At 54.1% G+C, this 70,685-nt stretch overlaps 1 protein-coding gene and 2 pseudogenes across 3 annotated transcripts; all 3 read right to left on the bottom strand.

Moving 5' to 3' along the window:
• Nucleotides 1-10,454: 10,454 nt before the first annotated feature.
• On the bottom strand, nucleotides 10,455-11,225 carry LOC309604018 (olfactory receptor 6B3-like; annotated as a pseudogene). The gene has a single exon. The product of its transcript is annotated as an olfactory receptor 6B3-like (transcript).
• A 16,035-nt stretch (nucleotides 11,226-27,260) lies between these two features.
• On the bottom strand, nucleotides 27,261-28,226 carry LOC309604017 (olfactory receptor 14A16-like; annotated as a pseudogene). Its single transcript has one exon. The product of its transcript is annotated as an olfactory receptor 14A16-like (transcript).
• Nucleotides 28,227-50,811: 22,585 nt separating this feature from the next.
• On the bottom strand, nucleotides 50,812-52,445 carry LOC309604019 (scavenger receptor cysteine-rich domain-containing protein SCART1-like; the record flags this gene model as incomplete). Its single annotated transcript, XM_082338900.1, has 3 exons — nucleotides 50,812-51,137; nucleotides 51,224-51,540; nucleotides 52,127-52,445. Coding segments are annotated over 3 exons (962 nt in total), but the record flags the coding sequence as incomplete, so codon positions are not given.
• Between the last annotated feature and the right edge of the window lie 18,240 nt (nucleotides 52,446-70,685).

The raw sequence follows: 70,685 nt of genomic DNA, 5'->3' as shown, positions 1-70,685 counted from the left end.
CTGGGGATCCCTGCATGGGCTCAGAGGAGGGCATGTGGAGACACCCAGCACCTAACAGAGAGGGAATGTGGCAGTGCCTGTGGGCTGACACTGAGGCAGAGCTGGGGGCAGCATGGGGGAGCAGAGAAGACCTCCAGCAGCTCCTCTGCATACCTGCCAAGGGAGTAATGCACTTGGTGGTGCTTCTGAGAGAGGATGGTGGCATGGGAGGGGAGGTACTAAGAGCTGTGGTGCAGGGCACCGGGGCTCAGAACTAGGTCTGGGCTTCCCAGCAGGCAGTGCCAGTGGCTACAGCCCCCAAAGAGCCCTGACCATGGAGAAAGCAGCAGTGCATCTCCTCCCAGCTGTGGAGAGCTGCTCTGGCTGCAGAGAGGCTACCGGGAGTGCTGCGGTCAATCCTGGCTGCCCTGCATCTCCCAACCCAGCGTGTCTCTTGCGTCCCCAGAGCAATTGCACTGACTGGGGTGACAGCCCTGCCTGGCTAGGGACTGAGGGGAACTCTGGGTTGAGTCATGCTTCCTTCAGTGCAAGCCTTGATGCAGGGTCCCAGCCTCCCTTTCGATGCCACCCTTGAGGAGGGGCGATGGCACAAAGGGATGCGCAGTCGTGAGCACCAGTCCTTCTTCATCCACTTCCCAGGCCTGGTGGAGCTCCCGGACAGCAAGGACTTCTGGCTCTGCACCATGACCACGCTTTAGGGGACCCACACCCTGGGCATTGTCTTGGATTAGGTGAATGCTGGTGGTTTTGTCTCTGAGGCAATTTCCAGCCCAGGTCATCTCTGTTCTGATCTCTCCCTAACCTTTCTCTCATCCACCTGGCCGCTCCTCCTGCCCCCCTGCAGGGCCCCGAGCTGGCGATGCTGCTCTGCAGGGTGATTTGGCTGTGGTGCCTGGGGTCACAGGGCGACTCCACACTGGCCTTGCTGCTCAGGGTGTGGGGCAGCTCCAGCTGGATGGGGATGGCTGCTGCTCATCTCCCCACTGCACGGGGGAGATCCCGTTTTATTACAGAGAGGCTATGGGGCAGTCAGCTCCGCCCCGGCGTTAGACACACTCTTACCCAGGCTCCAGGTGAGACAGAGCAGGTTCATGCCTCTGGAGAAGCGAGACAAATCCAAACATTTCTCTAGGAACACAATAACCACAAGTAACAACAATGGGAAAGGTAATGATAATGGTATTGGTAACAATAATGATAATACACCAAAGCAGCAGTTTTGGATGGGATATCCTGGGAGTCGTTTGTGGAGAGAGATGGAGAGTTGATCACTATTGCAGAAACTTTCATGTAATCCTAATTCCACCCTTGAGCTCCTGGTTCCTCATGCTGTAGATGAGGGGGTCACTGCTGGAGGCACCACTGAGTACAGAGCTGCCATCACCAGACCCAGGGATGGGGACGAGATGGAGGGGGGCTTCAGGTGCTGATAAAGAGGGAGACCACGGCCAGGGGAGGAGGCACGCGGAAAAGGCTTTGTGCTGTCCCTGCACCCAGGGGATCCTCAGCACAGTCGTGCACATTTTCCCACGAGACCCAGGAGGGTCCCGCAGCGTTTTTTTGGAGAAGGGTTGTGCAGCCTGGAAGCACAGGGAGGCGGGAAAGTTCTCACATCAGGCGCAGACACTGAAGCTCTGACACCACAGTGACCCGTTCTCTGACAGCGGTTCAAAGGAGCATTTTTACCTCACCACAAGCCTTCCTTTTGCTCGTTTGGGTCACGGCCCTGGAACACGCCAGGAGCACAGGCACCACCGCCACCGGAGGGTAGGGGCAAGGCCCCATCTGGCTGGAGCAGGTGGAGTGCCGGGGGACAGAGCTGTCCCTGCAGGACTGCTGGGCCCGTCCCGGGGATGGCGGTGCTTGCCGGCATAAGGAAGACGCTGCTGTGCTCTGCTCAAGTGAGTGGCAGGGCTGGGACCTCTTGTTCAGGTGTTGGCAGGGAGCTAGAGAAGGCCGTTCTCCCACTTGGTCCTGGCATGGCCCCTGACCTCCCAGGAGTGAGACCATTCCTGCAGAGTGCAGGAGCCTGGCGCCAGGTGGGCAGCAGCCTCAGTGGAGCTGGGTGTCCTCAGGCCACTGCCTGTGGGGCCCTACAGCCCCAGGGCTGTCCCCTGGGCTGCCTGTGCCACCCTGCCTGCTGCCCAGAGCAGAGGCCATGGGCCCTGTCCTGGCCTCCCTTTCTAGCACTACTGGAGGGGCAGTTTGGGTGGGATGTGTCAGGGACATCTCCAGACACACCCAGGGCGTGCTGGGAAGGAGGCTCCCCAGTACCCGCACACCCATCCTCTCAGCCCAGCTCTCCTTTTCCTCCTCTGCAGCTCCAGCCAGGACAGCAGCATCCCCACCCCGAGCAGGTAACTTGTCCTCCTGCCCAAGGCTGGGTATCCCCAGCACCAGGCTGTGACCCACAGGTGGATGGAAGGGGCTCCTTGCTGGGGTGTGAAGCTCCCAGGAGGAGGCACTGGGGTGGTGGTGGGAGAGTTGGGGAGGGCTGTAATTTCCTCAGCAGGGTGGAAGCTTCCCCATTACTATCCCTGGGGTCTTCCACCCTCTGCTGCCTTTAGTGATGGGAGTCAGGACTGGTGCTGCCCCCACCTCTCCCAGGCCTGGTGTTGCCCCTTCCATGTTCTTGCCCATGCAGATCCTACCCAGGGTCATTTGACCAGCAGCAGGAGAGTCTCAGTGCCCATCATCATCTGCATCATCCTGGGGGCCCTTCTCTGCCTGCTCCTGGCCCTCCTGGCTGGGCAAGTGCTAAGCGCCAGGGCTGGGCGCAGAGGTGGGTCCTTCCATAGCAGTCCCAGGGACCATGCCTCCTGGAAGGGCTGTGGGGTGCTGCGGGGTGTCACTGAGAGGTACAGGCAGAGCTGGGGGGATGAGACTGTGTGCTGCCACCTGTCCCATGCACCACCCCATTGACTGCCTGGCCATGGGGCACCAGCAGCAAGGGGTGGAGAGAGCCCAGAGGCAGGGGGAGCTAGTGTCCATCTCCATGGTGTCAGGCCCCCAAGCTGTCCCTCTGCCCAGCCCTGCCCATCCTTGTCCATCCCCCGGCAGGGCAGGGGCCCTGCTATAGGCCCATGGGGCAGATAAGGGGCAGCTCCAGGTGGCGAGGAAACATGGGAGCTGCTCCAAGGTCGGACAAGGGGGGAATGACCCAGGGGCCAGAGGGGCATGAGAGCTGTCTCCGAAAGGATGATGCGAGGGTGACGCTGCCCCAGATAATCTCCACAGCAATGTTGCCCTCACTGGGGATGTGGCGGCCGTGCCTGAACAGCACAATGGGGCTGTGCTGTCAGACCAGTCCTGGGCTGGCCAAAGGAACAGGTTTGGGGGAGCACAGTGGGGTCCCATTGCCCCTCTGCCTGTCCCTGTGCCAGCCCTGCCTCTGTCCCCAGGCTCCAGGAGGGCTCAGGAGCTCTTCCCCGAGGCCGTGTATGAGGAGGTTGGTTACAGCCCGGTGTGGGAGAAGCAGGCAAGGTTTGGTCGCTCAGGTGGGTGTGGGTCCTCCCTGCAGGCCCATCTGCAGGACCCTTTCCCCTGGCCCCAACACAGGGCTGATCCCCTGAAGCCTCCCAGACCATGGTCCCTGCAGCGCTGGGGCCGTGTGGTCTGTGGGGAGAGCATCCAGGTCCTGGGCCCGGGAGAGGACCTACCTCCCAACCAGCTTTGCCCATCCCAGCTGGACAGCCCCTCTCTTCCTGCCCCTGCACCTCATGTGACACCCGAGGAGTGAGGGAAGGGGCCACGCTAGGGCAGCTCTGGGAGCACCTTTGAGACAGTGTTTGTCCCGGGGGAGCAGGGTGATTCCCAGCCCTCCTCCCCATGCAGCCCCAGCTCTGTGGGTCCCCCTTCCCCAGCAGCGCTGACCATGAGACAGGTCCGTGGGGCTCGCTCCATAACACCCGCTGTGCATCTCGACAGGCTCCTATTCAGAGGAGTCCCTGACCCAGCTGCAGCCCTCCCCTGGGGACAGCGAGGAGGAGGAGGATGGTGTGGGATCGGCACCAGGTAATGGAGGCAGGAAGGGGCTGATCTCCCTGAAGCTATGTGGTTGATACAGGTGTCACTGAGTGTCACCATCACAGATGGGGAGGACATGGGGGTCTCCTGTGGTGCTGCCACCACCAGTGTCTCATCCCTATGTCCCTGTGCATCCTCCTGTCCTCTGCTCTGCAGGATGTGTCTTCTCACTGTCACCAGCTGCCCTCTCCTTTCAGATGTTCTTGTCCTGCCCGGACGTGACCCAGGGGATGGCTATGATGATGCCAGGGAGGTTTCTGACCCTGGGGATGATGCTGCCCCTGGGCAGGGAGCTTGGGAAATGCCCAGGGCACCAGAGGAGGGAGCAGGGCCCAGGGATTCATGCAGAGGTGAGAGGGAAAGATAGCGCTGCTGGTTCCTGGGGTGCCATCCCTGGTGCCACCCAAGTTGCTACCATACTGACACCCAAAACTCCTGGGAAGGGGGAACCTGACCCAGGAGTTGTCCTTGGAGGGACTGGGGGTGGGAGAAGGAGCTGAATGTGGGGAGGAGTGGGGAGGAAGGTGATGCACAGACCCCATGGGGCAAACTGCAATGTCCTGCCTTGCTGCTTGCAGGGAGCAGCCTGCGCTCCCAGAGAAGTGCTGGGGTCCCTGGAGCTGAAGGAGACACCTCGTCCGTGTCCCTGGGGAGCATGGGCTATGATGATGCTGAAGAGGCGTCTCTGGCACATCCCCGTGAGGACACAAAGGCTGTGACACCGGAGCTTGGTGCCCAACAGTCCCTGAGCCCCAGGCCAGGAGAGCCCATCCCTGCTGTGCAGCTGGGTGCAGGCAGGAGGGAGGAGAGGCCTGCGCAGCTGGGAGAGCTGTGAGCACCAGGGAACCGTCTCCCTTTACCACGGGCAGCAGAAATGGCTGGGAGTTTCCTCTATTTTTATTCCCATTTTCACACTGTGCATCCATATTGGTTCTTATTAAAAGTCTCTGGGGGCTTTGACCCAGAGCTGCTGCTTGCCTGCCCAGGTGTTGGGTCATCTTCCTGAGGCTGATCAGGGGAGCAGAGAACAAAGACACAGTAGTAGGGAAGGGGCACGTCTCAGGGACAGCAGGCTTGGGGTCAGGCTGTGGGGCTGCGAGAGGCCCTGGTGCCTGGGGAATAATCCTGCTGACAGAGACAGTTCCATCCTGCTGGCCACAGGCAAGTTCTAGTCAAAATGGCTCTCTGATAGGTGCTGTGATGCACCCCAGCGGGAGCACCCATTTCCTCACCCTGGGGTTTCCAGCTGCTCTTTCCCCAGACCCTGCCTGGGCCACACTGGTCCCACAGTGCAGAGGCCATGACAGAGCTTCCATGTCAGGGTAAGCCCTGGGTTGTTGCCCCACAGAAGTGAGCCCTAAGGTGGCCGCAGTGCCCTGAACACCCCAGCTAGCCCCAGCGCGGATCATGGCCCATGGATTACCTCCCACAATGGTTAGGAGGCAGCTGTGCTCCACACTGCCCCAGCACAAGTTGCAGAGCCACTTTCTGGGACACACAGGGCTGGAATTCCCTCTCCTCATGCTCTGCCAGGACCCCAGTCTCCATGGGCTCTTTCTGCTCTCTTGGGCCCTCACAGACCCCGAGCACTCTTGTCACAGGCACAGAGCTGCCTTCTTCCTGAGCAGGGGCTGTAAGGCCCCATGGCAGCCCTGGGACCCCCTCCTCCTGCTCCCCTCCAGCCCCCACCCCTGCCCTCCTGCTGCCTCACCAGGGGTGTCAGTTTGGATTTGTGTCGGGGCAGTACTTGTGTGCAGGTACAGGAGGGATGGGAGCAGGGGGGATGGGGGCACCTTTCCCTCAGCGCTGTTGGAGGGCCGGGGGATGGAGAAAGGATCCCCACGAGATGTGTGCTGCAGCCAAAAGCCGTGGTCTGGCCCCTGGCCTGGAGAAGGACCCATCCAGGAGGATGCTCATGTGGGCATGTTTCCATGGCAGAGGAGATTTTGTGTCCCTCCCCTAAAACAGGTGCTGCTGGGAGCTGAGCCAGGGTCCCTCTCCCTTGGCTGGGGCTTTCACCAGCCCCAGCACCCATGGACAGAAAAAGCACAGAAGCCATGCAGGGAGAAGAGTTTGACACTTGGGCAGGACCTGGAGCCCAAACTGCCTTCCCTGCTCCCACTGGTGGGTGTCCACACCCCTCCAGCTCTTCCCTAAAAGGCTCCTCTGCTGCAGGCTGGAAGGTGTGTTGGCTCCCTATGGGGAGTTGCTGCAGCTCGGTACTGCTGCCAACAGCAGGATCTGGCCCTAGAGGAGAAGAGGACAGGAGGCGGCTGTCACCAACGTCCTCTCCCACTTCAGCATTGCCCCATTCCCTGCTGGGAGCTCCTCCACCCCTGGGGGGACCCTGGGGGGATCTGGAGGAAGCCCAGGCTCACACATCCCTCTGCTCCATACCCTGGAGCATTCCTGCTGGCAGCCCCCACGGGAGAGCAGCGTTCCCAGGGCGAGACTCCAATGGTGATGGGTGACATGCATGGACATTGCACGCACAGCCTCCATCCCCTAGAAAACTCCCACTGGGATAAGCTCCAGCCCTGCATCTCAGAGAAATAAGGTATACAAGTGAAGTAAAGAGGGGAGTGTTACCTTCTGAACACAGGATGGTGGGTCCTATGGGCAGTATGGAGACTGACCTGCAGACTCAAGGTGCCCCAAGTGGGGATCAGGGAGATGAGCCCAGTGCCTGTCCCATGGCACCTCCCCACCACCTCTGCCCTCCCACAGGTATCATATTTCTCCCTTACTCTGGCACCTGGTAGAGGTTTGCCTCCTCTTCCTCAGGGAGGTAAGCTACAGGCCTGGTGTGCTTGAGGGAGCAGCAGACCTGAGCAGAAAGAGCCCATTTCATGGCATTTTTGGGACCTGAACAGTCTGGCCCTGTGGGCGGGGTCCGTTCTCTACTGCAAAGCAGGATTGTCACTGTGCCCCGGATCTGTGCTTGCTCTTGTAGCTCCCGAGGACCTACCTGAGGGGGGTCACAGTGAGACCCCCAACTCTCAGCACTGCTGCCCCACGCTGGGCAGAGCATGGCTGTGGAAAGCCCACAGGAGGGCAGCCTTATTTCTCTTAGTTTGGGCTCACTGTTCCCAGGGGCTGAGCACCCTGCAGGGAAAGGCCATGTCTCACACTCCGTTTTGGTTGCGGGTGTTTTAGCTGGGGGAGCAGCCAAGGCACCATCTGGCCCTTCCCGCCTGTGCAAGGCTGTGGACAGCCCTGTGCCTCCCTGATCCCACCATCGCAGCATCGACAGAGACACCAAACACCCCAGGAACAAGAGGTGGGCACCAGCCCTACCAGCCCCAGCTCTGCAGGGCTGTGCCTGACCTCAGCAGTTGCAGGTGCCCTGAGCTGTGGCTCTGCTTAAGCCAGTGGTGATGGTGGAAGGAGAAGGACCTGGAGACAGGGTCAGGATAAGAAATGTCATTCCTCCAGCTGGGAGTCCCACAGCCCTGCCCAGGCTCGTCCAACTCAGACAGCCCTACCTGCTGGCACAGAGGAGTGCTTCCCTATGCGGTATGGGATCTCCAGCTGGAGACAGGACAATGTCAGACCCTTATCCCTGGAAAGCCACCAGGGCAGTGTGGCCCTGATCCCAAAGGACGTCTGGGCTGGACCAGCACCCTCACACCACATCTCTCAGTGCAGCCAGAAATGATTCCTAGTGTGCTGCTGACACCTCTCCCCTCCCTGAGGTCTCCCCACACTCTGCTGCCAAGCATTGTCCCTGGGCGGTGGGGTGGGTCTGTGGTGCAGGGCAGTGACCTGAGCTCAGGTCCAGCACAGCTGCCTGCTTCTCCTCCAAGAGGGGGCTCAGCAGAGGCAGCACACACAGCCCTCCTCACCTCACAGGCAAGCCCTGAGTGGGCAGGGCAGGTCCACAGGGCCTGGAGAGGACCAGTGCCTGAGCTCCAGCCTGCACCTGCCTGAGGGTGGGGAGTCAGGGCAAAAGTACCCCTGGAGATGCTGGGGATTGAACCCAGGACCTCCCACATGCGAAGCAGGTGCTCTGCCACTGAGCTACATCCCCTTGACACCTGCCAGCAGGAGAAGCACTCTCCTCCCGTGATGTGCCTATGACAAGTCCTGTATTCCCCTGGGTGCCCAGGGACCCTCTGCAGAAAACAGCACTGGAATCCTTGTGATGTGGGGCAAGTTGGGACTGCCTCTCTGCTGGGGCCTGATCCTGGCACAGGGCTGCACTGCAGAGCACTGCCCCTTCAAGGTCTCTGCAGGGCAATGGGGCAGAAGGAGGCTCTTGCTGCAGGTGCTGCTCCCACACTCTGGCCCACTCCGGGATGGGTCAATGGAGAGGAGAAAATCCTTTCCCCTGAGCCTCCTCTGCCACCCAGGGCAACAACCATCTGTGCCACATCTGTCCCCAACTCTGCAGCAGCAGCAGTGCAACAGGGTGAGGGAAATGCCCTCCCTGGACTGATGTGCCCCCAGGCTCCGATGGCACCCTAGGGCATGCCGTGGAGGGCACATGGAGGCAGAAATCTTATACCCCCTCCTCCAGGCACCGGGCCTCCCCCTGCACCCCTCTGTTCCCCAGCAGCCCTGCAGGTGAGGTGAACAGCAGGCTTCCATCTCCATGGGGCTGGGGATGGGCACTGGGCTCAGGGACCTTCCCATTCCTTCAGCACTGATGTCTGTCCTGACAGCAAAGCAGTGACCAGGGACAGCCCTGGCTGGGGTCCCTGTGGCAGGGTGGGTGAGCGTGCTCAGCTGTTAACCCAAAGGCTGATGGTTTGACCACACGCAGGGATGGTGTCCTCACGCTGGTACAGCTGGGGCAATTGTGTTGCCCAGTGCCATAGATTTTTCCCTGCTGAGCCCCTGCCTAGCAGAGAGGGTTTAGGGGAATCAAAACCAGAGCACAGTCACTGTGACCTTCTGGAGTGGTTGAGTGGAGTTAAGGGGATGGGCTGCTCATCGATTCTGCTTTGCACACATGGCCCCAAAGCCCATCCTCAGCCATGACTCTCCTGTTCTTGCTCAAGAAAGACCTGGAAGGACTGCTCTTTTGGAGCACTGATAATCCCGCAGGCACTACCCCTGCAGCCAAGCATTTTCAAGCTCGCGCTCAAAGCTGAGAAGACAGTAACTGTGCTTGGACAGACAGTCTCTGCCAGGTGGCATGGACACTGCTGATTCCCCACTCCAGAGTGGCAGAGGCTGGATCCCCTTCTCAGGACAGACTTCTTGCCAGGAAGGCACAGCCAGGGGGGTGCCTCACCTGGTTCTTACTGGCACTTCACTCAGCATCCGTTTTGGTGGATATTTCTTTCTTTTCTGTGTCCACTCTTTCCACACACAGGAATGACAGAAAACCAAACATTTCATAAAAGCTTGTCAGAAAGCCCTTGTTATAGACAGGAAGTCCATCAAATCTGGAGGGAGCCAGGAACATTGCCATAAGCACCAAGAAGATCCAGGAATCTCAAGGCCTCCTCTGAAGTGCATCAAATTCTTGCAACCATGATTTGAGCCTGGAAGTGGGAAGGGATTTGTGTCTGTGGGTGGAAGAGGAATAAGTGTGTTGTGGGAGTATGTCAGGGCTGAAGGCTCTTGCACAAATCAGGGGTGATGGAGACATTTCCATCTTGTGCGCATGCCTCAGCCTAGGAAATGGGGAAAGCCCGCTGCTGGGGGTGGATGTGCTCAGGCATGCCCCATGAGCATGACCTCACTCTCTTTTGCAAGAAAGAAGAAAATAGGAGGACTCAGGTTGAAATATTGAAGTCAGCCAGTGGGAAACAAATACGTAATTACATTGGGGGAGGGGGGCTGGAGGGGGGTCAGATTAGGAGAAGGAAAGAAGTGGGAAGTAATGATTACTGTATTAAAAAATTTGGGAAGGTGAGACCCAGCTCAGGCACCCTTCTTCTGGAGAACAATCTACTTTTTCTTTTTTTTCCAGAGGGGCTGGCCCTATCAGACTAGCTTTCACAGTTCTCCTCTGCTAGACAGCCCAGAGAACAGGAAGGATGGGATTCATCTACTGAGATTTAGACATGTCCTGTGGAAGAGCTTGATTCAACTCCCCCCCTTCTCACTGTCAATATGAAGATGTCCTGAGGAATCCCAGACACGCAGGAACCCCACCCTCAGCTTGTCTGGGTAACGGAAGAGAAAACAGCATGTTTAGAGTAAGTTTTCTGCCACTCCTGGGCAGGTGTGGCATTTCAACAGCTCCCACTTGCAGGATCACAATTGTGGTTACTTTAAAGACAGAGGAAAGCCAGGGAAGTTTTTTACACTCTTCAACACCAGACCTGTATGTCTTTAAGACACAAATTTTCCCACTTCTCATTCCCCAAACAGTCCCCAGATTCTGCACTTCTAAAGATATACCTGGTACACAAAATATGCACTTGTCAGTTGTCCACACTTGACACAACCACAACCTGTTTATTCCTGGTGGGTCACAACTGGTAGGAGCTCTCGATGCAGGCCACAGTCTTTCTGAGGGCATTTCCTAGAGCCCCCTTGACTTGCCTGTTCCGCAGGCTGTAGAGGAGTGGATTGGCCATGGGCGTGAGGATGGAGTAGAAAAAGGATGGCACTGTATTGAGCTGCCTCAGTGAGGCTGTTCTGGGCATCATATAGGCAACGATGAGGGTACCATAGAAAACAGTGACCACGCTGAGGTGAGAGGAGCAGGTGGAGAAGGCCTTCTGCCTCCCTGTGGTGGCTGGGATCCTTAGGATCGCAGCTATGATGCAGATATAGGATACCAAGGTGAAGACAAAGGGGAAGACCACATCCAGAAAGCAGATGATGAAAGTAACCAGTCTAAGCACCGTGGTGTCACTGCAGGCGAGCTCCAGCAATGGGGCAAAATCACAGAAGAAGTGATCAATTGCATTGGGACCACAGAAGTGTAACTTGGAAAGTAGCCCAGTGACTACGGTAGACATTAGTAATCCTGCTAGCCAAGACCCAGCCGCCAGCTGGAGACAGAGCTTCTGCTGCATGAGGCTGGCATAGAGCAGGGGGTGGCATATGGCCAAGTACTGATCCTAGGACGTGGTGGCCAGCAGATGACACTCGGTACCTGCACAACAGGCAAAGAAAAAGAATTGTGTCATGCAGCCTTGAGCAGAAACGGATCTGTCCCTGGTTAGGAAGCTGGCCAGCAGCCTGAGCAGGATAGTGGAAGTATAGCAGATTGCCACACTGGAGAAATTACACATCTGCTCTGAGGCCCACGAAAGAAGGAGGAGGAAACCTAAGAAAAGGGAAGGGAATGTTGACAAAGCTAACAAGATGAATTTCACCAAGCACGATATTGGTTACCCTTGCCACACCTTCAACTGACCGGGTACCAAAATGGATCCTCACAACCATACCAGAGCAAGAATATTTTTCTTGAAGGCCTTTTCAGTCCTTCACAAGTTAAAAACCCTCCTTTTCACACTGCTGCTGGTGATTTCTCTGCTCGCTGTCATGGGGAATGCAGTCACCGTTGCCATCCTTTGGCTCCACCACTAGTGCCACACCCCCAGGCATCCCTTGCGCAGCACCTTGTCCTTCTTGGATATTTGGTTCACTCTGGTCATTCCCCCTGACATGTTTGTCAGTCTCATGCTGGAGATTAAGATATCTCTGTGGCTGGAAGGTGTGGAAGGAAGCAGGAGATTACAAAAGAGATGCTGGATTTTTCTTATTTTGAAAACAAGAGACTCTCAGGGATTCCTAGTGCAAAAAGGCGAGTACCTCTGAAAAGTAGAAAGAATAGCTTTCAACATACACGTTTGATTTGATTTGATGGTTTAGCATTTGTGCAATAGAAGAGATGAGTTTGGCACATAGGTGTGACAGATGTTTGCAATAGGTCTGAGTGAACGTGGAATTTGCCAGGAATGGGGTGAAATAGCTCGCAGCCTCTTTAAAATCTTCTGCTCTGGAGAAAGAATCCTTTGGGAGAGTTTGAGAAAGGTAGAAAGGTAGAAAGACGACAACAAATTCTCCGACTCAAACTGAAATGTAAACCAGAAAAATCAGGGGGTGAGAAAGGCTTGAAGGACTCTCTCTCTCTCTGTGCTATCTAGGAGGAAGACTGCAAGAAAGGAAAGAAGCAGAGAAGGAAGGATTCCTTTCATCCAGACGGTGAAATAATCACACTTGGGTTTTGCCATCTTCCTGTCTCGGCAGGATGAACTGAAATTCAGCATGGGAGCAGAAAATGAAACTGCAGTTACTGAGTTCATCCTAGAGGGTTTCTCAGGGCTTGATCAAAGCCTGCAGCTATTTCTCTCTCTGCTCCTTCTGCTCATATACCTGACAACAGTGATGGGGAATGCAACCATCATTTTCCTCGTGTGTGTAGATCACCACCTGCAAACCCCCATGTACTTTTTCATCAGCAATCTGGCCTTCCTGGAAATCTGGTTCACATCCTCCACAAGCATCAAATTGTTTGTGATCCTGAGTTCTGGTAGGAGAACGATCTCACTAAGCAGCTGCTTTGCCCAGTCCTGTTTCCATTTTGCCCTGGGCTGTACAGAGATGGTTCTACTTGTCGTCATGTCCTTTGACCGCTACGTTGCCATCTGCTAGCCTTTGCGTTATGCTGCCATCATGAAGCCTCAGCTCTGCATCCACCTGGTTGCTGCTGCTTGGGTCATAGGCATCACAGTCTTGAGTTACCGTCTGGTCCTCCTCTACAAGCTGACTTTCTGTGGCTCGAACAAGATCCACCATTTTTTTTTGTGACAACTCCCCCTTGTTCAAATTGTCCTACTCTGACCCCAGCCTGCTTTGGAAAACAGACTCTGTTTTATTATCGTTTATCCTACCAGGTTCCTTATGTTTAACTCTGGCATTTTACATGGGCATCCTTTTCTGTATTCTGCACCTGCCAGCAGCCGCTGGGAGGAAAAAAGCTTTTACTACATGTTCTTCCCAACTCACCACCTTGGCCATTGCATATGGGAGCTGCATTGCTCTCTATGTGCGTCCTTCCAGAGATGTTTCCTTGGACACAAACAGAACTGTGGCTTTGCTGAACACTGTCCTGTACCCAGTCTTAAATCCATTCATCTCCAGTCTTAGAAACAAGACTGTGCTACTGGCCCTGAACGAAGCCATTGCCCATGCAACAACACAGCTTTTCCCCTAATCCTGATGCATTTCTGGACAGCAATTCCAATGAGCTGCTACGTTAAATATGCTAAATAATACCAGTGCATAGGTATGTAACCTGCAAATACAGCTGCCTCAGGAGATGCATGTTCTTGTTGGGTTGTGTTAGGTTAAGTGAGAAGAAGCTCATCTGGACACACAAAGAAGGCACTACCGATGGCAGGAGGAGTAACTCAGTCAATACCCTGCCCCAGCTGCTCCCAGAGCCATCACAGGAGAGCTACCAGCTCATCAAGAGCCCATCTCCACAAAGCGAGAAGAGCACAGAGGCACCGTGGCAGGTGGGAACCCAAATGACAGGCTCCAGAGGAAGGGACATCTTGTCCCAGCTCCTTCCAGGGCTGCCCTGGGAGAGCCGTCAGCCCCGTTGTCCAGGTGTGAAACCCACCGAGAGGAGTCACTGTGAGCAGCTCTCTGGATCACCATTTGGACTAAGGGAATTGTTGCCTAGGGGCATAGGACAGGTTATGGGATGCAGGGGAAGAGCATTTTTGGATTGCACAGGATTTATTATGGGAAGTGTAGGGGAGGACCCCGACCAGTGCGGTCTGTCCTGTTCTTCTCATTAAACTTAATTTCTACCTCATTCCTGTGTGTGGGAATCTCTCTTCTGCGTGAACATGTGAGCGCAGGGGGATGAGTGCAGCAACTGGAGAAGGACCAGGGGGTCAGACAGCCCGTATGTCATTAGTGCCAGCAATTGAGAGACCAGAGTGACTGGACTTAAGAGTTTGTGTGTGTGTGTGTGTGTGTGTGTGTGACTGGGGTGGTCTGTAGCAGCATCTGGAATGGGGCTGCAGCCTCAGGGGGCTCATATGTCCAGGTGTGTGCACCTGGGGAGGCTGGTATCCCAGGCAGCTACTGAGGAGACTGAGCGTCTGAGCCCAGCTGCTGGAGGGATCCACCCTGTATGGGTATATATAGAGAACAGAACAGAATAGAACAGAACAGAATAGCATAGAATAGAATAGTTCATTTGGAAGGGACCTACAAGGATCATCTTGTCCAAATCCCTGGCCACTTCAGGTCTGACCAAAAGATAAATCATGTTATTAAGGGCATTGTCCAAATGCCTCTTAAACACTGACACGCATGGGGCATCGACCACCTCTCTAGGAAGTCTGTTCCAGTGTTTGACCACCCTCTTGGTAAAGCAATGGTTCCTAATGTCCAGTCTAAACCTCCCCCGGTGCAGCTTTGAACCATTTCCCCACGTCCTGTCCCTGGATCCCAGGTTGAAGCAATCAACACGTCTCTCTTCCCCTCCTCAGGAAGCTGTAGAGGGCAATGAGGTCAGCCCTCCGCCTCCTTTTCTCCAAACTGGACAAGCTCAGTGCCCTCAGCAGCTCCTCAAAGGACATTTCTTCCAGCCCTTTCACCAGCTTTGGTGCCATCCTCTGGAGGCATTCAAGTACCTTACATCCTTCTTCAGTTGTGGGGCCCAGAACTGCACACAGTACTCCAAGTGAGTCTGCACCACTGCTAAATACAGCGGGATAATCCTCTGTCCTGGTTTCATCTGGGATAGAATTAATTTTCTTCCTAGTACTTGGTATAGTGCTGTGTTTTGGATTTAGGATGAGAATAATGTTGATAACACACTGAAGGTTTACTTGTTGCTAAGCAGTCTTTATCCTAGTCAAGGATTTTACAGCTTCCCATGCTCTGCCAGGTGCACAAGAAGTTGGGAGGGAGCACAGCCAGGACAGCTGATCCAAACTGGCCAAAGGGATATTCCATACCGTATGACATTATGCTCAGTATATGTACTGGAGAGAGTTTGCCGGGGGGCAGCGATCGATGCTCGGGGACGGTCTGGGCGTCGGTCAGCAGGTGGTGATTGTGCATCACTTGTTTGGTATATTCTTTTTTTTATTAGTATTAGTATTAGTATTAGTATTTCCCCTTCCTCTGCGGTCATATTAAACTGTCTTTATCTCAACCAATGGGTTTTACGTTTTTTTTCTGATTCTTTCCCCCATCCCACTGTGAGAGGGAGGGTGAGCAAGCGGCTGGGTGGTGCTTAGTTGCCGACTGGGGCTAAACCACAACATCCCCTCTTTTGAGCCCCTCGTTATACTGCACCCCAGGGTGTGGTTTGCCCTCTTGGCTGCCAGGGCACACTGCTGACTCCTGTTGAGCCCCCTGCCAGCCAGCACCCCCAGATCCCTCTCTGCAGGGCTGCTCTCCAGCCACTCCTCTCCCAGTCTATACTTGTGCCCGGCCTTATTTCATCCGAGGTGCAGAATCCAGCATTTGTTCTTGCTGAACATGGTGAGAGTTGCCTCCTCTGGGTCATGGATACAGCTGTCAGGCTGCACAGGGCCCAGGAGTGTTCCCTGTGCTGCCCCATGATGCCCCAGTATGTCCCACTGGCCTTCAGGTACGGCATGACCCCTTCACCACTGCTTTCTCAGCCCGATCATCCAACTGGTGTTTCACCCATCTGTTTGTCTACCCTTCCAGAATGTAATGTCCTAACTTGGGTACAAGAATAGTGAGGGAGAACACGTCACAAATCTTGCTGAAGTTGAGGTGACCAACATCCACTCTTGTCCCCTCAGGCACAAATGCAGTTACTTCATCATGAAGGCAGTCAGCTTGGTGAGGCATGCTTTACCCTTTGAAAGTCCATGCTGACTGCTTTTGGGCACATTCTTCTCTTTAAAGGTCCCAGAAATACCACCCAAGAGATATTGATGGCTTACTCCTCACCAAAGTGAGCTTGTACAGCCTGGGGTTCCCTGGGTTGCTCCTTTGGCTTCTTTCAGAGGTGGGTGCAACATTGCTTTGTCCTCGCTCACAAGAGACCTCTACCAATCCCATGACCTTTCCAAAGGGATATTCCACAGAAATATCAGTCTTCCCCTGTAACTTCATTACCACTATTCTGCCTGTTACATGCTGTATTTACTTTCTCTAATTGTTCGTGTGTTTTCATCTGTCCTGATACAATGACCATTTCTAAAGTCATCTTACCAGTAGACTGTCTAGACAAAGGCCCTTTCCATTATTCTCCAGTTTTCTCCTCCCCTTACTCTTTGTTCATTCAGATACCTTTCAGCTATGCTGCTGCTTTGGGTTTCAGGGAGTTAAAGCTTTCATGTCTTTCAGTAGGACAATTGCCTTTGTAGCAAACTCTTCTCTTATGTTCATCTCTACCTTTCTGTAGCTATCTATGTAAAACATTTCTCATAAGATTATCCCTTGTCGAAAGGCAACCTCATTAAAGGTAGCTTGTCAGTAGCATATGCTTGAGGAGTGTATTGTATTGTTTCTGAAACTTTATCATGCTTTACTTTTCTTTGCTTGCAAATAGGAAAAATCCTTCTGTGCCTGTGTGCAGCCAGTTGTCTAAGGAGATCAGGTGGGAGATGGCGCGATGGAGCTGTAACACCCAGTTGCAGACTTCCCTGGAGAAGTCTGATGTAAGGAAAAGTGATGTTCTTGCAGCCTTTCAGTACTTAAAGGTAAAGTACCAAAGCTCAAAGCTCAAGGACAATAAAAAGGGCTTTTTTAAATAAATAAATAGCAAAAGGCAGGCGAGAAAATGCGTTGGCCCATTACTTCATGAGCATGGCCACCTCACAAACAGGGACACAGACAAAGCAGAGATGTTTAATGCTTTCTTTGCCTCCGTCTTCAACACCAATGAAGTGTTCTCTGGGCTAGAGAACCATGACTGCAAGAACGACAAACTCCCAACCAACCCCGAACTTGTGCGGGATTTGCTGCTCCAGCTGGATCCCTACAAGTCAATGGGGCCGGACGGGATTCATCCGAGGGTACTTAAAGAGCTGGCTGATGTCATAGCGAGACCTCTCTCAATGATTTATCAATGCTCTTGGGAATCTGGGGAGGTCCCAGTTGACTGGAAGCTGGCAAACGTTGTCCCAGTCTTCAAGAAGGGCAACAGGGATGACCCTGGTAGCTACAGGCCTGTCAGTCTCACCTCTGTGCCTGGCAAAATGAGGGAGAAAATTCTTCTGGGAGTTATTGAAAAACACCTGAAAGACAACACAGTCATTGGTCCCAGCCAGCACGGGTTCACGAGGAGAAAGCCCTGCTTGACAAACTTGATTTCCTTCCATGACAAGGTTACCCACCGAGTTGACCAAGGAAAGCCAGGCGATGTCATCTTTTTGGACCTCACAGTATCCTCCTGGACAAAATGTCCAGCATACAGCTGGATAAACACCTAATGCAATGGGTGAGCAATTGGCTGATGGGTCGGGCTCAAAGGGTTATAGTAAATGGGGTTACACTGGGCTGGCGATCAGTCACTAGCGGGGTTCCCCAGGGATCCATGTTGGGGACAGTGCTCTTCACTATCTTCATAAATGACTTGGATGCAGGACTCAAAGGTTTGTTATCAAAGTTTGCCGATGACACAAAACTGGGAGGAGCCATTGACACTCTTGAGGGCAGAGAGGCCCTGCAGAGGGATCTGGACAAATTAAAGAGCTGGGCAATCCCCAACTGTATGAAGTTTAACAAGGGCAAGTGCCAGATTTTGCACTAGGGACATGGCTACCCTGGATGTACATACAGACTGGGGAATGAGAGACTGGAGAGCAGCCCCGTGGAGAGGGATCTGGGGGTTCTGGTCAACGGCACGTTGAACATGAGCCAACAGTGTGCCCTGGCAGCCAGGAGGGCCAACCGTGTCCTGGGGTGCATCAAGCACTGGATTGCCAGCCGGTCAAGGGAGGTGACTGTCCCACTCTATTCTGCACTGGTGCGGCCTCACCTTGAGTACTGTGTGCAGTTTTGGCCACCACAGTACAAAAAAAATACAAAGCTACTGAAGAGTGTCCAGAGGAGAGCCACAAAGATGGTAAAGGGTTTAGAGGGGAAGGTGTATGAGGAGCGGCTGAAGCCACTTGGTCTGTTCAGCCTGGAGAAGAGGAGACTGAGGGGAGACCTCATCACGGTCTACAGCTTCCTCACAAGGGAAGGAGGAGGAGCAGGTGCTGATCTCTTCTCCCTGATGACCAATGATAGGACCCGAGGGAATGGCAGGAAGATATGCCAGGGGAGGTTTAGGTTGGACATTAGGAAAAGGTTCTTCACCCAAAGGGTAGCGGAGCATTGGAACAAGCTCCCCTGGGAGGTAGTCATGGCACCAAGCTGACAACATTCAAGAAGCATTTGGACAACGCCCTCAGACATAGGGTGTGAATTTTGGGGTTGTCCGATGCAGGGACAGGAGACAGACTCGATGATCCTCGTGGGTCCCTTCCAATTCAGGACATTCTATGATTCTATGATTCTATGATTCTTATAAGGTAGATGAGGACAGACTTTTTAGCAGAGCCTGTTGCAATAGGACAAGGGGTAATGGTTTTAAACCAAACGAGGCTAGATTTAGACTAGATATAAGGAAGAAATTTTTTACAATGAGCATGGTGAGACACTGGAACAGGTTGCTCAGAGAGGTGGTAGATGCCCCATCTCTGGAAACATTCAAGGACAGGTTGGATGGGGCTCTAAGCAACCTGATCTAGTTGAAGATGTCCCTGCTCAGTGCAGGGGGGTTGGGCTAGATGACCTTTAAAGGTCCCTTCCAACCCAAAGCATTCCAGGATTCTATGACTCTATGATTCTATGAGAAGGTGAATCGAGTCAATTTGCAGAGGTGAAAGCCATCCAGCTGGCTTTGGATATTGCCGAACGAGAAAAATGGCCGGTACTTGATCTCTATACTGACTCATGCATGGTGGCAAATGGCCTGTGGGCGTGGTTGTAGTAATGGAAGCAGAGTAACTAATAGCGCAGAGGCAAACCCATCTGGGCTTCTGCACTGTGGCAAGATATTGCTGCCTGGGTAGAAAACCTGGCTGTAAAAGCATGTCACGTAGATGCTCACATAGCCAAGAGTCGGGCCACTGAAGAACATCAAAACAACCAGCAGGTGGATCAGGCTGCTAAGATTGAAGTGGATCTGGACTGGCAACAGAAGGGTGAATTATTTCTAGCTCGGTGGGCCCATGACACCTCAGGCCATCAAGGAAGAGATGCAACATCTAGATGGGTCCGTCATCTAGGGGTGAACGTGACCATGGACACTACTGCACAGGTTATCCATGGATGTGAAACATGCACTGCACCAAGCAAGCAAAGCGGTTCAAGCCTCCCTGGGATGGAGGACGATGGCTGAAATATAAATATGGGGAGGCCTGGCAGATTGATGATATCACACTCCCACAAACCCGCCAAGGCAAGCGCCATGTGCTTACAATGATGGAAGCAACCACCGGATGGCTGGAGACATATCCCGTGCCCCATGCCACTGCCCGGAACACTATCGTGGGCCTTGAAAAGCAAGTCCTGTGGTGACATGGCATCCCAGAAAGAATTGAGTCAGACAACGGGACTCATTTCCAAAACAACTTCATAGACACCTGGGCCCTGTCCGGATACAATGACCATTTCTAAAGTCATCTTTTCAGCAGGTTGTGCAGACAACGGCCCTTTTCCATTATTCTGCAGTTTTCTCCTGCCCTTACTCTTTGTTCATTCAGATCCTTCTCACCTATGCGGCTGCTTTGAGCTTCAGGGACTAAAAGCTTGCCTGTCCTTCAGTAGGACAAGTGTCTGTTTAGCCAATTCTTTAATTATGTTTATCTCTACCTTTCTGTAGCTATGTATCTAAAACATTTCTCATAAGATTATCCCTTGTAGAAAGGCAACCTCATTAGAGGTAGCTTGTATTTAGCATATGCTCGAGGAGTGTATTTTATTGTTTATGAAACTTTATCAAGTTTAATTTTCTTTGCTGGCCAACAGGAAGAATCCTTCTGTGCCTGTGTGCAGCCAGTTGTCTAAGGAGATCAGGTGGGAGATGGTGCAATGGAGCTGTAACATTCAGCTCCCAAAGGTCAGTGAAGTCTGATGTCAGGAAACTGATGTAAATCCCAGGTGGCCAATGAGGGAAATGGTGAGGTTGAGGAAGGGAGGAAGCAAGGGGCAAGGTTGTCACTACAGTGCCAGACCTCAAGGGACTGCTTTTCCTAGCTGCGCAGACCTCCTGAGGAGACCCTCTGCATCCATATCAATTGGAGAATGCTGCTATCACCTCTGCTCTCAACTGAAATGAATAAAATATAACCTTTAAAAAAAGGATTTTGATTAGGTGCACTTGGAAATCTTCCTCCTTAACTACACTATGAAATGACTCTACAATTAGCTGGACAAGTCTTGAAGAGTTGAAGAAAATCACAGGAAGAGAAATAGCTCGTTAGGGCTTTCTGTATTTTAATGAGCCCCCATGCTGTAGTTGGCCCTGTGTCCGTGAACCTCAGATTCTGAGAGGAGACTGAACAAACCTCTCAAGAAGTCAAAGGCAGAAGCAAAACCTTGAAGCATTGATTGGCCCCCCTGAGGGCCATTACTGACAAAGCCTCCCCAAGGACTCGTTAGAGCAGCTAACTGGAGGCTGTGATTGCAGGTAGGCAAAGGCACTGTGCAGGGGGCTGTAATGCTGAGAAAACCCTTGGTTTGTCTGATGAAGCAGCAAGGCCAAGTCCTAACCTGCAGGCCCTGGGAAGGCAGATCCTGTCCCTCACGTCTGGCTCAGGGCTCTTCCTGGGGGCAGTGGGATGTGAGGATGAGCAACGCCAAGTGCAGAAAAACTGTGCAACACCTCCCGGCCTCCCCAAGCAGGGATGAGGAAGAAACAAAGTCCAGAGCCTCAAAATGAAATTTTGTGGCAGGCGTCAGTGGCAGAGGCTGCTGCCATAGTCAAGAGGACAAAGACCTCGGTGCTGTTGGGCTCAGGGGGAGGGTGTCTAGTTAGTGTCAGGACATGGGCTCACTTTGTGGATTAGGGTTTTGTGTAGGGCTGTTGTGAGGGTTAGGGTCAAGGCTAGCATTTTAGTGTTTGGGATAAAGGCTAGGAATTAGAGTGAGTAATAGGGTGAGAGTAAGTGTTTGTGGTTTGGGGCTTTGGTTTAGAGGTAAGGTTTGAGGTTAGGGATTGGAGTAGGGGATTCCTGTCAGGGGGAAGGGTGCCATTTAGGGGTAGGGTTAGGGCTTAAGCTTCCTGGTTAGAAATAGGGTAGATGCCTAACATGAATGTTTTCTCAGTCAGTATCGCGGTGGCATCAAAATCACCCAAGCACATCTTTCCTCTTCAAAATCTTTCATCTCTATTGGCCAAACCTCTCTTCCCTCCACCAAATCTTGTCCCAGCTACCCCTGACCTCCCCACATCTTTCATCTTGTTGGGGGGAGCATTGTGATGGCTTTCAAGACCTCAGAGTATCTCTCTCCCCACTGCTGCCTGGTCAGAAATGACCTCACAGCCAGCATCCAAAGGGACACAGTGTGCTGCTGTGCTGGAGAGGCCTCTTCACAGCCTACCCAGCAGCCTGGAAGGGAGGTGATGTCTTCCACCACCCCGAGGTACCCTGCCTGCCTACCAGCTCATGCTGCAGAAGGGCCCCCATATGTCCTGTGACACGTTTCCCACACGCGTGCTTCAGCTGCACAGGGCAGTGGCCACCCCTTTGTGGATGACTGAATCAAGCCCTGAATGTAGATTTTTAGGAAAAAGTTGAAATTTCTGCAGAAAAGAACTCAATGTAATAGCTGAGAAAGTCTTCATTTCTAGCATGGCTAGCTTTTTATGAATTTTCTTGGTTTTTTTCATTGTTTTTTATTAACAGCAGGAAGGGCACGTACTGGCAAGCTGATTATGCTCCCTTGCTGTGTGCAGATAGCTTTATGCAGCCACTTATCAAAATAAATTTTCTTACCAATCATTCACATGCAGAAACATTGCTCAGAAGAACTACTCTATTTCTGTTGGCACCTTTTATCTCTCTGCTTCTTCCTTTCTATTTTTTCTCCTTCCTCTGCTTCTTCTGTCTTCAGAGAGCTCTCCAAGGGGAAGATTGACTGAATCCTAGAATAACTCAGGTTAGAAGAGCTCTGAATGTTGTCTTGTCTGACTCTCCTGCTCGAGGCAGGGTGAACTAGATGAGGGAGCTGAAGGTGAGCTCCATCCCATCGTACAGGGACATAATAAAGATGTTCAACGGTGTTGGCCCAAGTGCTGGTAGCAGAGTGGTGCTGATAATGACTGGCTGCAAGGAGGAATCTGTGCCAGTGGTGACATCTGAGATGGATCGTGCAGTCATCCTCCCGCCAACCTCATCGTCTACTTCTTTAGTCCAGATATCACCAATCTAGCTAGAAAGAGACTATGGGAGGCCATGTTAAGGCCTTGCTAAAGTCCAGCTATGCAACCTCTCTGATGCCTCTTGCCTTTACAAGGCGTTTTACAGAGGTCTCACAATGAAACCAGCCAGCCCCACTTGCACCTCTCTGCACCAGGAACCTTCTCCACATCTCACACTTCCAGGAGAGTGCCCAGGACACAGCACACACCTGTCTGGGTTTTCTGGGCCTGTTCAGAAGAGAACCAGAAGTCATTGCTCCCAGCAGGCCCACAACTCCAATTGGCTCTTTGTGCAGCCCACAGCTTTTCTGAGCACTTCTCTCGGTGTCCCAATCCCCTCCAAACTTTCTGATCCTCAGGCTGCAGATGAGGGGATTGAGCAGGGGCCTGAGGACGGTGTAGCAAAAGGGCTTTGTCCAGCTATCTCGGGAGGGCTTTTCTGGGCATCTGACAGACAAGGATGAGGATGCTGTAGAAAACAGTTTCACGAGTGAGGTGAGAGCAGCAGGTGGAGAAGGCCTCCCACCTGTCCATGCTGGGTGGGAGAGCTGCCCCAGGGTGGCAGCTCTGGTGCATGCACAGGATGCTCCTGTGAAGAGGAAGGGGAGGCCCAGATCTAAAAAGCAGGTTATGAGAGCAAAGAGTGTAAGTGTCACGGTGTCACTGCAGGAGAGCTCCAGTGAAATCACAGAAGAAGTGGCGCACTGCACTGGGGCCACAGACCTGTATCTGGGACAGGAATGAAGTGACTCTTGTAGATGCGAGAAATGCCCCTAGCCAAGGTGTAGCTGCCTTCCCAAAACAGACCTTCCAGGCCATGAGTCTTGCAGAGAGAAGCAGGTGGCACACAGCCCAGTACTGATCGTAGGATGTAGCCACCAGCAGGAAACGCTCAGTACATGCAAAAGGGGCAGCAAGTACTACTAACACCGCTGTCAGCAGAGATGGTGGTGTGTCCAGTCCGGTCAGCAGTGTGGTCAGGTCAGGGGCGTGGTGGTGGAGCTATAGCAAGTCTTCAGGTTGTCCACCACCAGCACAATGATGAGGGTGTTCCCAACACCAGTCACAGGGCACGTCATGAGGGAGAGGAGGATTTCTCTAAGGCTTAGGGATATTCCCTATTTGCAGTACAGGTAACTCCGTTGATGAGCTTTGATTGTCCCCTTCCCCTTTCTCCATTGAAGGTTTTATGTCCTTCCTGTCCCCTCTCTCCTGGCAGGACACCTAGGAGGAAGAACATTCCTTTTTCTATGCTAGTTGCTTAAAGGAATTGTGAAGGAACTTCAGAGAGGTGAAACATGAAGGTGTGTGTGCCTCTGAGTGTATTCGTACTCCCCAGATGTGCTCTGTGCCTTCTGAAAAGTGAGAAATGCCGCCGTCTAGATGGCAATGCTGCTCATGCTAGCAGGAATACTTCCGACTGCACAGGTGAGATACTCCACAGGCGAGCTTCTTTCATACTGTGTATTTGAAGGCACAGGCCAGAAAGGCCAGGGAGGGTAATGTAGAAGACCAGGAACATTTGCAATGAACCTATCCGAGGCAGGTGAGATGGATCTCACTGGGACAGTGGGAGTTGTTCCTGGAGTAACACACAGAAAGTTCAGGGGTCTGTCAGGTGTCCACATCTGAGCTGGCCTCGTGCACTCCTCATACACACATAGGTGTTCAGAGACAGGAGCCCTTCCTTTGCAGACGTAGAGGCAGTGAATTGCAAAAGCTGTAGTGCCTCCCTGGCCTCCTGTTGCCACTCCCAGAGGCTGGGAAGCACCTAAGCGCTGCAGTGTATCAGCTTGCTTTGCACTCATTTGAGATGCCCCAAGGCATGAGGAATGGACACAGGAACCTTAGGTCAAGGCAGCGCATCCCAGTGCTGCATTCAGGTGGTTTCCCAGGGGACATTCCTCTCAATGTGAAGTGACCTCAAGACACTGTCTTTCCCACAGACCTTGACAGCAACCCCAAGAATAGCTGATGGCATTTGTGCTCGCTCAGGTTCATCTCACCACACACACCCCATGTCTTTAGTCTCATCCCATAGAATCAAAGAACAGTTTGGCTTAGAAGGCACCTTTAAAGATCATCTGATCCAAACAGACTTCCATGGGCAGAGACATCTTCCACTAGATCAGAGAGCTCAAAGCCTCATCCAGCCTGACTTTGCACACTTCCAGGGATGGGGCAGCCACAACTTCTTTAGGCAACCTCTTTCACTGTCTTAGAATCATAGAAGGATAGAATCATAGAATTGTTAAGGTTGGAAAAGACCCTGAAGATCATCGAGTCCAACCGTTAACCTAGCACTGCCAAGTCCACCACTAAACCATGTGCTCAAGCACCATGTCTACCCGTCTTTTAAATACCTCCAGGGATGGAGACTCAGCCACTTCCCTGGGCAGCCTGTTCCAATGCCTGTCTACCCTTTCAGTGAAGAAGTTTTTCCTAATATCCAACCTAAACTTCCCCTGGCTCAGCTTGAGACCATTTCCTCTTGTCCTATTGCTTGTTACTGGGGAGAGGAGACCGCCCCCCACCTCGCTACAACCTCCTTTCAGGCAGTTGTAGAGAGCAATAAGGTCTCCCCTCAGCCTCCTCTTCTCCAGGCTGAGCACCCCCAGTTCCCTCAGCTGCTCCTCGTACTACTTGTTCCCTAGACCTTTCACCAACTTTGTTGTCCTTCTTTGGACAAGCTCTAGTACCTCGATGTCCTTCTTGTAGTGAGGGGCCCAACACTGAACACAGTACTCAAGGTGCAGCCTCACCAGTGCCAAGTACAGGGGCACTATCACCTCCCTGCTCCTGCTGGCCACACTATTCCTGATACAAGCCAGGATGCCACTGGCCCTCTTGGCCACCTGGGCACACTGCTGGCTCATGTTCAGCCAGCTGTCAACCAACTCCCCCAGGTCCTGTTCTGCCAGGCAGGTCTCCAGCCACTCCTCCCCAAGCCTGTAGCGTTGCATAGGGATGGTGTGACCCAAGTGCAGGACCCAGCACTTAGCATTGTTAAACCTCATACAGTTGGCCTCAGCCCATCGATCAGCCTGTCCAGATCCCCCTGTAGGGCCTTCCTGCCCTCCAGCAAATCAACACTCTCGCCCAACTTGGTGTCATCTGCAAACTTTCTGAGGGTGCACTCAATCCCCTCATCCAGATCATCAATGAAGATATTGAACAGGACCGGCCCCAGCACTGAGCCCTGGGGAACACCACTCGTGACCGGCCGCCAACTGGATTTGACTCCATTCACCACCACTCTCTGGGCTCGGCCGTCCAGCCAGTTTTTAACCCAGCTCAGAGTGCACCCATCCAAGCCGTGAGCAGCCAGCTTCTCCAGGAGAATGCTGTGGGAAACAGTGTCAAAGGCCTTACTAAAGTCCAAGTAGACAACATCCACAGCCTTCCCCTCATCCACTAAGCGGGTCACCTTGTCTCACCACCCTCATCATAAAAAAAATTTCTTCCCTATGTCCAATCTAAACCTAACCTCCTTCAGTTTAAAACCATTGCCCCTTGGCCTGTCACTACAGGCCTTCATAAAAATTCTCTCTCCATCTTTCCTATAAGCCCTTTTGATATATTGAAAGGCCACAAGGAGGTCTCCCCTGACCCTTCTCTTCTCCAGGCTGAACAACACCAACTCTCTCAGCCTCTCTTCATAGGAGAGGTGTTTCAGCCCTCAGATCATTTTCGAGGCTCTCCTCTGGACCCGCTCCAACAGGTCCATGTCTTTCTTGTCCTTGGGAATACAGAGCTGGACACAGTGCTCCAGGTGGGGTCTCACAAGACTAGAGGGGGACAATCACCTCCCTCAACCTGTTGGCCATGCTTTTATTTAGGCCACCCAGCATACAGCTGGCTTTCTGGGCTGCAAGAGCACATTACTGGCCCATGTCCAACTTTTCACCCACCAATATCCCCAAGTCTTTCTCTGCAGGGCTGCTCTCAATCCATTCACCTCCCAGTCTTTACTGACAGCGGGGATTGCCCCAACCCACGTGAATGGCCTTGCACTTGGCCTTGTTGAACTTCATGAGGTTTGCACGGACTTGAAGCCTGTCCAGGTCCCTCTGGATGGCATCCCTCCCCTCAAGTGAATCAACTGTCCCACTCAGCTTGGTGTCCTCTGCAAACTTGCTGAGGGTGCACTCAATCCCACTCTCTCTGTCATTGATGAAGATACTAAATAGTACTGGTCCCAGTATGGACCCTTGAGGGACACCCCTCGTTATTGTTTTCGACTTGGGCATTGAGCCATTGACTGTAACTATTTGCATGCGGTCATCTAGCCATTTCCTTATCCATCTAACTGTCCATCCATCAAACCCATACCTCTCCAATTTAGCAGCAAGAATGTTGTGGGGGACCATATCAAATGACTTAGGTTAGCTCTGCCAAAGAAGTGCCCGTTGCCTGTCACTGCATGCAATCACAGGACTGCCACACAAAAGGCCTGTGACCAAGCTGCAAGAGCAATCCTTCCTTACAGCAACGCAGGGGCTCAGAGAGAGAGTGTGGAATTTAAAAGAGAACGGCTTCAGAAACACCGAGCGCTGGTGCTCCCTGGCAGTGCTGCTGTGCCAGCACTCTTTTCCCCTCCACCTCTGCACAGAGGCACTGCCACTGCGACACCAGAAGAAGTCTCAGAAAAAGGATCTCAAATAAAGAAGTCGCTGCAGGGTCCTTTATTTTTTTAAATGCACAGAGAACATGGCTCTTATTTCAACAGTCTTTTCAACGCTCTCTGGGTAACACTAGAAAGGTAGATAAGGAATTAGAAATGGTATGAAGAATGACATTTCTTTGTGCACGACATTATCATATGTAAAACAGAGCAAAAACCCCTCCACCACCACCACCAAAACCTCCAGAAGACAGGCTGAGCCTGTAATGAACTACACTATGAGCGATATGCATAAGAAAATGGACAGTTTACTGCTTCAGAAAAGCATCCAGTCATCAGTTTCCACACTGCATCCTTGAGCTCCTTGTTCCTCATGCTGTAGATGAGGGGGTTCACTGCTGGAGGCACCACTGAGTACAGAACTGCCACCACCAGATCCAGCAATGGGGAGGAGATAGAGAGGGGCTTCAGGTAGGCAAACATGGCAGTGCTGATGAACAGGGAGACCACAGCCAGGTGAGGGAGGCACGTGGAAAAGGCCTTGTGCCGTCCCTGCTCAGAGGGGATCTTCAGCACGGCCCTGAAGATCTGCACATAGGACACCACAAGGAAAACAAAACATGCAAATGCTGCTAAGAGACTAACCACAATAAGCCCAACTTCCCTGAGGTAGGAGTCGGAGCAGGAGAGCTTGAGGATCCGGGGGATTTCACAGAAGAACTGGTCCACAACATTGCCTTGGCAGAGCGGTATTGAAAATGTATTGGCCGTGTGCAGCACAGCATAGAGGAACCCACCGCCCCAGGCAGCTGCTGCCATGTGGACACAAGCTCTGCTGCCCAGGAGGGTCCCATAGTGCAGGGGTTTGCAGATGGCAACATAGCGGTCATAGGACATGACGGTGAGAATAGAAAACTCTGCTGACATCAAAAAGACAAACAGAAAGACCTGTGCAGCACATCCCTGGTAGGAGATGGCCCTGGTGTCTCACAGGGAATTGGCCATGGCTTTGGGGACAGTGGAGGAAATGGAGCCCAGGTCAAGGAGGGCGAGGTTGAGGAGGAGGAAGTACATGGGGGTGTGGAGGCAGTGATCGCAGGCCACGGTGGTGATGATGAGGCCATTGCCCAGGAGGGCAGCCAGGTAGATGCCCAGGAAGAGCCAGAAGTGCCCGAGCTGCAGCTCCCGTGTGTGTGCGAATGCCAGGAGGAGGAATTCAGTGATGGAGCTGGCGTTGGACATTTACTGCTTCTGGGCATGCAGCACTGTCTAAGGAGGAAAAGGTGGTGAGACGATACGGGAGACTTCTCTGAGCAAAATCAAAGCCATTTCCCATAAACCCTCCCCTGCTGCACACACCCTCCCTTTTGCCTTTCTAGGAGACCTTCCTTCAGCTCTGTGGCTGGAACTCTGGTTGGTGCTGGTTCAGTGTGTGGTGAGGAGCGCGTGCTGTGCCCGCTGATGGCTGAGGAGTCAGCCCTGCTCTACAGCAGTGAGTTCATGGGAACGGTGGGGGCAGGAGCCAGTGCTAGTTTTTGACTTTATCAGATGAAACTGCTCCCAAAACAGAAGAGCTTGTCTGCATCTGCACTGCCAGCGCTAAGCAACGGGGATGGCAGAAGGCAGTTTGAGAGGTTAATTTTACATCTCCCCTCACTCTCCCCTGGGGAGTGTGTTTGCTTGTCAGAAACCCTCAGCATTTCTGCTGCACTCAGGGACAACAGAGTGAGTCCTACAAGACAAGAGGATTGCCTATGGTTTAGTGAAGAGTGAGGGGTGCTGGTCTGTCCCTCCGTGTTGTTCCCAGCTGCCCAGTGCTTGCACCTTTCTGAGATGGAGGGTGATCACACTCCCACGTTTTCCTGAAAAGTCACCAGACAGTGCTGAGAGCAAAGGCATCCACTGCAGACCACTAAATGTCTTCCCGTTTCTCAAGGTCTTAGCACCCCATTTCTAGCCAAAGACACACATGGCTCATTGTGCATCCTGGAAGGCATCTGGCAGTTTGGAAGGACACCCCAAGGAGATAGCCAAGTGTGCTAATGATGGCATCTGATTAAGGGAAAATCAGCTCATTTCCTAGCCTCACAGACTGCATTGCCCAGAGCTTCACAGGTTAGAGGAAAGCTGGACACCTCTTTGCCTTAAACACATCTGAATGGGAGGACCCACAAGATCCGTGCCTGACTCAGCTGAAACTATTATTCTCAGAGGTCCTGACATCAACACCAAGAGCAGCTGAGGGAGGCAATGGAGAGGCAGAGGGACACTCAGGAAAGCCTTTCCCTTACCCAGCACTGCAGAGCCCTTCCCAGATGCTGATAACGCAGGGCAATGACCTTCAGCCCCTGGTCAGTGGGAAATGCACTTGATCTCTCCTGCTGGCAGATGGACGAGGAGGTGACTAACACCCTAGATGCCATGGGCTGGCTGAGGGCTTTGCTAGGTGGGAGAGGAGACAAGAAGGGTGTTGCTCAGGGAAGGCATCTGTACTGCAGGGCATGGCTGGCAGGCACCCATATCTCCTCTGCAGCAGGGTTTCCCTTAGCATTTCCCTCTCTCCCTGCCCATGTCTCTACTGCCTGTGCTGTCCCTGCTGGGATCTGTTTCTCTGGCCCCACATCTCTTCCCTGCCAGTGCTCCCAGACCCTATCCCAGCCCCTGTGTGCCCAGCTCTGCCCTGCAGCCTCTGTGTGTGTGTGCAGGGGCCAACGAGCAGGTCACACAAACCCTGATGAAACTGGAAAGGTGATACCAGTTTTAGCTCTAGGCTGGTGGGGGGTGAAGGTACTTGCTGAGCTTCCTAGTAGACCCCAGGGTGATGGTTTAGGAGTCTCAGCCCCTTCTCTAACCTGCACAGCTGAGTTTCCAGTCCCACCAAGCCAAGCTGGAGAAAAGTGGAAGCATAGATTCAGGAAAGCACAGACTCAAGCAGGAAACCCTGACTGTACTCATGAAAAGTCCCCTTGGAAATGACCTGGGCATGAGCTGGATCTGAGAGCAGCGTTGTCCCATGCAGCACCCTCTCAACAGCAGAAGAACCCTGCCTGGCCAGGGGTCACTCCATGCACAGCTTCTCCCCACAATGCCGTGGGTAGGCAGGCTGAGTGCTGACCCTGGCAGGCAGCAGAGTCCCTGCCCTGGCACAGAGCCCCCTGGGGTGCAGGGACCCTGCTCTGAAGGACAGACTTGGGCATCCCTGGCTGCACGCCGAGATTCACACCTTGCGTCTGTCCCTGGGAGAAGGCAGCAGCCATGCCCTGTCCCTCTGATGGTGCAGCAGGGAAGCCCTGCTCTGGAGCACATCCTCCTCCTCTACACTAGAGAAACTGTGAGAGTCCTGAAAGATCCCATAGGCTGTGGGATGTGCCAGCTTTTGGAGATCCCTCCAGGAACACAAGGTACGTTGCCCTGCGTCCAGAGACTTACCATGTAGAGGGCTTTGAAGATCTCTCCCTCAGTGAGGTCTTGGCCATCTTCCCACTCATGCCTGCCTTTAACTTGTCTCCGCCTCACTCATGTCCCCTCCATGCCTGCAGGCAGTGTCCTCAGCCCTGCTGCACTTTGCAGAGCTGCTGCTCCTGGGCAGAGCTGTCTCTCTGCAGCACTGCCCACTTCCCACAAGCTCCCTTTGTCCCAGGAGCCCGGCCCAGCTCAGCAGCAGAGGACCAGCCCAAGGCAACACTATCTCTGCCTCTCTGGGCTCCCTCCACGTGTCCCTGGGGGTCCAGGGGAACCTGCTGTGAAACAGGCTGAAGGCATCACTGATGTTCCCTCCCTCAGCTGGGGAGAGGCACTACTTTCCAGCAGTGGCAGTTCTCCTCTTGGGAAAAGAGTTGGCCATGAGAATCACCTTTTGTTGTTCCATCATTAGACAGGACACCTGGCAGGTTACAGGCAGGGATCTAATTTCTGCAAGCTGGGGAATGTCTTCAGTTGGGTGAATTTAGGCATTTCATTCTGGGTTTGTGGTCCTAGGAATAGAAAGACATTCAGAATTCTTCTGTCCATGCCGTGTCTCTGCTCTGAAGCAAAGCCTTTGCACATACAGGGTCCTGGACACTGGGTAACAGGTTTCCTTATGGCAAGTAGGAGCTTGCCCGCTGCCACAGCTGGGGTGCTTCAGCACAAATGTGCACCAGTGCCCTCAGACAGGGGCACAGACAGGACGAGCTGGAGCCGATACTGTGGGAGACAGAGCTGTGACATGGTGGCAAAGCTCAGTACAGCTGGTCTTCAAGGACAGCATCCTCCAAGCTCAGCAATAGTCCAGATCGCAACTCGATCTAACCTTGAAAGGCAATTCAAGGGCACCATCTGCGTGTTTACTACTTCTGGAACTGTTAAAGAAGAAACAAAGATACTGTGTGGCTACTGCTGAGTTTTCTAAGAGCAGGTGTAGATAGATGTGAGAGTCTCTGTTATCCTCTTTGCCTCAGTCTTCCCCAGCAAGGTCTCTCAGGCCTCTGTGACTCAGGGCGGGGCTCTGGAGGAGATCAAGCAGTGGTGGATGTGGATCAAGTCAGGGGGCACTTGAGCAAATGTAATCCTTGCCAGTCTACGGGAAAGGAGGGCTGGCATCCCAGGGAGCTGAGAGGGCAAGCCAGTCTCACAGCGATGACACTCTCCATCATCTTTATAAGGTCATGGAGACTGGGGGCACTCCCTGATGACTGGCAGCCCCCAACCATTGCATGCACCTTTCAAAAATGCCCAAGGGATGACCAAGGAAACTCAAGGCTGTGTGTGAGTGTGTCTGAGTGTGTCCATTCAGACCCCATTTCTGGGTGTCTGAAAAAGAAGGTGACTGGTTTTCCCCAGGGTAGCTTGTGTCTTGCCACCCTCTTTGCTTTCCGGGATGAAAGGGCAGGATTGCTGGACAGCGGGAGAAGAGTGGCTGTCTTTTAACCTGCAAGTCAGTGAAGAGTTCAGCATCATCCCTCACAATATTCTTGTGCCCACGTTAGGATATTATGGCCTGCATGGGTGCATAAGTAGAGAGGAAAAGAACGAGACGGCTGGTCAGGCTCAGAGCGATGCGGTCAATGTGTGGTACTCTGCCTGGAGGCATCTAGCTAGAAGGGTCATGCAAGGGTCTGTCCCGCCACCTACCCTGTTTCACATGTTTATAATGACCTGGAGGAGATGAGAGAGCTCTTTTTCATGCCAATAGAGATGAAAGATTTTGAAGAGGAAAGATGTGTTTGCGTAATTTTGATGCCACCATGATACTAAGAAAACATTCATGATAGGCATCTACCCTCTTTCTAACCAGGAAGCTTAAGCCCTAACCCTACGCCTACCCCTAAATGGCACCTTCCCCCTGACAGGAATCCACTACTCCAATCCCTAACCTCAAACCTTACCTTTAAACCAAAGCCCCAAACCTTAAACGCTTACTCTCATCCTGCTACTCACTCTAATTCCTAGCCTTCATCCTGAACAGCCCTCAGTGGGGTCAATCAATGCTTCAAGGTTTTGCTTCTGCCTTTGACTTCTTGAGAGGTTTGTTCAGTCTCCTCTCAGAATCTGAGGTTCACGAACACAGGGCCAACTACAGCATGGGGGCTCATTAAAATACAGAAAGCCCTAACGAGCTATTTCTCTTCCTGTGATTTTCTTCAACTCTTCAAGACTCGTACAGCTAACTGTAGAGTCATTTCATAGTGTAGTTAAGGAGGAAGATTTCCAAGTGCACCTAATCAAAATCCTTTTTTTAAAGGTTATATTTTATTCATTTCACTTGAGAGCAGAGGTGATAGCAGCATTCTCCAATTGATATGGATGCAGAGGGTCTCCTCAGGAGGTCTGGACAGCTAGGAAAAGCAGTCCCTTGAGGTCTGGCACTGTAGTGACAACCTTGCCCCTTGCTTCCTCCCTTCCTCAACCTCACCATTTCCCTCATTGGCCACCTGGGATTTACATCAGTTTCCTGACATCAGACTTCACTGACCTCTGGGAGCTGAATGTTACAGCTCCATTGCACCATCTCCCACCTGATCTCCTTAGACAACTGGCTGCACACAGGCACAGAAGGATTCTTCCTGTTGGCAAGCAAAGAAAATTAAACTTGATAAAGTTTCATAAACAATAAAATACACTCCTCGAGCATATGCTAAATACAAGCTACCTCTAATGAGGTTGCCTTTCTACAAGGGATAATCTTATGAGAAATGTTTTAGATACATAGCTACAGAAAGGTAGAGATAAACATAATTAAAGAATTGGCTAAACAGACACTTGTCCTACTGAAGGACAGGCAAGCTTTTAGTCCCTGAAGCTCAAAGCAGCAGCATAGGTGAGAAGGATCTGAATGAACAAAGAGTAAGGGCAGGAGAAAACTGCAGAATAATGGAAAAGGGCCGTTGTCTGCACAACCTGCTGAAAAGATGACTTTAGAAATGGTTGTTGTATCCGGACAGGTGAAAATACAGGAAAGATTAGAGAAATTAAACACAGAACACCATCCAGCATTTATCCGCTTGATCCAGTGCGACCTGGCAGCAAAGGCAGCCAGCAGTGTCCTGAAGTGCATAAAGAGAACCCTCGCCAAAAGTGCGAGGGAAGAGATTGTCTCCTCCTGCTCCTCACTAGTTAGGCCACCTGTAAGCAACTGTGTCCATTTTGGGGCCCCCATTTCAAGTGGACTGGGTCTGGCTGGGATGGAGTTAACTTCCTTCAGAGCAGCCCATATGGTGCTATGTTTTGCATTTGTGCCTAAACCAGCGTTGATAACACACCCGTGTTTTGGCTATTGCTGAAGCGTGTTTGCACAGTGTCAAGGCCTTCTCTGGTTAAACCTGAGAGGCAGCTAAACCCCGCACAGCCGTTCGCTCACTCCCCTGCAGTGGGATGGGGGAGAGAATCGAAAACAAAAGGTAAAACTCGTGGGTTGAGATAAAGGCAATTTAATGGGATAGAAAAGAAAGGGAAAAGAATAACAATGATAAAAGAATATACAAAAGAAGTGATGCTGTCCAATGCCCAGCCAGTTTCTGAGCAGTGGACCCTCAGCCAGCTTTTCCCCCACCTTTATGTGCTGAGCATGACATCATATGGTACAGAATACCCCTTTGGTCAGCTGGGGTCAGCTGTCCCAGCTGTGTCCCCTCACAGCTTCTGTGCCCCTCCCAATGTACTCTCTGCTGGGGCAGTGTGAGAAGTATTACGTAGCAATTAACATCATCCAATTCAAACCATTGGCTATTCTCACCCAAAATCAAATCCCCTTGAGGTACGCATTGGACTTCCCCATCCTCCTGCATCACCCACCAAGTGCACCCAGGTCCTTGAGCAGAAGCAATCCCATGAATGGTTTTGCCTTTACCCAAGGCAGGAATAACCCAGACTGTCTTCCTCAGCATATTTTTTATGTGCGCTAGAGGGACTTTATCCCCCTCTACGGTACGTAAAAGTTTTGACTGTGCAGGGCCAGCTCGATCACCACATCCCCTAGTGTTCACTAACCAAGTGGCCTTTGCTAAATGTGTGTCCCAATGTTTGAACGTCCCAGCACCCATTGCTCTCGGTGTAGTCTTTAACACTCTGTTGTACTGTTTGATTTTCCCAGAGGCTGGTGCATGATAGGGGATGTGATATATCCACTCAATGCCGTGCCCTTGGGCCCAGGTGTCTGTGAGGTTGTTTCGGAAATGAGTCCCGTTGTCTGACTCCATTCTTTCTGGGGTGCCATGTCACCATAGGACTTGCTTTTCAAGGCCCAGGATAGTGTTCTGGGCAGTGGCATGGGGCACAGTATATGTCTCCAGCCATCCGGTGGTTGCTTCCATCATTGTAAGCACATGGCGCTTGCCTTGGCAGGTTTGTGGGAGTGTGATATCATCAATCTGCCAGGCCTCTCTAATATTTATATTTCAGCCATGGTCCTCCATCCCAGGGAGGCTTGAACTGCTTTGCTTGCTTGATTGCAGCGCATGTTTCACATCCATGGATAACCTGTGCAGTAGTGTCCGTGGTCAAGTTCACCCCTCAGTCATGGGCCCATCTAGATGTTGCATCTCTTCCTTCATGGCCTGAGGTGTCATGGGCCCACTGAGCTAGAAATAATTCACCCTTCTGTTGCCAGTCCAGATCCACTTCAATCTTAGCAGCCTGATCCACCTGCTGGTTGTTTTGATGTTCTTCAGTGACCCAACTCTTGGCTATGTGAGCATCTACGTGACATGCTTTTACAGACAGGTTTTCTACCCAGGCAGCAATATCTTGCCACAATGCAGCAGCCCAGATGGGTTTGCCTCTGCACTATTCGTTACTCTGCTTCCATTGCTGTAACCACCCCCATAGAGCATTTGCCACCATGCATGAGTTAGTATAGAGATAGAGCATTGGCCATTTTTCTCCTTCAGCAATATCTAAAGCCAGCTGGATGGCTTTCACCTCTGCAAACTGATTCAATTCACCTTCTCATAGAATCATAGAGTCATAAAATCATAGAATGCTTTGGGTTGGAAGGGACGTTTAAAGATCATCTTACCTCAGCAAAGAAAGCTGTAGCACTCACCTGCATATTGTCAGGCTTGGCGCCGTGACTACCTCCCGGGGGAGCTTCTTCCAATGCTCCACTACCCTTTGGGTGAAGAACCTTTTCCTAATGTCCAACCTAAACCTCCCCGGCATATCTTCCTGCTGTTCCCTTGGGTTCTTTCATTGGTCGTCAGGGAGAAGAGATCAGCACCTGCCCCTCTTCCTTCCCTCGTGAGGAAGCTGCAGACCGTGATGAGGTCTCCCCTCAGTCTCCTCTTCTCCAGGCTGAACAGGCCAAGTGGCTTCAGCCGCTCCTCATACACCTTCCCCTCTAAACCCTTTACCATCTTTGTGGCTCTCCTCTGGACACTCTTCAGTAGCTTTGTATTTTTTTTTGTACTGTGGCGCCCAACACTGCACACAGTACTCAAGGTGAGGCCACACCAGTGCAGAGCAGAGCAGGACAATCTCCTCCCTCGACCAGCTGGTAATCCAGTGCTTGATGCACCCCAGGACACGGTTGGCCCTCCTGGCTGCCAGGGCACACTATTGGCTCATGTTCAACTTGCCGTTGACCAGAACCCCCAGATCCCTCTCCATGGGGCTGCTCTCCAGCCTCTCGTTCCCCAGTCTGTATGTACATCCAGGTGCAAAATGCAGCACCTGCCCTTGTTAAACTTCATACAGTTGGGGATTGCCCAGCTCTCTAATTTGTCTAGATCCCTCTGCAGGGCCTCTCTGCCCTCAAGAGTGTCAATGGCTCCTCCCAATTTTGTGTCATTGGCAAACTTTGATAACAAACCTTTGAGTCCTGCATCCAAGTCATTTATGAAGATAGTGAAGAGCACTGTCCCCAACATGGATCCCTGGGGAACCCCGCTAGTGACTGGTCGCCAGCCCAATGTAACCCCATTTACTATAACCCTTTGAGCCCGACCCATCAGCCAATTGCTCACCCATTGCATTAGGTGTTTATCCAGCTGTATGCTGGACATTTTGTCCAGGAGGATACTGTGAGAGACAGTATCAAAGGCTTTACTGAAGTCCAAAACGATGACATCGCCTGGCTTCCCTTGGTCAGCTAGGTGGGTGACCTTGTCATAGAAGGAAATCAAGTTTGTCAAGCAGGGCTTTCTCCTCGTGAACCCGTGCTGGCTGGGACCAATGACTGTGTTGTCTTTCAGGTGTTTTTCAATAACTCCCAGAAGAATTTTCTCCCTCATTTTGCCAGGCACAGAGGTGAGACTGACAGGCCTGTAGCTACCAGGGTCATCCCTGTTGCCCTTCTTGAAGGTTGGGATAACATTTGTCAGCTTCCAGTCAACTGGGACCTCCCCAGATTCCCAGGAGCATTGTCCTTGAGCTTTGAGCTTTGAGCTTTGGTACTTTAAGTACTAAAGGCTGCAATAATATCACTTTTCTTTACATCAGACTTCTCCACTGAAGTCTGCAACTGGGTGTTACAGCTCCATTGCACCATCTCCCACCTGATCTCCTTAGACAACTGGCTGCACACAGGCACAGAAGGATTCTTCGTGTTTGCAAGCAAAGAAAAGTAAAGCATGATAAAGTTTCAGAAACAATACAATACACTCCTCAAGCATATGCTACTGACAAGCTACCTTTAATGAGGTTGCCTTTCGACAAGGGATAATCTTATGAGAAATGTTTTACATAGATAGCTACAGAAAGGTAGAGATGAACATAAGAGAAGAGTTTGCTACAAAGGCAATTGTCCTACTGAAAGACATGAAAGCTTTAACTCCCTGAAACCCAAAGCAGCAGCATACGTGAGAGGTATCTGAATGAACAAAGAGTAAGGGGAGGAGAAAACTGGAGAATAATGGAAAGGGCCTTTGTCTAGACAGTCTACTGGTAAGATGACTTTAGAAGTGGTCATTGTATCAGGACAGATGAAAACACACGAACGATTAGAGAAATTAAATACAGTGCATAACAGGCAGAATAGTGGTAATGAAGTTACAGGGGAACACTGATATTTCTGTGGAATATCCCTTTGGAAAGGTCATGGGATTGGTAGAGGTGTCTTGTGAGTGAGGACAAAGCAATGTTGCACCCATCTCTGAAAGAAGCCAAAGGAGCAACCCAGGGAACCCCAGGCTGTACAAGCTCACTTTGGTGAGGAGTAATCTATCGATATATTGATCGAAGTGTTGATCTGCTGGAGGGAGGGAAAGACCTGCAGAGGGACCTGGACAGGCTGGATCATTGAGCCAGGGCCAACTGTTCAGTGCTGGGTCCTGCACTTGGGTCACAACAACCCCGTGCAACGCTACAGGCTTGGGGAGGAGCGGCTGGAGACCTGCCTGGCGGAAAAGGACCTGGGGGTGTTGGTTGACAGCTGGCTGAACATGAGCCAGCAGTGTTCTCAGGTGGCCAAGAAGGCCAATGGCATCCTGGCTTGTATCAGAAATAGTGTGGCCAGCAGGAGCAGGGAGGTGACAGTGCCCCTGTACTTGGCATTGGTGAGGCCGCACCTCGAATCCTGTGTTCAGTGTTGGGCTCCTCACTAAAAGAAAGACATCGAGGTCTTTCTGGGGGTTGTTTAGTCTGGAGAAGAGGAGGCTGAGGGGAGACCTTATTGCACTCTACAACTACCTGAAAGGAGGTTGTAGCGAGGTGGGGGTCGGTCTCTTATCCCTAATAACAAGCCATAGGATGAGAGGAAACGCCCTCAAGCTGTGCCAGGGGAAGTTTAGGTTGGATATTAGGAAAAACTTCTTCACCGAAAGGGTAGTCAGGCATTGGAACAGGCTGTCCAGGGAAGAGGTTGAGTCTCCATCCCTGGAGGTATTTAAAAGAAGGGTAGACGTGGTGCTCGAGGACATGGTTTAGTGGTGGACTTGGCAGTGATAGGTTAATGGTTGGACTCGATGATCTTAATGGTCTTTTCCAACGTTAATGATTCTATGATTCTATGATATCTCTTGGGTTATATTTCTGGGATCTTTAAAGAGAAGAATGTGCCCAAAAGCAGTCAGCATGGACTTTCAAAGGGTAAAGCATGCCTCACCAGGCTGACTGCCTTCATGATGCAGTAACTGCGTTTGTGCCTGAGGGGACAATAGTGGATGTTGGTCACCTCAACTTCACCAAGATTTGTGACGTGTTCTCCCTCACTATTCTTGTACCCAAGTTAGGACATTACGTTCTGGAAGGGCACACAAACAGATGTTTTAAACACCAGTTGGAAGATCAGGCTGAGAGAGCAGTGGTGAAGGGGTCATGCCGTACCTGAAGGCCAGTGGGACATACTGGGGCATCATGGGGCAGCACAGGGAACACTTCTGGGCCCTGTGCAGTCTGACAGCTGTATCCATGACCCAGAGGAGGCAATTCTCACCATGTTCAGCAAGAACAAATGCTGGATTCTGCACCTCGGATGAAATAAGGCCGGGCACAAGTATAGACTGGGAGAGGAGTGGCTGGAGAGCAGCCCTGCAGAGAGGGATCTGGGGGTGCTGGCTGGCAGGGGGCTCAACAGGAGTCAGCAGTGTGCCCTGGCAGCCAAGAGGGCAAACCGCACCCTGGGGTGCAGTATAACGAGGGGCTCAAAAGAGGGGATGTTGTGGTTTAACCCCAGTCGGCAACTAAGCACCACCCAGCCACTCGCTCACCCTCCCTCCCACAGTGGGATGGGGGAGAGAATCAGAAAAAGAAAGTAAAACCCATGGGTTGAGATAAAGACAGTTTAATATGATCGCAGAGGAAGGGGAAATACTAATACTAATACTAATACTAATACTAATACTAATACTAATACTAATACTAATACTAATACTAATAAAAAAAAGAATATACCAAACAAGTGATGCACAATCACCACCTGCTGTCCGATGCCCAGACCGTCCCCGAGCATCGATCGCTGCCCCCCGGCAAACTCTCTCCAGTACATATACTGAGCATAATGTCATACGGTATGGAATATCCCTTTGGCCGGTTTGGATCAGCTGTCCTGGCTGTGCTCCCTCCCAGCTTCTTGTGCACCAGGCAGAGCATGGGAAGCTGTAAAACCCTTGACTAGGATAAAGACTGCTTAGCAACAAGTAAACCTTCAGTGTGTTATCACCATTATTCTCATCCTAAATCCAAACCACGGCACTATACCAAGTACTAGGAAGAAAATTAATTCTATCCCAGATGAAACCAGGACAGAGGATTATCCTGCTGTATTTAGCAGTGGTGCAGACTCACTTGGAGTACTGTGTGCAGTTCTGGGCCCCACAACTGAAGAAGGATGTAAGGTACTTGAATGCCTCCAGAGGATGGCACCAAAGCTGGTGAAAGGGCTGGAAGAAATGTCCTTTGAGGAGCTGCTGAGGACACTGGGCTTGTCTAGTTTGGAGAAAAGGAGGCGGAGGGGTGACCTCATTGCTCTCTACAGCTTCCTGAGGAGGGAAAGTGGAGAGGGAGGTGTTGATCTCTTCTCTCTTGGATCCAGGGACAGGACGTGGGGAAATGGTTCAAAGCTGCACCGGGGGAGGTTTAGACTGGACATTAGGAACCATTGCTTTACCAAGAGGGTGGTCAAACACTGGAACAGACTTCCTAGAGAGGTGGTCGATGCCCCATGCGTGTCAGTGTTTAAGAGGCATTTGGACAATGCCCTTAATAACATGATTTATCTTTTGGTCAGACCTGAAGTGGCCAGGGATTTGGACAAGATGATCCTTGTAGGTCCCTTCCAAATGAACTATTCTATTCTATGCTATTCTATTCTGTTCTGTTCTGTTCTCTATATATACCCATACAGGGTGGATCCCTCCAGCAGCTGGGCTCTGATGCTCAGTCTCCTCAGTAGCTGCCCTGGATACCAACATCCCCAGTTGCAGGCACCTGGACATATGAGCCCCCTGAAGCTGCAGCCCCATTCCAGATGCTGCTACAGACCACCCCAGTCACACACACACACACACACACAAACTCTTAAGTCCAGTCACTCTGGTCTCTCAATTGCTGGCACTAATGACATACGGGCTGTCTGACCCCCTGGTCCTTCTCCAGTTGCTGCACTCATCCCCCTGCGCTCACATGTTCACGCAGAAGAGAGATTCCCACACACAGGAATGAGCTAGAAATTAAGTTTAGTGAGAAGACAGGACAGACTGCACTGGTCAGGGTCCTCCCCTACACTTCCCATAATAAAAGTCCTGTGCAATCCAAAAATGCTCTTCCCCTGCATCCCATAATGTGTCCTACGCCCTCAGGTGACAATTCCCTTAGTCCAAATGGTGATCCAGAGAGCTGCTCACAGTGACTCCTCTCGGTGGGTTTCACACCTGGACAACGGGGCTGACGGCTCTCCCAGGGCAGCCCTGGAAGGAGCTGGGACAAGATGTCCCTTCCTCTGGAGCCTGTCATTTGGGTTCCCACCTGCCACGGTGCCTCTGTGCTCTTCTCGCTTTGTGGAGATGGGCTCTTGATGAGCTGGTGGCTCTCCTGTGACAGGTCTGGGAGCAGCTGGGGCAGGGTATTGACTGAGTTACTCCTCCTGCCATCGGTAGTGCCTTCTTTGTGTGTCCAGATGAGCTTCTTCTCACTTAACCTAACACAACCCAACAAGAACATGCATCTCCTGAGGCAGCTGTATTTGCAGGTTACATACCTATGCACTGGTATTATTTAGCATATTTAACGTAGCAGCTCATTGGAATTGCTGTCCAGAAATGCATCAGGATTAGGGGAAAAGCTGTGTTGTTGCATGGGCAATGGCTTCGTTCAGGGCCAGTAGCACAGTCTTGTTTCTAAGACTGGAGATGAATGGATTTAAGACTGGGTACAGGACAGTGTTCAGCAAAGCCACAGTTCTGTTTGTGTCCAAGGAAACATCTCTGGAAGGACGCACATAGAGAGCAATGCAGCTCCCATATGCAATGGCCAAGGTGGTGAGATAGGAAGAACACGTAGTAAAAGCTTTTTTCCTCCCAGCGGCTGCTGGCAGGTGCAGAATACAGAAAAGGATGCCCATGTAAAATGCCAGAGTTAAACATAAGGAACCTGGTAGGATAAACGATAATAAAACAGAGTCTATTTTCCAAAGCAGGCTGGGGTCAGAGCAGGACAATTTGAACAAGGGGGAGTTGTCACAAAAAAAATGGTGGATCTTGTTCGAGCCACAGAAAGTCAGCTTGTAGAGGAGGACCAGACGGTAACTCAAGACTGTGATGCCAATGACCCAAGCAGCAACAACCAGGTGGATGCAGAGCTGAGGCTTCATGATGGCAGCATAACGCAAAGGCTGGCAGATGGCAACGTAGTGGTCAAAGGACATGACAGCAAGTAGAACCAACTCTATACAGCCCAGGGCAAAATGGAAACAGGACTGGGCAAAGCAGCTGCTTAGTGAGATCGTTCTCCTACCAGAACTCAGGATCACAAACAATTTGATGCTTGTGGAGGATGTGAACCAGATTTCCAGGAAGGCCAGATTGCTGATGAAAAAGTACATGGGGGTCTGCAGGCGGTGATCCACACACATGAGGAAAATGATGGTTGCGTTCCCCATCACTGTTGTCAGGTATATGAGCAGAAGGAGCAGAGAGAGAAATAGCTGTAGGCTTTGATCAAGCCCTGAGAAACCCTCTAGGATGAACTCAGTAACTGCAGTTTCATCCTCTGCTCCCATGCTGAATTTCAGTTCATCCTGCCGAGACAGGAAGATGGCAAAACCCAAGTGTGATTATTTCACCGTCTGGATGAAAGGAATCCTTCCTTCTCTGCTTCTTTCCTTTCTTGCAGTCTTCCTCCTAGATAGCACAGAGAAAGAGAGAGTCCTTCAAGCCTTTCTCACCCCCTGATTTTTCTGGTTTACATTTCAGTTCGAGTCCTCAGAGAATTTGTTGTCGTCTTTCTACCTTTCTCAAACTCTCCCAAAGGATTCTTTCTCCAGAGCAGAAGATTTTAAAGAGGCTGCGAGCTATTTCACCCCATTCCTGGCAAATTCCACATTCACTCAGACCTGTTGCAAACATGTCACACCTATGTGCCAAACTCATCTCTTCTGTTGCACAAATGCTAAACCATCAAATCAAATCAAACGTGTATGTTGAAAGCTATTCTTTCTACTTTTCAGAGGTACTTGCCTTTTTGCACTAGGAATCCCTGGGAATCTCTTGTTTTCAAAATAAGCAATATTCAGTATCTCTTTTGTAATCCCCTGCTTCCTTCCACACCTTCTTGCTCTCTGTTTCTTCAGGAAAGGGGGAGGGGGTGGAATAGGGACCAAGTATAACTTGTCTTCTTTCGTACTCTAAATAATGACTGAAAGGTATGATGACTCCACACAGTCTGTCACACAATCTCATCTGACATCCGTCTGCACTGAAACACGCTTGTTTCCAAAGAGTTGCTCATTGCTATTGCTATCAAATGTCCTGACGTAAACGCAGAGCAAGAGAAGAGCGTCTGGAAGAGATTTGTAACCTTTCTTTTGCATGCCAGTTATAGGTTGGGAGGAACCAGCCTCTAGCGTTTTCTCTTGTTTCCATTGACTCTAGAGGGAGCCTGGGGAAAACCAGTTCGCACAGGCACCTGCAGTGAAGCAGATGAAACTCACTATTCAAGTCTCAAATCACTGATTTATTAAGGATTTGGTGGTTTTTGTTTTGTTGTTTTTTTTTTTTTAATCAAAATAGACATCGAAGAGAAGGAAGCACAAGAAAACTATATGCAATACAGACTGATGTTTTTCCCTTCATCTTTATATTTGCTTTTAGGTATGGAAAGGAGCAGAGCAGATGACTGCAAAAGTAGGATGATTCCAAGTGCAAGGGGAGGAGAGGGAGGGGAGGAGAAGGTGGGTTTGAAGCAGTGAAACTGATCTTCTCCACAGGCTGTGTTGTCCCCTTAGGCTCTGTCCCAGGGCAGAATGGGTAGCACTTGCACAAGGAGTAAAATGGGAACATCAGTACAGGGCAGTGCTCCATGTTTGCACTGACATTTTACCTTGGGGTTCAGGCTAGTCTTTGATCCCAAATGCCCGGCTTGTTCTTTGCCTCTAGTCTGGCATAGGGGAAGCTCTGCACTGGGTTCCTTTGGGAAATTTTCTGAGACTAAACCAGGGGATGTAGCTCAGTGGCAGAGCACCTGCTTTGCATGTGGGAGGTCCTGGGTTCAATCCCCAGCATCTCCAGCGGTACTTTTGCCCTGACTCCCCACCCTCAGGCAGGTGCGGGCTGGAGCTTGGGCACTGGTCCTCTCCAGGCCCTGTGGGCCTGCCCTGCCCACCCAGGGCTTGCCTGTGAGGTGAGGAGGGCTGTGTGTGCTGCCTCTGCTGAGCCCCGTCTTGGAGGAGAAGCAGTCAGCTGTGCTGGACCTGAGCTCAGGTCACTGCCCTGCACCACAGACCCACCCCACCGCCCAGGGACAATGCTTGGCAGCAGAGTGTGGGGAGACCTCAGGGAGGGGAGAGGTGTCAGCAGCACACTAGGAATCATTTCTGGCTGCACTGAGAGATGTGGTGTGAGGGTGCTGGTCCAGCCCAGGCATCCTTTGGGATCAGGGCCACACTGCCCTGGTGGCTTTCCAGGGATAAGGGTCTGACATTGTCCTGTCTCCAGCTGGAGATCCCATACCGCATAGGGAAGTTCTCCTCTGTGCCAGCAGGTAGGGCTGGCTGAGTTGGATGAACCTGGGCAGGGCTGTGGGACTCCCAGCTTTGACATTTCTTATCCTGACCCTGTCTCCAAGTGCTTCTGCTTCCACCATCACCACTGGCTTAAGCTTAAGGAGCTCCTGAGGCCAGACACAGCCCACAGACATGGGGCTGGTGTCCACCTCTTGTTCCTGGGGTATTTGGTGTCTCTGTCAATGCTGCGCTGGTGGGATCAGGGGGGCACAGGCCTGTCCACAGCCTTGCACAGGCGGGAAAGGCCAGATGGTGCCTTGGCTGCTCCCCCAGCTAAAACACCCGCAACCAAAACGGAGTGTGAGACATGGCCTTTCACTGCAGGGTGCTCAGCCCCTGGGAACAGTGAGCTCAAATTAAGAGAAATAAGGCTGCCCTCCTGTGGGCTTTCCACAGCCATGCTCTGCCCAGTGTGGGGCAGCAGTGCTGAGAGTCGGGGGTCTCACTGTGACCCCCCTCAGGTACGTCCTCAGGAGCTGCAGGAGGAAGCACAGATCTGGGGCACAGTGACAATCCTGCTTTGCTGCAGAGAACAGACCCAGCCCACAGGGCCAGACTGTTCACGTCCAAGAATGCCAGGGCTGGAGCTTATCCCAGTGGGAGTTTTCTAGGGGATGGAGGCTGTGCGTGCAATGTCCATGCATGTCACCCATCACCATTGGAGTCTCGCCCTGGGAACGCTGCTCTCCCGTGGGGGCTGCCAGCAGGAATGCTCCAGGGTATGGAGCAGAGGGATGTGTGAGCCTGGGCTTCCTCCAGATCCCCCCAGGGTCCCCCCAGGGGTGGAGGAGCTCCCAGCAGGGAATGGGGCAATGCTGAAGTGGGAGAGGACGTTGGTGACAGCCGCCTCCTGTCCTCTTCTCCTCTAGGGCCAGATCCTGCTGTTGGCAGCAGTACTGAGCTGCAGCAACTCCCCATAGGGAGCCAACACACCTTCCAGCCTGCAGCAGAGGAGCCTTTCAGGGAAGAGCTGGAGGGGTGTGGACACCCACCAGTGGAAGCAGGGAGGGCAGTTTGGGCTCCAGGTCCTGCCCAAGTATTAAACTCTTCTCCCCACCTGGCTTCTGTGTTTTTTTCTGCCCATGGGTGCTGGGGCTGGTGAAAGCCCCAGCCAAGGGAGAGGGACCCTGGCTCAGCTCCCAGCAGCACCTGTTTTAGGGGAGGGACACAAAATCTCCTCTGCCATGGAAACATGCCCACATGAGCATCCTCCTGGATGGGTCCTTCTCCAGGCCAGGGGCCAGACCACGGCTTTTGGCTGCAGCACACGTCTCGTGGGGATCCTTTCTCCATCCCCCGGCCCTCCAACAGCGCTGAGGGAAAGGTGCCCCCATCCCCCCTGCTCCCATCCCTCCTGTACCTGCACACAAGTACTGCCCCGACACAAATCCAAACTGACACCCCTGGTGAGGCAGCAGGAGGGCAGGGGTGGGGGCTGGAGGGGAGCAGGAGGAGGGGGTCCCAGGGCTGCCATGGGGCCTTACAGCCCCTGCTCAGGAAGAAGGCAGCTCTGTGCCTGTGACAAGAGTGCTCGGGGGTCTGTGAGGGCCCAAGGCAGCAGGAACAGCCCATGGAGACTGGGGTCCTGGCAGAGCATGAGGAGAGGGAATTCCAGCCCTGTGTGTCCCAGAAAGTGGCTCTGCACCCTGTGCTGGGGCAGTGTGGAGCAGAGCTGCCTCTTAACCATTGTTAGAGCCATTTTGACTAGAAACTGCCTGTGGCCAGCAGGATGGAAATGGCTCTGTCAGCAGGATTATTCCCCAGGCACCAGGGGCTCTCGCAGCCCCACAGCCTGACCCCGAGCCTGCTGTCCCTGAGACGCGCCCCTTCCCTACCACTGTGACTTTGTTCTCTGCTCCCCTGATCAGCCTCAGGGAGATGACCCGACACCTGGGCAGGCAAGCAGCAGCTCTGGGTCAAAGCCCCCAGAGACTTTTAATAAGAACCAATATGGATGCACAGTGTGAAAATGGGAATAAAAATAGAGGGAACTCCCAGCCATTTCTGCTGCCCTTGGTAAAGGGAGACGGTTCCCTGGTGCTCACAGCTCTCCCAGCTGCGCAGGCCTCTCCTCCCTCCTGCCTGCACCCAGCTGCACAGCAGGGATGGGCTCTCCTGGCCTGGGGCTCAGGGACTGTTGGGCACCAAGCTCCGCTGTCACAGACTTTGTGTCCTCACGGGGATGTGCCAGAGACGCCTCTTCAGCATCATCATAGCCCATGCTCCCCAGGGACACGGACGAGGTGTCTCCTTCAGCTCCAGGGACCCCAGCACTTCTCTGGGAGCGCAGGCTGCTCCCTGCAAACAGCAAGGCAGGACATTGCAGTTTGCCCCATGGGGTCTGTGCATCACCTTCCTCCCCACTCCTCCCCACATTCAGCTCCTTCTCCCACCCCCAGTCCCTCCAAGGACAACTCCTGGGTCAGGTTCCCCCTTCCCAGGAGTTTTGGGTGTCAGTACGGTAGCAACTTGGGTGGCACCAGGGATGGTACCCCAGGAACCAGCAGCGCTATCTTTCCCTCTCACCTCTGCATGAATCCCTGGGCCCTGCTCCCTCCTCTGGTGCCCTGGGCATTTCCCAAGCTCCCTGCCCAGGGGCAGCATCATCCCCAGGGTCAGAAACCTCCCTGGCATCATCATAGCCATCCCCTGGGTCACGTCCGGGCAGGACAAGAACATCTGAAAGGAGAGGGCAGCTGGTGACAGTGAGAAGACACATCCTGCAGAGCAGAGGACAGGAGGATGCACAGGGACATAGGGATGAGACACTGGTGGTGGCAGCACCACAGGAGACCCCCATGTCCTCCCCATCTGTGATGGTGACACTCAGTGACACCTGTATCAACCACATAGCTTCAGGGAGATCAGCCCCTTCCTGCCTCCATTACCTGGTGCCGATCCCACACCATCCTCCTCCTCCTCGCTGTCCCCAGGGGAGGGCTGCAGCTGGGTCAGGGACTCCTCTGAATAGGAGCCTGTCGAGATGCACAGCGGGTGTTATGGAGCAAGCCCCACGGACCTGTCTCATGGTCAGCGCTGCTGGGGAAGGGGGACCCACAGAGCTGGGGCTGCATGGGGAGGAGGGCTGGGAATCACCCTGCTCCCCCAGGACAAACACTGTCTCAAAGGTGCTCCCAGAGCTGCCCTAGTGCAGCCCCTTCCCTCACTCCTCGGGTGTCACATGGGGTGCAGGGGCAGGAAGAGAGGGGCTGTCCAGCTGGGATGGGCAAAGCTGGTTGGGAGGAAGCTCCTCTCCCAGGCCCAGGACCTGGATGCTCTCCCCACAGACCACACGGCCCCAGCGCTGCAGGGACCATGGTCTGGGAGGCTTCAGGGGATCAGCCCTGTGTTGGGGCCAGGGGAAAGGGTCCTGCAGATGGGCCTGCAGGGAGGACCCACACCCACCTGAGCGACCAAACCTTGCCTGCTTCTCCCACACCGGGCTGTAACCAACCTCCTCATACACGGCCTCGGGGAAGAGCTCCTGAGCCCTCCTGGAGCCTGGGGACAGAGGCAGGGCTGGCACAGGGACAGGCAGAGGGGCAATGGGACCCCACTGTGCTCGCCCAAACCTGTTCCTTTGGCCAGCCCAGGACTGGTCCGACAGCACAGCCCCACTGCACTGTCCAGGCACGGCCACCACATCCCCACTGAGGGCAACATTGCTGTGGAGATTATCTGGGGCAGCGTCACCCTCGCATCATCCTTTCGGAGACAGCACTCATGCCCCTCTGGCCCCTGCGTCATTCCCCCCTTGTCTGACCTTGGAGCAGCTCCCATGTTTCCTCGCTACATGGAGCTGCCCCTTATGTGCCCCATGGGCCTATAGCAGGGCCCCTGCCCTGCCGGGGGATGGACAAGGATGGGCAGGGCTGGGCAGAGGGACAGCTTGGGGGCCTGACACCATGGAGATGGACTCTACTGCCCCATGCTCCTCCTGCCATCTCCCTTGCCCCAGAGCCCCCTCCAGCACTACCCAGAGCACTGCCAGCCTTGGCCATCTCCACTCTGCCATTTCTCTCCTCGCCCCATCACTACCTCCCCCCTCCTCTGAGCTCTCTCCACCCCTTGCTGCTGGTGCCCCATGGCCAGGCAGTCAATGGGGTGGTGCATGGGACAGGTGGCAGCACACAGTCTCATCCCCCCAGCTCTGCCTGTACCCCTCAGTGACACCCCGCAGCACCCCACAGCCCTTCCAGGAGGCATGGTCCCTGGGACTGCTATGGAAGGACCCACCTCTGCGCCCAGCCCTGGCGCTTAGCGCTTGCCCAGCCAGGAGGGCCAGGAGCAGGCAGAGAAGGGCCCCCAGGATGATACAGATGATGACGGGCACTGAGACTCTCCCGCTGCTGGTCAAACGACCCCGGGTAGGATCTGCATGGGCAAGAACATGGAAGGGAAACACCTCTCCCAGGTGGGGGCAGCACCAGTCCTGACTCCCATCACTAAAGGCAGCAGAGGGTGGAAGACCCCAGGGATAGTAATGGGGAAGCTTCCACCCTGCTGAGGAAATTACAGCCCTCCCCAACTCTCCCACCACCACCCCAGTGCCTCCTCCTGGGAGCTTCACACCCCAGCAAGGAGCCCCTTCCATCCACCTGTGGGTCACAGCCTGGTGCTGGGGATACCCAGCCTCAGGCGGGAGGACAAGTTACCTGCTCGGGGTGGGGATGCTGCTGTCCTGGTTGGAGCTGCAGAGGAGGAGAAGGAGAGCTGGGCTGAGAGGACGGGTGTGGGGGTACTGGGGAGCCTCCTTCGCAACACGCCCTGGGTGTGTCTGGAGATGTCCCTGACACATCCCACCCAAACTGCCCCTCCAGTAGTGCTAGAAAGGGAGGCCGGGACAGGGCCCACGGCCTCTGCTCTGGGCAGCAGGCAGGGTGGCACAGGCAGCCCAGGGGACAGCCCTGGGGCTGCAGGGCCCCCCAGGCAGTGGCCTGAGGACACCCAGCTCCACTGAGGCTGCTGCCCACCTGGCACCAGGCTCCTGCACTCTGCAGGAATGGTCTCACTCCTGGGAGGTCAGGGCCCATGCCAGGACCAAGTGGGAGAACGGCCTTCTCTAGCTCCCTGCCAACACCTGAACAAGAGGTCCCAGCCCTGCCACTCACCTGAGCAGAGCACAGCAGCGTCTTCCTTATGCCGGCAAGCACCGCCATCCCTGGGACGGGCCCAGCAGTCCTGCAGGGACAGCTATGTCCCCCGGCACTCCACCTGCTCCAGCCAGATGGGGCCTTGCCCCATCCCAAATGCGGACTCATTCAGGGCAGACACCGCAGGGCCACAGCCCAGCTGCCTGCACACCACCTCGGCATCCCGCATGTCCCAGGAGTCGTCGCACACCGTCCCCCAGGAGCCACGGTGCCAGACCTCCACTCTGCCCGAGCACCCATCCTCGCCTCCCATGGCACGAATCTTCTCTCTGTCTGGAGAAGGCAAAGACCTCCCATGGCACCCAGACAGCAGGCAGAGCCCTGCCAGACAAGAAGGGTACACAGAGGAGCAGCTCAATACCTGTGCAGCTCGTGGAGTTGGGGCATGGGGCCAACGGGGCCAGGGACATTCCTGGGCGTCGCTCTGAAGAAAGAAACCCTGTAGTGAAGGGGGCTGGTTCAGGGGATCGTGCAGAACACAGCAAGGCTGAGCTCTACTTGTGCCTCCCTGTGCCATCTTGGTCATGGCAGCATCTGCATCCCAGTCATTCAGGGGACACGCACAGATCTAGGGGGACCCTGACTGCTCAGCCCCTAAAGGTCCCTGGTTCACAGAGCAGCAGTCATGTGTCTATGGAGGGGAGGCTCTTCTGAACCCTGTCTGGTCTCTTCTGAGACCTCACCTGGAGATGCCTCTGCCTTCCCCAGGCACTGCTGACAACCTGGGTGGCAACTGCTGCTGGACATGTGTTGCTGGGGTCACATTTGTGCCACCGGCAGGAATAAGGTCTGACATGGAAAGAAATGCCCCTCCAAACCCTTTCTCTGCCTTTGGCTGTGCCCAGTGGGGAGCAGGAGCTGGGGTGACACTGGTGCCTGAGTGGCTCAGAGTTACCGTTGCAGGTGATGTGGATCTCATCTCGCAGGTCTTCACATGACTGCGCGTCCCAGGGAGTGGAGCGACACTGCCAGAAGGAGCTGGTTTTCTCCCCACACTGCACGTTATCCAGCCACGCAGGGCCAGAGAGCCTGCCATAGGGCAGCCGTGTTTCCAGGGATCCTCCATCCCCGCAGCCCAGCTCCTTGCATGCCAGCGACACCGTGTCGAGAGGCATCGAGTTGGAGCAAATGCTCCCCCACGTCCCGTTGTAGAAAACCTGCAGGCGCCCGGAGCAGCCGTCGCTGTTCTCCAGCCTCAGGGCCACGAACTCTGGAAGGAAAGGCACCAAGGGGAACAGGCTGGTCTGGGGCTGTGGGAGAGGGGACGCCTCTGCACACCCCGTGCCCTCAGCCAGGCAGGGGCATGGCCAGCACATCCCTCTTGCACCCAGGGGCAGAGAGAAGTCCCTGATGCACTGACATCCCTGCCCTTCCCGCTAACACTGGGGAACAACTGAGCTCACCAGTGTCCCCCAGTGGGACTGAGGGTGCCCGTGCATGGGTGTCTGCAGCATGGGCTCAGGCAGGAGTTCAGAGGCAGCCAGGGACAGCCTTGGACATGCCCAGCTCTCCCCACGTCCCGGCCTCCCCAGGAACCAGGATCTCACAACAGACCTGAGCAGATGACTCCTGCGTCCTCTTTGTGCCCGCAGCCGTGCTGCCCCCAGGGCCTGGCAGGGCAGTCCCAGAGAGCAGCTTCATCCCCGGAGCAGTTCATGCCATCCAGCCAGATCTGCCCGGAGCCTTCCCCGAACCGAGCGGAGCCAACCGCCTCCACTGCCCCTCCACAGCCCAGCTGGTGGCAAACGACGGCAGCATCAGACAGGTCCCAGCCATAATCACAGACGGTCCCCCAGCTACCCTGGTAGTAGATCTCCACTCTCCCCGCGCAGCGCCCAGCCCCATTCACCAGCCGCACCTGCCGGCTCCCTGCAGTGGGGAGAAACCCCAGTTGCTGTCAGGGGCTGGCTGCCCACCTACCCCATCATCTGGGGGGCCTGTGCAGTGCCGCTCACCCCAGCAAATGACTCCCACATCCTCCGCAACCCCTGCCGCCAGTGCACTCTCGGGCAGGGAGGTGTTGCATTGGGTCAGGTTGGTCTCCTGCCCTGTGCACCGGACCCCTTGCAGCCCTACGGGGCCTGTCCCTCGCTCAGGCTTTGGGGGGTTGTAGGCTGTCTCTGCCTGTCCACACTGCAGCTGCCGGCACACCACGTTGGCCTCTCGCACGTCCCACTGGTCATCCAGGACTCTGCCCCACGTCCCACACTGGAAGATCTCCACTCGCCCGTCGCACCGGCTCCCTCCACCCACCAGCCGCAGGGATGCAAAGCTGGCTGAGCCTGGGGAGAGCAGAGATGCCACAGCCATCAGCGGCACCGGGGAACATGGCACCCTTCAGGGAGGAGGGCAAGGGGGAATTCTCTGACCAAACAGGACAGGATTGAGCCTTGTGCTGACAAGAAGCAAGGACAGAGCCCTGGCCCACTCTGCAGCTCACACCCAGGTCTGGTGCTGCTGGAGGCACCCAGGCAGCTCCTGCCTGGGTGGTGGGAGGAGGCTCTGCAGGGCTCCCTGTGGGGATGGGTTGCGGTTGTCTGCAGCTCGAGGGATGGAGCAGAGCCCTGCAGCCCTGTCACGGGCTCATCCCACAGCAGAAAAACACAGGAGCCCAGGCCTGCCAGTGGCACCAGGGCCTAAGCCGCTGCCCTGGGGGCAGATGCCTGCCTCCGTTCAGTCCCCTGCTCTCCCACAGCAGAGCAGTCAGTGTGAGCAGGCAAAGCCCTCCAGAAGGCTCCTGGGGAAGCAAGGGTTTCTCCAGGGAGAAATTCAGCCCGGTACTGCCATGGGACCCCTGCTTCGGGTGGCCGTGTTGCACACAAAGGGCAAATGGAGTTAATGCAGCATTTTCCCAGCACTCACCTGAGCAAATGACAGCGGCGTTGTTCCCATGGGAGCACGGTGAGGCCCCCAGGGTGATCACTGGGCACTGTCCCAGATGGGCTTCAGTCCCGTCACAGTGGAATGAGTCTCTCCAGACAGGGCCAGTCTCTCTCCCAAAACGCTCTCCTCCAGGAATGGACTCAGCAAACCCGCAGTTGAGTTGATGACAGAGAACGTGGGCATCTGAGAGATCCCAGCGGGAGGCACAGAGGGGCCCCCAGGTCCCCAGCACCTGGACCTCCACCCTCCCTGCACACGTCGTGCTGCCGTTCACCAGCCTGAACCCTGTGTACTCTGGGGACAGAGAAGGAGGACTGAGGGTGGATTGGTGCTCTTGTACCCTCAGTAGCTGGTGCAGAGGCCAGAGGGACAGCATGCCTTTCTTCTCTTGCACTATTTTCATGCTGCAGCCAACCCATCACCCCTCCTGTCCTCACGCCCAGCCCATCATGGTCCTTGCTCTGTTCCCCGACCCCTGGCACAGCTCAGGTGTTCAACACCCCACCCTGAGTCCTTACGTGTACAGGTGACAATAGCGCTGTTTGCATGGGTGCAAGGCTGGTCCCTGGGAGACCCCCTGGGGCAGGAGGCGAGGAGGGATTCATTCCCCACACACTGCAGCTCTCCATCCCACATGGGACTCATCCCTTCTCCAACGTGAGCTGCCCCAGCCACAGGCAGGGCCATGCCGCACTGCAACTCCCTGCAGACCACGTCAGCAGCTTTGGGACCAAAGTGGGAGTCACAGACAGTTTTCCACTGTTCCCCGTCATGGATCTCCACACGTCCTGAGCAGTGGCTCTTCCCTTCTACCAGCCAGACAAATCCTGGAAAAAATAAAACAACTGAGAACTCTCTGGCAGTTCCCACAACACCTCCAAGCAAGCCGTGACCAAATGACCCATTGCACATCCCAGGGGAAGCTGTTGGGGGAGTGTTGGTGACACAAACACATCCAGGCCCCCCTGCACCCCTTCTCTACACCATCACAGCACTAGAGGGTATGTGTCTGTTGCAGACCCGCAGCAGACCCTGCGGACCATGTTGATGCCTTTGGGAACAAAGTGTGAGACACAGTTTTCCAAGGGTCCCCGTCATGGGTCGCTATACGTCCTTAGAAGGGGCTATTCCCTCTGACCAGCCAGCCAGATCCCTTAGCAACCAAAGACCCCTGAGAGTTCCCACAGCCCTCTGGCACTCCCCTGACCACGTCCCACCTCATCTCCAAGGTGGCCAAAGGCAAATAGCCCCATGACCACCCCAGCTGCTCTCACAGGGTGCTGATGGCACAAAGAGAGCAGGGCCCGCCTGCCGCTCCTCAGAAATCAGCCCAGCACTTTTGGGCTTGCTTCCCTCCCAAACCCACTGCCACAGGCACTGCTCAGACAAACTGCTGCTGCCCCACAGACCTTGGGCTGCCCGGCACTGGCCCCTGGGCACTGCAGCACCCAGAGCACTTGGGGTCCAGGGAAATGAGCCCAGGCGCTCTTGGCTGCTGCAGCTCGCTCTGCCCCACTGAGCTCAGGGCCAGGCATGAGGAACCGCTTGGTGCCACCAGAAACATGCCCTGTTCCCAGGGGGGTCTTGGGCTGTTGGGGCACTGCTGTTAGATGGGACATGTCACAGGGCACAAGTGTAGTGAGGCTCAACCTGCGGTCGGTGTCTGTGCCAGACCCCTGCTCTGGCACCTGCTGGGGAAAAAGGTCCTCAGTCCTGGCCAGAGTGCACTGCTGGATGCTCATGTCCCTGGCCAACAGCCAGGCAGAGGGCAGGAGAGTGGACAGAAGAGCAGCCCTGGGCTTACACAAGCTCCCAGTGCAAGGGCAGGCACAGAGGAGAGCCAGTCAATGCTGGCAAATCCAGAAGTGCAAGGCAGGCAGGGGCTGGGACAGACATAAGAGGCTGGGCAGCAGGTCAGCACTCCTGGATGGGACCGTGTCCCCATGGGCAGGCTCTCATGGGGTGACCCTGGGAGAGGTACGAGGTGCCACATGCCACCCTGCTCCAAAGGCCAGGCCAAGCGCTCCTCCTCTCTGAGCAACCCCTTTGCTTCAGCCAAGGGACTTGTGCCTGCCAGGGAGGAAAACCCCAAAGCAGCTACCATCCCATGCCCTTCCCCGGTACTGTGGGTGGCCACATGAGTCACTCTTGGTGCCTCTGGCATGGGGGGACCTGGCCCCTGGCACTGCCAGGCAGGTCCTGGGTGAATAAGAGGAGAAAGACGGGAATCAACAGACAATGCAGGGCACGTTGGGGGATTCATCTGAGCCAGCTCAGGGGCCAGGCAGGGTGTGGGCACCCTTGGGCAGGTTCCCACTGGGCTTTCCTGAGGGGGTGGGGACACCAACAATGACAGTCCCAGCTCGGCAGTGTGACTGGCCACATTGGGCAATGCTCTGGTGCCCACTTGTTACTCCCTGAGGGCACAGCCAGGTTTCTTTCCCCATCCCAGCCCCAGAGGTGGGGAATAGGCTGTCCCCTTACCTGAACACATCACTCCAGCATCCATGCTATGAATACATGCATGCTCACCCCATCCTCCGTGTGGGCAGTCAGAGAGGGCGGATTCGGTGCCATTACAGCCAACATCATCCATCCAAATGGGGCCAGATCCTGGCCCAAAGTGTCCATACTGAGGAGCTTCAACAGCAGACCCACAGTCCAGCTGCTTGCAAACCACTGCCGCATCGTTCATGTCCCAGTAGCGACCACACACTGTCCCCCACTGGCCCTGTTGTTTCACCTCCACTCTCCCAGCACAGTGTTTGCCGCCATCCACCAGCCTCACCTCCACAGCACCTTCAAACACTGACATAGGATGAGTCAGGACAGCGCCAAGCCCCAGCACTGTAGCTTTGGGGGAACCCCTGCCCGGGTGGAGTCAGAGGTGCCAGGGTGGGAGCCCACTCCCCTCCAGGCTGTCCCCGGGGCACTGCAGGGGCCCCTTCTAATCCCATGGGCTGTGTAAGGCTGGGGATGCCCAGCTCCCATCCTGCTGGGTCATTTGTGGCCCCACACACTTTGGCACTTCCTTCTACCACAATGGCCCCTTGCAACCTGCCTCCGGCCCACACCCACCCAGGGCACCCACCCCTCCCCAGACAGCACCCTGAGAAGAGACCTGCCCCCACCAGGGCTCCCCCAAGCACACACTGCTGCTTCTCCCCAGGGCCCCGAGATCCCCTGCACCACAGCCTGCCCTGGGCATCTCCCAGCTCATCCTCTACCCGCAGTCCTTTCTGTGTCCCCCCTGGTGCAATATGATGATCCCAGTGAGCCCTCCCAACCCATGCCCCCTCCTTGTCCTTGGGCATCAGCCCAGCCTTGCCCTTGTCTAGGATCCCCCAGGAAGGTCACCTCTCTGCCAGCCTGTGGGAACAGACACCCCAGGTCCCTTGTCTCCACAGACACAACCTGCCCCCCCTCAGGCTGGAGCTCACCCCAGTGCTCAGCACCCCACCCTGAGTCCTTACGTGTGCAGGTGACAACAGCGCTGTTTGCATGGGTGCAAGGCTGGTCCCTGGGAGAACCCCTGGGGCAGGAGGCGAGGAGGGATTCATTCCCCACACACTGCAGCTCTCCATCCCACATGGGACTCATCCCTTCTCCAACGTGAGCTGCCCCAGCCACAGGCAGGGCCACGCCGCACTGCAACTCCCTGCAGACCACGTCAGCAGCTTTGGGACCAAAGTGGGAGTCACAGACAGTTTTCCACTGGTCCTCGTCATGGATCTCCACCCGTCCTGAGCAGCGGCTCTTCCCTTCCACCAGCCAGACAAATCCTGGAAAAAAACAAAATAACTGGGAGTTCCCAGAGCCCTCTGACAGATACATGGCCACATCCTGCATCACCTCCAAGCAAGCCATGACCAAATGGCCCGTTGCACATCCCAGGGGAAGCTGTTGGGGGAGTGTTGGTGACACAAACACATCCAGGCCCCCCTGCACCCCTTCTCTACACCATCACGGCACTAGAGGGTACGTGTCTGTCGCAGCACCAGGCACCCCTCAGACAACCTGCTGCTGCACAAGGCACCCTGTGCTGCCCGGCATGGTCCCCCCAGCACTGCAGTGGTGTGAGCAGTTTGGGTCTGGGAGAACTGGTCTAGATGATAATGACGGCTTCAGCCTGCTCAGCCCCTGCAGATCTTGGGACCAGGCAGGACCACCACCTTGATGCAGCCAGAAATGCACCCCTCTCCCAGGGGAGTTCTGGGGCATTGGGAGGTTCCTGTGAGGGGCAGATGTCACAGAGCACAGCAATGGTGCGGCTGTTACCATGGCTGGTGCCTGTCCAGACCCCTCCGATGCCTGCTTGGAGGGGGTGTCCTCAGCCAGGCACACAGTGCTCTGCCCAGAGGTGCAGAGGTCCCAGGCCAACGGTCAGGCAGAGGGACAGGAGACCCGCATGCCCCCCTGGGCTCATGCTGGCTCAGAGGGTAACAGCAGGCACAGATGAGAGTCAGTAAATGATGCCAAAGCCTCTGTTTCATGGGGCAGTGTGGGGAACCATGGGCAGGCAGGAGAGGCTGGGCAGCAGGTCAGTGCTGCCTGCATGGGGCCGTGCCCCTGTGGGGCTGTCACAGCCCCAGGCACCTCCCAGTATGAGCCTGTGCATGCCGTGATGCAGAAGGGAGCAGCCAGAGTCAAGCAGCTGCCAAGCTCCTAAGCCTCGCAGTGCTGGACCACACAGCCGAGCCCCGGGGACAGGCAGCGAAGGGCTGTGTGCCACCCTGCTCCTCTCCCATGGCCCAGCACTCATGCTCTCCAAAAAGCCCTTTTGATTCAGTTGAGGTACTCATGCCTGTCAAGGGGAATGAGCTGGGGGACCAGCCATCTCATGCCGTTCCTCCAAGGTGTGGAGTGCCAAGCAAGTCCCCCCTGGTTTCTCCAGCTCAGGCACCCTCAGCATTGTTGGCTGGGAACTGGCAGAATGGGTGGAGACCAGTGGAGATCAGTGGACACCCCGGGGCAGGGATGGAGGATTCATCTGCAGCCCAAGACACTGACTGAAGAGGGGCTGAGACACTGTGGCCGGGTAAGTTCGTCCTGTGGTTGGCTCCCTCTGGGCTTTTCCCAGGGACTGGGAACACCAGCAATGACAATCCCAGTTCAGCAGTGCGACTGATCACATTGGGCAGTGATCCGGTGCCCACTTGTTGCTCCCTGAGGGCACACCCAAGGTCCCTTTCCCAGTCACATTCCCAAAGCGGAGGAACAGGCTGTTCTGTTACCTGAACACATCACTCCGGCATCCAGCTCATGAACACAGTTATTTTCACCCCATCCGCCGTGTGGGCAGTCAGAGAGGACAGATTCGGTGCCATTACAGCCAACATCATCCATCCAAATGGGGCCAGATCCTGGCCCAAAGTGTCCATACTGAGGAGCTTCAACAGCAGACCCACAGTCCAGCTGCTTGCAAACCACTGCTGCATCGTTCATGCTCCAGTAGCGACCACACACAGTCCCCCACTGGCCCTCGTGTTTCACCTCCACTCTCCCAGCACAGCGCCTGCCACCATCCACCAGCCTCACCTCCGCAGCACCTTCAAACACAAACATGGGACCAGTCAGGCACAGCACCAAGCCCCAGCACTGCAGGTCTGGGGGAAGCCCCTGCCCAGGCCATGTCAGAGGTGCCAGGGTGGGAGCCCTCTCCCCTCCAGGCTGTCCCCAGGGCAGTGTGGGGGTCCCTTCTATCCCCATGGGCTGCGCAAGGCTGCTTGTGGGCAGTTCTGGCCCTGCTGGGTCATTCGCCATCCCACCGCACAAGGCACCTTTTCCCACCCCAACGGCCACCTGCCCCCTGCCCACACACACCTGCACACTGTGCCCAGCCCTGCACAGGGCACCCTCTCTTCCCTAGCCCAGCACCCCCTCGACAGCCCCGTGTACCCAGGCCTGCAGCTTCCCATGCAAACCGCCTGCCCCGGCACCATCCACCCCCACCCCCACCCCCAGGGCTTTCTGTGTTCCCACCAAGACGATTCCGATGATGCCCCCACCCACATCCCCTCCTTGCCCCTGGTGTCAGGGCCACTGCACTGGGCCGGGCCCCCCAGGAAGGATGTCTCTTTACGCAGATGCCCCCATCCCCTTCTCTCTGCGGGGCACAAACTGCCCTCATGGGGTCAGGGCTCCCCTGGAACAAGGGGGCAGTCAGCAGCACACAAACCCTCCGGGGTACCCCAGAGGCTGGCAGTGCCCTGGGCATCTCTGGGTGCTGCCGTCACCAGCTAGGCCACCACCGCCTCCAGAGGCACAGTGCTGGACAAATGGGGGTCCCAAAAGGGTACCCCAGGACAGGCTGCCTACGAATCCAGCCAGGCACAGGCTGCCTTCAACACCGGAGCCCTGGAAAAGGAGGTACTCTCCCACCCAGACAGGCAGGCACAGGGTCCATGGACTTGAGCACCTTCTGACTCTCATCTCAGTAGCACCTGCAAAGCAACCCCATTCCCAGACAGATCCCGATGACCATGCTGGTACCCGCTGGCCCTGGGCTGTGGGACAATGGAACTGGCACTTACCTCTGCACAGCTGTACCCAGAGGAGCAGCCACAGCATCTGAGGGGACAGGAGTGCCTCTGTGCCCATCCGGAGCCTCCTGCCCTGCCAGCACATCCCTGCCGCGCCACACTCCCTGCCACAGCTCTTGGGGACTCACGGGGACAGTCATAACGGGAGGGCAATATATCTCTGCAGATCCCAGCCCAGCTACAGGACAAGCCAATCAAAGCAGCAGGACCTTTTTAGACATTATCGGGAGCTATCTCCCCTCCGACACAGCCCAGCCCTCCAATGAACTTCTCCAGTGCCATTCATGACCATATAAGAGAGACGGCTCTGCTGCAGGTGTCACGTCACTGTGGTGGGGGGCTGTCACAGGACAGGGCTGGTTGTGGGGGGGAAATGGGTTTTTTCACCCCTTGAGCCCTGCTGTGTTGACCAGGAGCACTGAGCATCTCCTATGCCAGGCACATCCAAGAGCCCAAGGTGAGAGTGTCCAGCCACGCCCGTGCCATGGGAACCACAGGGCTGGGACTGCACCGGAGGCTGTGTCAGGAAGGGAAGGAAGGAGCCCCTGACCCTGCTACAGACCCCACTGTGCTGGGAGCAGCAGCTGGGAAAGGGCCTTAGCTCAGGCCAGAGCCCCATCCCAGGAGTGCTGGCTCACCCATCCTTCCCTGGAGAGCCCCAAGGAAGGTCCCTCATGTCCCTGCCCTGGCAGCAGACCCACAGCCCAGAGGCTCAGACATGTCCCTGACTCTCAGCCTGTCACCAAGGGGCCATTACTCCCCGCAGGCGGATCAGGAGCTCCAGCCTGCAGGTGCACAAACCACAGCCCCCGTGGCCTTGCAGCGCTCCGCGTGCTCCCCGCGCAGCGCCCGGGCAGGAAGTCTGTGGTTTCCTCCTGGCACCGTGCCCAGGCACATCCCTGCGGTGCCCCAGAGCCACCCCCACCCCGACTGCTCCAGCCAGGGCTGCAGGGGCTGCTTCTTCGGCCTCGCAGACACGGGGCCGGGCAGCTCCCATCCCCCGTGATGCCCTTGGGATGGCACACGGCCGCTCTGCACCGAGCCCCACAGCCTTGGTGTGCCATTGGTGATGTGAACACTGCCACCCTTCTACTGCCACCTCTCTGCGCTCATGGGTTATACTGATGGTGACCTCACACCCTCCTACTGCAAACGCTGCGTGCACATGTGTTTGTTACACTGTCACACGTGTGTGCGGTGTATGGCCTTCTGCTGCTGCTGATTCTTTCAAAAAGTCATATTTGGGCGTGGTCTAAACATTATTTTGGTGCCATCAGAAGCACCTACACAAGCTATGTGCCAGCTCCTGGCCTATCTGCTACTCAGCCACAGATGATGTCACAGCATCTACCTCTGATGTTGGCCTGCTCCTGGCCTATCAGCTATTTGGGCACCAATGACCTCAGAACCACCTACAGAAACTGTGGGCCTGCTCCTGCCCTATCAGCTACTCAGGCAGCAGTGACCTCAAAACAACCTACACATACCTGTCGTCGTTTAACCCCGGCCAGCAGCTAAGTCCCACACAGTCGTTCACTATTTCACTAAATAGAAAGGTAATTCTACCCCAGCCAAAACCCGTACAATGCCAGATGCCTGCTCCTGCCCTATCAGCTACTCAGGCACCCGTGACCTCACAAGAACATGTACACCTATCTGCCATGTACTTGCTGTTGGGGTACTCAGCCTCCGGCGACCTCACAAGCACCTATAAGGGCCATGCACCTGGCCCTGGCCTATCAGCTATTCAGCCAAGAGTGACATCACAAGTACATACCCAAGCCATGTGTCTCCCTCTTGCCTAGCAGCTACTCAGGCACCGGTGACCTGACCACCACATATCCACCTACTTGCTATCCACTCGCCTATGCGATACAAAGGCACAAGTGACCTCACAAGCTCCGGCACAAGCCACATGCATGCTTTTGGCCTATCAGCTACTCAGGCATCAGTAATCTCACAACCACTTGCACAAGCCATGTGTCAGCTCTCAGCCTATCAATCATCTACTCAAGCACATACCAGCCTATTTGCTATGTGCTGACATGGTGGAGTGACCTCATGTGGCAGCCCCCACTCAGTCACTTGCTCACTCCCTATCAGCGGGATGGAGGAGGGAACTGGAAGGGCAAAAGCAAGAAAATACATCTCATGGTTCGAGATAAAGACAGTTTAATAAGTGGAAGAGGAATCACTCACAGCAGGAGACTGATGCCTGGCCAGTCTCTGAGCAAAGGACACTTTGGAGAACACCCCCTCCTCCCCAGTTTTATTGCTGACCATGACATCATATGGTGTGGAATATCGATTTGGTCAGTTGGGATCAGCTATCCTGGCTTTTGTTGTTGTTGTCGGGGCAGAGCGAGAAACAAAGGCCTTGATGCTGTGCAAGCACTGCTCAGCAATAGCTACAATGTCGGCTTGCTGTCAAAGCTGTTTTGGCCACCAAGGCAAAGCACAGCACCATAGGGGCTGCTAAGAAGAAAATTAACTTCATCCCAGCCGGACCCAGTACAATCTCCACCCCTTATTCCATACCATGTGCATCCCGCTCAGGTCCTACAGTATTCAATACATTTCCATCCACCATCACCACTCCCTTCCCCATCCTTTGACATGACATAGACACAGCATACTGGGTTTGCCTGGTCTGGCTCAGGTGGACCTGGACAAGTCCCAGCACACTCCTGACTTCTCCCCTCACTCAGTCAGCCAAGGCTTTTTGAAGCATTCAGTCAGATTATCAACCTCAGGACAAGGAATCACATGTATCACCAGCCCACACCCCACACTGGTCTTACAGGTAGCTGTCAGATCCCCCACAACCCTGGGGAAAGGGAGTTCCCCACCAGCACCCTTCCCCTCTCTTTGGCACCTCAAAATCCAGTTTGCTGTTCATGGGCTCATTGGCTAGTTCCTCTCGTTCACATGGTCTTTGCTCAGGTCCTCTGTGGGTCTTTTCCATGTGGTCCCCATGCACATATTCTTCTGAAGCTGGCATTTTGTCCTGTTTTTTTCATGTTCGCAGACAGCATTGCTTGTGTCTTGCAGCAGAGAGAAAAGCTGAGAGGCTTCCCCAGTTTACCCTGCATGGCCATCCTGCTGGGCCGGGCTGGGATGCGGGAGCCTCCTAGGCCGATTCACAGGATTGGGCTCTTCTTTGTATGCTGACAGGATTTGGGCCAAGGGCCCCTTGGTGGCCTCCTGGGAGGGGGCCATAGCCCTCGGGCATGTTCCAGCTTGGCTGTGTCCTCCCCACCCTCTTGAGGTTCCCCCCACCCCAGACATGTCTGGGCTGCTTCTGCAGCCCGGTAAAGTGGGGGACCTTGACCCACCCTTGTACTTTGCTTTCTATTCACATTTAAACTCTGATTATTCCTTCCAGTAGCTCTTATTAAAGAAGGTTTTATCCATTTGATACCTATGTTGCAATTGCTATATAGACTCAATTTCTCTGCCTTTATAAATGTTAACATATATCTATATATAAATGCATACACATGCCTATGTGTATAGAAGTATATATATTTAAAATACTGTCTCTAATCATAAATAAATAAAAATATAGTATATACTTATTTGTACACTCAGTTTTAGATATATTTCTAAAAATGGTTTATATTGTACATAAATGTACATATTTTTCTATCTGAGCATGTCCTTGTCCAAAGGAGGCAGGCAGCCAATCAAAGGGATGCATGGGAACACATGGGTCTGACGGTGTCAAAGAAATGGCTGCCAGCCAACCAGAGGGCAGTATGAGATCACGTGGGGAATGAGAACCTGTGGGGAATGAGGCTGTCACAAGTGGCGGCCTCCCTGTATGTAATGACAGGGGGCTTCCCTTGCCGACTGCTTCTGGGCACAGCGGGAGGGGAGGCTCCTCTTGCCAGCCAATCACAGGATTTCCTGAGAAGACGTGGGTTTGATGCTCTCAAGCAATTGCTGTCAGCCAATCACAGAGCAGTGTGATGTTTAAGATCATGGCAGCTCACTGTCGTAAAATGGTGGCACCACGTCATAAAATGGCACCACCACGCCCCAAATGGCAGCCTAAACAAAATGGTGGCCAAAACAAAATGGCAGCCTTGGTGTATGCAGGGGAAGGGCCTTCTGGGTCAGATGTACTTCCGGGTCAACCAGAAGGGCTGGCTGCTCCTTCCAGCCAATCACAACCAAGCACGTGACCCGTAGAGGGGAGTGCCTTCCGGGGCAAATGGCCCCTGAGGCAGCTGGGAAGGGGCGGGACTTCTGCTGGCAGCTGGTGGGCAGGGCATGGCGCGTGTCTGCCCTCCGGTGGCGGTGGTGCCTGTGCTCCTGGCGTGTTCCAGGGCCATGACCCAACTGAGCACAAGGAAGGCTCGTGGTGAGGTAAAAATGCTCCTTTGAACCGCTGTCAGAGAACGGGTCACTGCGGTGTCAGAGCTTCAGTGTCTGTGCCTGACGTGAGAACTTTCCCGCCTCCCTGTGCTTCCAGGCTGCACAACCCTTCCCAAAAAAACGCTGCGGGACCCTCCTGGGTCTCGTGGGAAAATGTGCACGACTGTGCTGAGGATCCCCTGGGAGCAGGGACAGCACAAAGCCTTTTCCGCGTGCCTCCTCCCCTGGCCGTGGTCTCCCTCTTTATCAGCACCTGAAGCCCCCCTCCATCTCCTCCCCATCCCTGGGTCTGGTGATGGCAGCTCTGTACTCAGTGGTGCCTCCAGCAGTGACCCCCTCATCTACAGCATGAGGAACCAGGAGCTCAAGGGTGGAATTAGGATTACATGAAAGTTTCTGCAATAGTGATCAACTCTCCATCTCTCTCCACAAACAACTCCCAGGATATCCCATCCAAACCTGGTGCTTTGGTGTATTATCATTATTGTTACCAATACCATTATCATTACCTTTCCCATTATTGTTACTTGTGGTTATTGTGTTCCTAGAGAAATGTTTGGATTTGTCTCGCTTCTCCAGAGGCATGAACCTGCTCTGTCTCACCTGGAGCCTGGGTAAGAGTGTGTCTAACACCGGGGCGGAGCTGACTGCCCCATAGCCTCTCTGTAATAAAACGGGATCTCCCCCGTGCAGTGGGGAGATGAGCAGCAGCCATCCCCATCCAGCTGGAGCTGCCCCACACCCTGAGCAGCAAGGCCAGTGTGGAGTCGCCCTGTGACCCCAGGCACCACAGCCAAATCACCCTGCAGAGCAGCATCGCCAGCTCGGGGCCCTGCAGGGGGGCAGGAGGAGCGGCCAGGTGGATGAGAGAAAGGTTAGGGAGAGATCAGAACAGAGATGACCTGGGCTGGAAATTGCCTCAGAGACAAAACCACCAGCATTCACCTAATCCAAGACAATGCCCAGGGTGTGGGTCCCCTAAAGCGTGGTCATGGTGCAGAGCCAGAAGTCCTTGCTGTCCGGGAGCTCCACCAGGCCTGGGAAGTGGATGAAGAAGGACTGGTGCTCACGACTGCGCATCCCTTTGTGCCATCGCCCCTCCTCAAGGGTGGCATCGAAAGGGAGGCTGGGACCCTGCATCAAGGCTTGCACTGAAGGAAGCATGACTCAACCCAGAGTTCCCCTCAGTCCCTAGCCAGGCAGGGCTGTCACCCCAGTCAGTGCAATTGCTCTGGGGACCCAAGAGACACGCTGGGTTGGGAGATGCAGGGCAGCCAGGATTGACTGCAGCACTCCCGGTAGCCTCTCTGCAGCCAGAGCAGCTCTCCACAGCTGGGAGGAGATGCGCTGCTGCTTTCTCCATGGTCAGGGCTCTTTGGGGGCTGTAGCCACTGGCACTGCCTGCTGGGAAGCCCAGACCTAGTTCTGAGCCCCGGTGCCCTGCACCACAGCTCTTAGTACCTCCCCTCCCATGCCACCATCCTCTCTGAGAAGCACCACCAAGTGCATTACTCCCTTGGCAGGTATGCAGAGGAGCTGCTGGAGGTCTTCTCTGCTCCCCCATGCTGCCCCCAGCTCTGCCTCAGTGTCAGCCCACAGGCACTGCCACATTCCCTCTCTGTTAGGTGCTGGGTGTCTCCACATGCCCTCCTCTGAGCCCATGCAGGGATCCCCAGGGTGTCTCTCTCCTTGGAGCTGTCCACCAATGCCTGGCGGTGCAGCCACAGGGGATCCCGGTGTTGCCACACTTGGAGAGAAGGTTGTGATTGTCCTTGGTCAGAGTAGGCATCAGGATCTGTCTAGCAGTCAGGAGGGAAAGAGGAGAGCAAGAGACAACGAGGACAAGAAGCAGGAGGGGGATTTTCAAATGAGGTTTAAGGAAAAAAACCCACACCTTTATAGTTGCCTAGTGTTGGGTCTGGGCCCCAGAAATTTCCAAAACTCAAGTGGAGAAAACACTGACCAGCCTGATCTAAGGGACAAGTTCTCCCTGCTCAGAGCAGATTGTGGCACTAGAGACCTCCATTGGTTCCTTCTGACTCTTCTTCATGGTATCTGTGTAGATTGCCTAGTCTAGTCTAGACTAGGGCACCTCCTGGGGTTGCCCAATACAGGGTGCAGCTGGGTTTGGAATATCTCCATGGATGGAGGCTCCACAACCTCTCTGGACAACCTGTTCCAGTGATCCACCCCCCTCACAGGAGAAAAGTGTTTTCTTGTGTTGAGACGGAAGCTCCTGTGCTTCTGTTTCTACCCATTGTGTGTCACTGGGCACCACGGAGAAAAGTCTGGCTCCCTCTTCTTCATTCTCTCCCATCAGGTGTTGATACACATTGATAAGATCCCCATGAGCCTTCCGTTCTCCAGGCTAAAAAGTCCCAGATCTCTCAGCTACTCCTCCTGAAGGATGCTTGTGTGCCTTCATCATCTTTGTGGCTCTTTGCTGGACTCGTTCCAGTAAGTCAATGTGTCTCTTGTACTGGGCAGCCCAGCACTGGACGTAGCGCTCCAGATGTGGCCTCACCAGTGCTGGCTAGAGGGGCAGGATCACCTCTCTCGACCTGCTGGCAAACCTCTCCTGAATGCGGCCCAGGAGGCTGTCGGCCTGCGTTGCCACACAGCCACACTGCTGGCTCGTGGTCAGCTTGCTGTCCACCGGGACCCCCTGATCCTTCTCTAGAAACCTGCTTTCCAGCCAGCGGTCCCCCAGCCTGTCCTGGTCCATGGGGTCCTTCCTGCCCAGGGGCAGGACTCTGTGTTTCCCTTTGTTGAACTTCATGAGGTTCCTCTCTGCCCAGTTCTCCAGCCTGCCCAGGTCCTTCTGAGCAGCAGTGCAACCAGCCGGTGTATCAGCCACTCCTCCCAATTTTAGATCATCCACAAACTTGCTCAGGATGCCCTTGGTCCCACCACAGAGAACTGTAATGAAAGGGTGAATAAAATGGGACCCAGTATCAACCCTTGGGCTGCCCCACTGGTGATTATCCTCCAGCTGGACTTTGTGCCACTGGACACAACCCTCTGGGACTCAGTCAGTTTTTAGTCCCTCTCATTTTCCACTTAGCCAGTCCATACTTGCTCAGCTTGTCTATAGGGGTAGAATGGGAGACAGGCTGACAGCTCCCTGCATCCTCTTTCTTGCTCTGCTTCAAGAGAAGGTTTCCATTTGCTCTCTTCCCGTCCTCAGGAACCTCACCAAATCCCCTTGACCTTTCAGACATGATTTCAAGGGGCCTTACAAGGACATCAGCCATCTTCCTCAGCACTCATGAGTGCAACCCCTCAGGTCCCAAGGACTTATGCATGTGCGGTTTGTTTCAATGTTCCCTAAGCTGAGACTCCTGCACCAAGGGTAAGTCTTCCTTGCTCCTTGCCTCTGGTCTTGGGGGCCTGGGATTCCTGAAGGTTGGTCTTACCAGTAAACGCAGAGAGGAAGAAGGCGTGGAGTACCTTGGCCTCTTCTGTGTTCTCTGTCACCAGGGTCCCACCCCATCTAGCAGCAGGCCCACATTTTCCTGAGCCTTCCTTTTGCTGCTGGCATCGTTGTTAAATCCTTTCTTGATGCCCTTCCTGTCCAGATGGAATTACCAGATTGAGATTGAGATGGGCTTTGGCTTTCCTAACACCCTCTCTGAATGCTCGGGAGGTTCTTGGTGCCCTCCAGAAACCTCCTGAGTGTCTTGTGCCCTGCTGTGCTGCCCCTCCAGCAGATGTCCAGCTGGGTAATCTCTGCCACAAGGACCAGGGCCTGCAAATGAGAAGCTGCTTCTACTTGTCGGAAGAAGGCCTCATCTGTTGCTTCTTCCTAATACAGTTGGTCCACTGCAGGCACCAACTACAACATTACCCATGGTAATGTTGCTCTGCCCACTAATCCTGATCCGTCGGCTCTCATCTGGCTCCTCACCTGTCACTACCAGAGCTCCATGCTTTCCTTCTGCTTGCCCACAGACAGGGCACCTTCCCCTCCTCACTGACCTGCCCCATCCTTCCTAAAGAGGCAGCTTCCATCCATGGCCACACTCCAGTGGTGTGAGCTATCTGACCACGTCCCTGATACCTAAGTGAGATTACAGCTCAAGAACTGCCCACAGACTCCTAATTCCTCCTGTTTGCTCCCCAAGCCGTCTGCATTCCTGTGCAGGCCCATCAGAGGTGTGCCCAGCCATGCTGATTCCCTGCTGAGACTGAGGGCTACTTGACAGGTGCCCACAAACAGCCCTGGTTGTACCCTTTGCTTCACCTCCAACTTTCTGATTCCCTGTGTCCCCCCTCCCGAGTTCTTCCCTTTGGTCATCCTCAATCCCTCTCATTCAAGAAGCCCACCTCTGTTTTCCTTTTACCCGCTGGCCCTGGCTTTGCTTGCCTGTTGCCCTCCTTTGGTGTTTCTGGGCTGGCAGCATTGGGAATTCCTACCTTGGTCAGCAAGGCCATTAAACTGCTACCTCCTTTTATTATCCATCATGGCCTTCAATTCCTCATGCTGTCATCTTGTTAGAGGCACCACAGGACAGGGTGAGCCACCTACACGCACACGTGAACAGCTGACACAAGGAAGCTTCAGTTCATGGGGACGTTGGGAAACCCTGGGATTTGGCCAACAAAAAGCTCATCAAGTTTGACAAGGAGAAGTGGCCAGTCCTGCATCAGGGGAAGAATAACCCCATGTATCAGGGCAAGCTTGGAGCTGACCAGCTGAGGAGTGACCCTGCGGAGAAGGCCGTGGTCACTACAAGGGATGCAATAGGAGCCAGTGGAGCATGCTGACCATGAATAAGGCCAGCTGCACACGGGGCTGAATTAGGATGAGCGTAACCACCCAGAGAAGGGGAGTTACCTTGACTCAGTGCTGTTGTGGCCACATCTGAAATAATCTGTCCTAGTGTGGGGTCCATGTTCTGCAGGAATGAGGAGGAACTGGAGAAGGTCCAGAGGTGGCCTGCCAAGCTGGGCTGAAGGGGCTGAATCACATGGCTTGTGTGGAGAGACCGAGGGACCTGGGCTGCTTTGGCCTCATGGCATAGAGGCCAAGGGCAAGGTTGTAGTAGCCTGCAATCGCTTCAGAGGTGGTTTCAGGGAGGATGAAGATTTCCTTTGTAGAGGAAACAGCATGAGGAAGGAAAAGCTTTGGAGTCTGAGCCTGGGCATGAGGAAGATGAAATGTCACTTGAAGGGTAGTGGCGTGGTGCAACCGGTCACTGGTGGTGGTGGTGTTTGTCTGTGATCAGCCCGTGGCTTTCTGTTTCAGAGATATTGGTACAGGCAGGGACATGGGAGGATGAGAGCAAGGTGGGGAAGTGGATCGTGTGTCTACAGCCTGCAGGGAAACAGGCACAGGCGTGGGACAGTGTAGGACATCCTGGGGTGGAGATGGCCAATGACGATAGCCATACAAGAACTGTTTTTGACAGAGAGATAGGAAGGGATAGATATAAATGCAATGAAGGAGCTGATTAAAGAGTTCATTTGACTTCTGAAAGACGGGGCGAGCTTCTAAGTCCCTGAAGCTCAAAGAAGCGACGAGATAATTGGGAGGCATCTGAATGAACAAAAAGCAGGGGGAGGGGGAGAGCAATGGGAAGGGCAAATGTCCCGATAGGTCTGCTGAGAAGATGCCCTTAGACATGGTCATTTAATCAAGAGAGGTGGGAAGACCTGAAAGATAAGGGCGACTGAATACGCAGCGTAATATCATAGATAGAGCAGCCATAATGCAAGTACAGGAGATCAATATTTTTCCTCCTATGATTAATGCACTCCCTGCAAATTCCCACTCTGGCATGATGGGAAAACCCTGCCACTATATTAAAAGTACTCAATTGTTTCAGCTGGTGAAAATGGGCTCCTATTTTTTTCTCAGTGTTGCAGATTTGTTCACCTTTCCAGGCAGACCTTGTTTGCCTGACCATAAAACACCCAGGGCGGCTTTTAGAGGCCTCTGTGTACCTGAGGTGTTTGCCTGGGGCTGGCAGCTCTCAGGCAGGGCGTGTGGGAGAGCAGAGCCCCTCAGGATCTGCAGGCAGAGGCTGGGCAGGGGGTTCCCAGGGCATCTGCACTGGCAGGAGGTGTCTGTGTCCCTGTAGCTGAAGGCGTTTGGGTCCTACATCCAACCACAATAAAATTTAAAAGCTGAAAAGTGTTTTCAAACATTTTCTTTGCTTTGCATCTTTGTGTTTAATTCTTTGTTTTATGTTTATTGACATTTTCTAAACATTTTTCTTTTCCGGCTAGCAGCATTTCAAAAAAAGGTCATTTTGTGTCTTGCCCAGAGCCCTGTGCCCCCAAGACAGTTCCTGCCCAGGACCGTCAGCGATACCCCTCAGTCTTTGCCGAGAGAGAGTCACACTGGGGTATCGACCTCTTTTCGCTGGCTGAGATGTTAGTTTAGGTGGTCACATACAGCACAGGAAGATTCCTGCCCCATAAACATTTGCTCTGTGGTTCTCAGAGAAGGGGCCTGACACCATAGGATCCGTTCAAGTTGGAAGGGATCTCCGGAGTTCTGCAGTCCAACCTGTCAGAAAAAAAAGGGTCAGACCAGGTTGTTCATGGCTTGATCCAGTCTGAGTCTGGAAACCTCCAAGGACGGAGTCTGCACAGCATCTCTGGGTGACCTGCTCCAACACTTGGCTCAGCTCACACTGAAACAGACTTTCCTTATCTGCAGGCTTAATCTCTCCTCTTTCACCTTCCACCCCCTGTCTTTTGTCCTCCCACCATGCCCCATGGTGAAAAGCCTGTCTCTCTATTCTCCATCAAGTCCTTGTAGGTACTGGCAGGCCACAGTGAGGTCCTCTCACCATTCATTTCTCCAGGCTGGACTAGCTCATCTCCCTCAGCCTCTCCTCAGGGGAAAGGTGCTCCAGTCCCTGACCATCTTGGAGGTCCTTTGCTTCAAGCAGAGGGATTCAAGCACTGAGCCCAGCAGGAGGCTGGAAGCGGCCAAACAGGACAATTCACCCATAAACTTGGGGTGTGCTGCCAGTGCTGGAAATGGCCAGGGAGAAAGGCTGGGGGGTTACAAATGCCCTGGGGCACCTGCCCCAACTCTCCATGGCACCAAAGGCACAGAGCAGCCTCCTCTCTCCTGTGTCTGCAAGTCTCAGCCCCCTTCCATGAGCCCTGGCTCTGCAGCACCAGCCCCTGGTGTGAGTCCTCACCCTGCAAGGTCGGACAGCTCAGCTAACTTCAGTGCGTTCCTCTCCTGAGCACTTCCCAGCCCAGCCCAGTCCCTCTCTGGCTCTTCCCATCACTTCCCGCACCCTACCCATCTCCTCCCTGTCCAGCCCAGAAAAGCAGCCCATTCTGGGCTGACCCCATGGCAGTGCCCATTGATGGGTACTGCAGAGCTCTGCACACTCAATCCCACAGCCCCAGCCCCTCTGAAGGTCACAGTAGCTCCTGGGAGGCAGAGAGGTGTCTCAGCCTCCCCATCAGGTGCAGGGCTGAGGGCCAGCCATGGCATGAGGAGATGGAAGCCGGTGGCTGCTCCTGTCTCCAAGACATCCTTATTGTCCACTGCCAGCAAGCCCCTCTGTGCCAGCCCCTCTCCCAGGAAAAGACTCCTGGCCCAGGGGATCCTCAGGCTGCTCTGGCTGCCCAAGCAATAGAA

The sequence above is a fragment of the Platalea leucorodia genome (assembly GCF_965183815.1).
Source record: "Platalea leucorodia genome assembly, contig: HAP1_HAP1_SCAFFOLD_303, whole genome shotgun sequence".
NCBI lineage: Eukaryota > Metazoa > Chordata > Aves > Pelecaniformes > Threskiornithidae > Platalea > Platalea leucorodia.
This window is presented reverse-complemented; position numbering and strand designations above follow the sequence as displayed.